The sequence below is a fragment of the Leptinotarsa decemlineata genome, unplaced genomic scaffold (genome assembly GCF_025532065.1).
Source record: "Leptinotarsa decemlineata unplaced genomic scaffold, Ldec_3_MD MMD2_tig00001719_RagTag_RagTag, whole genome shotgun sequence".
NCBI lineage: Eukaryota > Metazoa > Arthropoda > Insecta > Coleoptera > Chrysomelidae > Leptinotarsa > Leptinotarsa decemlineata.
In genome coordinates this window covers 1,702,140-1,774,228 of record NW_027412569.1, presented here as the reverse complement: position 1 = coordinate 1,774,228, position 72,089 = coordinate 1,702,140, and the positions used below count along the sequence as shown (strand labels likewise).

Genomic DNA, 72,089 nt, shown 5'->3' with positions numbered 1-72,089 from the left:
ATTGGCTTGGGATGTGGGGGTTGAGCAAACCGGCCATCGGATGCCTGCTTCCACGTAGCCCCACTGACAATGACAGAATCACTTGTGGTTCTATTATTCCCTAACTGAATGGCATCCCAACGATGGCTTAATCCTAAGGTGTGTGTATTCGTGCAGAGAGGATGAATGACACTGAGCCTATCAGCTGTCTCTACGGAACCTTAGAGATACAGGGCGCCCTCTCGTCGTAGCATTGCCTTGTAAAGCGGGGCTCTGTCGTGATTGACCTTCGTTCCCTAGCTACTCGTGGGACTTTTATGGACAGAGTAAACTTAAAAATTATTTCTGACACTGAGTCTATAGAGGAGATGGATGTCGAGCTTGTGACTCCAACTGACCTCCCTGTAAATTTGGGACAGGAGCGAGTCTACAGAGATGGATGTCGAGCATGTAAATTTAGATCAGGAGCAAGAGCTTCTCAACTCTTCAACTCCTGATCCAATAACTGAACCTTAAAAAAAAAGGTGTGGTGGTGCAGCGCAGGAAATGACTGAGTCGTCTCCTCAAGAGCGGGGTACCTTATGAAACCGCCTTGCACCAAATTCTTGAGTGGCGTACGCAGAACAAACCCCCCATGAGCCCTGCACGGGTGAATCTAAGGCATTGTCAGGTGTAGCCGACGTGCAAAAACCCTCATATGGGAAGGTTGTCGCGGGTATCAAGGTGGGAATCTTGCACCTTGACTTTATACTTTGTGCCTGCCCCGCTGAAGACCGAATCAGATTTTTTGAGTTCGGCAGAGCCGTACTCTTACCATCTGACCTGAAAGACCACTCACCATACAAACGAATCGGCTTCGTTAAGAAGCTGGGTTTATTTGGTAGAGTGTGAATAGGTGTGAGCCACAATAAATCCTTGCGGGTTGCAGCGGAGGATCGAATAGACCCACTCACTTTGGACCTAACCTTCTCAGTTTTGGTATAATGATGGAGAAAAAGTCTTTATAAAAATCGATTTTCTCAAAGTTATATTCTTCTTCTAAAATTGATTCAAATGAGAAAAATTACCTGAGTAAACCCGCTAACTGAAATAAATCATTTTTGTAATATAAATAATTATAATTGTTTTTCTGGGTTCTTCCTAAAACTCGTTTTTTTATAACTGATTAGAGGGATTTAATAAATGATTAGTGGAAGTTGCAAATAGTTTTGTATTAAATTAATCCGCCACCCTTTCGCACAGAGTTCTTTAGAAGGAGTTTCAGTCAGCTACGAGATCTGTGCAATATATAATGACATTCCCAAACCCATGAAATGAGATGACTTCAACCGTATTAATACCCATTTCAAACAAGTCTTACTATCTTCAAACTATTAATGACACAATAGCTACCCACCTATTACAAATCTACAAATAGTCAAAGTATTTTAAGATAATTTTTCCTTTTTTGCTTATTCCTTTGCGTACTAGGCGACATTTTTGAGGTTAAGTGGAACAGCAATTGAATGATGAATGATGATGACTTGTCATCATGCAAATTGAACTCCATCTTTTATCTTCATATAACAATAACATATACCATATAACAATGCATTTGAATATAATAAAGGCGATATTATTATTATTATCAATCCACGAAATTTTCGGAGCCCTAAAAAAGTCCTGTTTACAGAAAATAGAGGTACGGCCAAAGGACCGAACATCAGAAAATTTTAATGACTCACCTTATATGTTGACTGCTTGTTAACCTGTTGAATATTGGTCATTTTAAAATAGTACTGATTTCATAATTTTAATAGAAATTTCAACATATTCTTGTTGGCAGTAGAGATGGAGTAAGTATCAAAAAATCAAGGGCTTTTGCGCTTATCCTATTAGTATCTCAAATTATTTAAATGAAAAAATATTAAAAAAACAATCAAAATCAATACAATTATGAAATTTTTGAACTATTGTCCATTTCGTGCTTTCAGAAGGAGAACGAGATAAACACCATTCGAAAAATATTTACACAGAAAGTTAGTATTTGGCCTAATGTGAAACAAAATTAAGCTAGCGTGCTACTACTGTTTAGTTATTACAAAGCCATACTGTTAGTGGTTCAAAAACCCACGAATAAAAAAATATTAGTACAAAAAATTCGTCGTTAAAGTTAACAATTCTTGTTATACGAGATATGACTAGAAAATAATAGGATTTTTAGTGTACCTATTTTATTTTTTCTCTTACAACTTTCTCTTCATCCTCTTTAATATACCCCCCTCCCTATCCCTACATTTTCCATTACAATTTTCCATCTTCTCCTTTATAGCTTCCACCATATCAAACACGGTTCCTTCCGATGCTTCCTTCACTTCCAGAAACATAAAAAACTCACAAGGAGCTATATCAGGTGGGTAGGATGGATGTTCCAACACAGGGATCTCGTTTGATTAAAAAAGACTCAAACAATCAATACATTGCGGTCTCAAGTTTTGTCCAGGTGAAGCATCCACGATTTGTTTACATATATAATTTCATTGATGTCGAAAAAATGTCATGGGCGTGGATCATCTCCTATGTCTCCTCTCCCTTCTTTGGAATGTTTATAACACTTTAAACACGTGTATGTGACATAATTCATTCACAAATTGTAGGAGAGTATGGGTCTCAGTTGCGGATTCACCATTAAAAATGTCATTTCGATATGCTGCTAAATTAAAACACAATTTATCTGACGAATGGAAGGTACATCGACTGACATGAACGAAGGCTGTGACCCAACTGAGTAAGCTAGTGACGTCCAACCGGCTGGAATGTGGAGGGGGGATGTCAGACGACTCGTCAATATAGCGTTTGACCTTGAGGCTCGCACCAGTTGTCTCACAGAAAATCAGTTCCATTATTTTCTAGCCGTACCTCGTATAACCGAAAATATTCTTACTGGGCTTACTTTTATCTGATCGGTTGCAAGAAAAATGTTATTATTGAAATGTGGTGGCGACAGCGGGGTAAATATTGTGAATTCTCCGTTAGCAATGGGATTAACATGTCCATGGTCTAACTGTGAGGATATCGAGACAGCTACTGGACTATTTCTAAATTCCTGAAAGAATAAAAATAATGAAAAAGTCTATTAGATCTAGCACGGATGCTGCCGAAGGCGTGCAAAATGAGTTGCTTGCAGGATATCTCGCTTCCTGTTCTCTTTGCAGGAAAAAATGTTCATATAGTTGATGAAATGGGATATCATGAAAAACTGTCGATATGAATGACGAATTAGGATATCGTGAGAGACATGTAAAATAGTTGTTGTTTTCGTAGTTCGAACCGTATCTTTCATGATAATAATCTGAATCTGTATTTATTCTTGTCAATCTTGGTAGCATGTAGATTTTTACATTCCAAGCCGAATGAAAAGCAAAGTTCAAATCAATAAATCTGAATTACCGAAAAAAAAACAAGGGTTCTCAACATCTCGAAGAATTGAAAATATATTATTCATTACATTGCTCCAAACAAATGTAGTTTAATCTTCCTCTTGAAGATGATTACTTGGTGATCGAAACACGTGTCGAGGTGTTAAAAATAACGGTTTGTTGTTGGGATCAAGTAATATTCAATGAATAAATTGATACTTAAAACTAATCACTAAACACACAGGAACTCTTGCCCTTCTTGAGTTATACGGGGAAAACCAAAATGCTGTTTTTCATTTTTTTTGAATGGAATTGTTATTTCGGAGAATATAAAAAAATAGAAAAGGAAAATGTATTCGAAGTGTACTATGACGATGTAATAATAAATATTCTTTAAAACGTTTCGTGTCAACATGGCCACCATCAACTTTTTTCAATACGGACCTATCTTTTTTATTACACATATTGATAAAGCGATAAATTCACAGTCCAAGGGTATATCACATTTGATTTTTTTATATGTTCATAAACGTCTGACAGTTCTCAACAGATATCAATAACGCATTCATTTTTCCTGCCATAGAAACCAAGCAAAGCCTACACGTTTAAGGTGGTAAATGAATTGAGACGCTATTTGATCATATTAAATTAAACAACAATCGAATTTTGACCAAAAACTGATATTTTCATTACTTCCAGAATTGAGAATTATAAAAATATCACGAATTATAATTGATTAGGGAGAAATAAATAAGCCTTCAGGACAGGATACCCACCTGTCGAATTTATTGGGTTGTCTGAAATATATTTTGAAGAAATCGAAACAATGAGGAATGTTCCTCCTGACGAAAATCAGGTAGTTTTCATAAAAGAGCTCTAAAACAACGCATTTTAAACTTAGCATTTCAACCTTTTTCTTCAAAAAATTATTTAAATACTTGAAAAAGAAGAATGAAATAATGCATTCAACATTTAAAGGGGATTAGTTTCTATTTCACCATTTGGCAACATCGGTTATAGATAATAAAGGACAATGAATCTGTTACCTGTAGAAGACAAACAAAGATGACATATTTCAGAGGCGTGCTGTTCTGTTTACTTATGTTCCGAGTCCCGAGACATTCTGTGATATATGACATTTTGTGCACCTAACCCATCTTCCTCTATATAAATAAATAACAAAACAACTGTTGTTTATGTGATTTGTGGAGGTGGTATTGAACTATAATTTATATTTTGCCTTAATTATTGATTTATAAAGATAATTTTCCTTCTTAAAGTAGAATATCTAGGTAACATGAACTCCGATCTCACAAATCCCTTTGAAAATTAAAACCTAACATTTGAAACATCAATTTGAATACTTTTCGAAGTGAATTTGAAAAACTCATGAATTAAACTCAACTTTATTTTGTTCAAACTTGCATTTGCTGTAATAACCCAAATTGAGGAACATTCCCCATTCACAAAAGAAGTAACGACAGGATCGTAATTTAAAATTGTTGTCATCGATGGTGGTTATTTCAAATGAAACTCTATAAAAATATCAATTGTGAATGTATTGCTTCATCAATATCTGTAATGAAAAACACAGGTCCGTATTTAAAAAAAAAGTTGATGGTGGCCATGTTGACACGAAACTTTTTATTGAATATTTATTATTAGATCTTCATAGTACATTTCGAATACAATAACATTTTCCTTTTCCATTTTTTTATATTTTCCAAAATAACAATTCCATTCGAAAAAAACGAAAAACAGCATTTTTTGTTTTCCCCGTATAACTCGAGAAGGGCGAGAGTCCCTGTAAATTTTTTTCGACCACTGCATTGTTCCCGATGACAGTTACCTTTTTTCCCCATTTATTCGTCTTCGTATCTGTTACGGTTTAGAATATAGCAATGTTACCACATGATAAAAGAAACGGCCTGTATTATCATTATTTTTATTTTTGGTTCCTTTAGTTGGGTGTTTCTACATATTATGTTGGAAATAAATACAATCTTTCTATCTATTCATAAATAGACAAATTTGAGAAAATGTAGTTTGTGATGGCAGGAATACTTTTTTGTGAAGGATACATGAGACTGCTTGGAAAGACTATTCGAAAATTAAGTGAAAGTCCAGAAAACTCCAGCAAGAAAGTTTCAGCAACTTCTATCTGCTTATGAACAGAAAGGCGTCCTGTGAAATATTTGTCACAGTTGATTGAAGTGTTATTCAAGTAGAATTCTAGTATTTCAAACAATTGTAATTTTGTATTGTCGAATGAAATCACCTTTCATTAAGTGTCATATTTATTTAAAGAATCCAAACCATCCATGTATGACTCTAATTCTAAGTTTCAAATATGTAATTCGTTTAGATAATAGTAATTTCTGAAAAGTGAATCAAAATATCATTACCCGTTTTTCAAAGACCTGGGTCACCTTGTATTTTGATATGTGTGCCTTACTTAAGTCATTATTTAAACCCCTATATAAAACCACCGTATTCCCTGTAACTAGAAACATCCTGTACAACTCTTGTACTAGTTCAACCACCCATTCCAGAACATCCCAACTTATCAGCATCTTATCAAAAATAGTTGCACAACAAAAAAAACTGGACAGGATGCTGTTGTCTGTCTGATATCCTAATTCATTCAGATGCGTTGCTTTCATATCCTGCTTCAATTCAATGAAATCATCTGTATTAAGTTACAAGAGAATTACCTTTTCTGGCTCCTGCGTCGGGCGGCAATAAAAGAAAACAGTAATTAGATAAGTACTTGGTCATCATGTGCAGAAAGCATGAACAAGAAAGGTGGAACAAAATGCATTGGGCAATATACATTCGCGATGTTTTGAAATCATGCAAGTCGATATACGAGTATATAAAATGAGAGTGTTATTGCTGAAATTAGCGTAAACAAATTGAATACACAGGGTATATCTCAAATTGTCATTAATTGTAGGTGATTACTTGTCCTATATTATGAAAAAAAGTTCATATGAACGTGTGTACTAACTTGCTTCGTTTCAGAGTAACGGGGTGTAACCGTTTTACTAAAAATATTGTTCTTTTATTATTAACACAATCATTTTCCTCAATTTTGATACAACTAATGAGTGATTTTTTTGTTGGTATCTTTTGGCAACACTGTTTTTGACAGATCACGCGTGAATCATGTCTTGTGTCATTGTCAAACTTGTTCATAAGCTTGGTCTGTAATTTAAATAACCATAAATCGACTTATGAATGAACAACGCTTGCAAATTATTGAATTTTATTATCAAAATTTATGCTCGGTGAAGAAAGTGCATCGTGCACTTCTTCCAATTTATGGGCAGTTTCGTCGGCCTACTGAGGGAGCTATTCGAAAGCTTGTGACTAAATTTCGAACCCAGTTTACATTATTGGACATTAAACCACCAACACGCATACGTACAGTGAGGACCGAAGAAAATATTGCGGCTGTATCCGCCAGTGTTCGTGATGACCGTGACAGGGCGACTCGCCGCCGTTCGCCGACTCTGTTACTCCACTACGTGGAAAATTTTGCGAAACGATTTGGGTGTAAAACCTTATAAGATACAGCTGGTACAAGAATTGAAGCCACACGACTTTTTGTTGTCCAATATGGAAGAATTGGACATGTCTGACATGTGGTTTCAACAAGGCGGTGCCACATGCCACACGGCACGCGAAACAATGGCCCAATTAAGAGCCGCCTTCGGTGAACAGTTTATCTCACGTTTGGGGCCCGTCAATTGGTCGCTTAGATCGTGTGATTTAACGCCTTTGGATTATTTCTTGTGGGGTCATGTTAAGGCTCATGTCTACAGAGATACACCAGCAACGACTGACGCTCTGGAAGCCAATATTGAAGCATTTATACGTGAAATACCGGTCGATATGTTAGAGAGACTGTGCCACAATTGGTCCTTGCGCATGGGCCATCTAAAGCGGAGCCGCGGACAGTATTTGCGACGTACGACAACGTACGAACGATCCAAACACATGGATCGGTGGGGGACCGCGCCAACTTGGCCCGTATCGTTCGTCAGTTTTCGTCCGACTAGGTACGAATTGCGAACCGATCCCGTTCTGCTGGGATTTGATTGCGATCTAGTGCAAAAATAGTTACAATAATGTATTGAAATGTGTCTTTTCTCATTCGAAAATGAGAAAACTGGTGGTCATCGTCGATTTGAAGATCATGCCACAAATTAGAGAATTCATCGAAGTCCTTTCTTTTGGCGTAAATGGGATTCACCCACATTTTCCGCCTTCTTCGATATCGCCTGTGCGTGATACGACGATGAGTCAAAAATGATAATTCCAAAGCGAAAAATTCTTCATCAGAATAATTCAAAAATCAGTTCCAAAGAACAATCTCACCTACTACGAATCCGGACGAATACTGAGGAATGGGCTATGGGCAACGCACGATTTCGTACGAACGGCGTTAGTACGAATTCGTGCTTGTTAGTTGCCAATCGGAGTGGATTTTCTCGACGGTAGCGGCGTAGCGGATTTGAACATAAAGTAGCGGAATTTTCAACAAATAATCAATATTGAAAAAATATGGCAGAAGAAGAGGCAGTGTACCGCACTCGAAGCTGACAGATGACATTTGAATAATTGTATGCACAGTCAAGACGTTATAGTCTTAGTAGCTGAGGCCATTACATGATGAAAGAGAAGAAGAATATTTTTGGATATTGTCATTCATATCATAAACCATATAACCTTCAATATCTTGAAACTAAAAGACTCGACTCTGTCGAGTATTATAAATGATATGTAACAAATTACAGTGCAAATGGAAAATAGTTCATCTGATTGAAGCTCGAGCAAAAGAGCTACCGCAGTTGTAATTGATGGGAATTGGACATGTTCAAAAAAAATACAAAAGTCTCGATAACAAACTTTTTCTCAACATTGGTTATCTGATTCCAACTTGAAAGGATGGATTAGACTTAACTGCTGTAAATTCAGAAAATTAGGTACCATCTACTGAGTTGCGCGGTTGAAAATTAGCAGGATCCTAATTCGTGACATTAGTGACAGTTCAGTTTTGTGTTATCTAAAAGGTACACAAACTACAAACTGTAAGTTCTGTGGTATTTAATTTTGGATAGGGCGCATGCGCTAACTGATTGCGTTAGATATGCAAGCATAGCGGAATTTTGGTTTATGTGTAGCGACTTTATAGTTCATCTAGTTGACAACATTGGCTGTTGGCAGCTTTCCGCTTCCAGTGGACGAGAGGCCTTCTACAAAAACGCAACGCTGTACAATAACTTTTTCAGGCGTGTCTTTACCGACTAAAGGTGTTTTTTGGCGTTTAATCGTATTCGAGCGTGTATTCAAAAACGATTCGTAACGACGTCTTTAAAAATAAGACTCGCCGGAATGGAATGATTCAGTTTGTCTCAGATGTCAAATTCCATAATAAAAACAAACCCTTCAATTTTCTCCATAATCGGATTTGTGCAAGTAATAATTTCCCAGCTTTATTTTTTACATCCTTACAACGTACTTGATAAAAAGTTTTCAGCACTTCATAAACTATAACGGTCAAAACAAAACTGAAACTGACGTAACGTAACGTCAAGTCAAGTTCCGTTTCAAAAACAACCTCAGGCTAGTTTTGAATCATGAATACGTTTCAAATCATAGTTGATGTGACGTCACAGACGAATACGTTTTGAATACATTAGCTCCAGAAAACGCCTTAATATCTACATATTCAATGCTTTATATATGTTTTAACAATTTGAAGTACCTAAATTTAAAGTACCCGAGTTTTACTTGGTCAATTGATGTTAAAAGTGTACCCGAGTTTAGGAATAAATCAATAAAGCTCAATATAAGAAAAGAACAGAAAGTCTACAACCTCATTTGAATAACCCTATAATGAATAAAATGGCCTCAGCATACGTAGCAGTTTTCACATTTGAAAAAATATTCATTAACGGGGAGTTATTCAATTATATTTGGTCATTTGGTAAATTACTCGAATTCTCAAATCTACTCATTTCTAAACATTCTAAAAGTTTGTTTCAAACTCTTCTCATCCAAACGTAACACGTCATAGTCATGATTGAACTCATGTCCTTTTGCTAAAAGATGGTTTTCAAATGTGGAATTGGTCTTTCCATTCAAGAAACTACTTCTATGCTCTTTAATTCTTTGAGAAAAAGTTCTTCCCGTTTGGCCAATCTAAAGTTGCGGGCAAAAGCCACAAGTCAACTTATATACTCCTCATTTATCCGAAACTGAAGTTCTGTCTTCTTTGTTTCTGATAAATTTAGTCAAACTATTATTCGTTCTGTAAGCCACGTCTAAGTATTCCTTAAAAAAAAAGGGCGAGTCTATCGGTGGCTTCCCCAAAATATGACAATGTCCTATAGCGGACGATTCTTGAATTTGGATGGACCTGGTCCATGACTTGTTTTTGTAGTTTTTTGGAAAGAATCGATATTATCTACCTTGTAACCGTTCTCTGTATCTGTAGAGTAGGGAGGGAGGCCACATGTGACCCATTATACATCCTCCCGAGGAGTTGTCCTCCTAGGTCATCGTCCATCCTGTTCTTTCCAGGAAGGTGGACAGGTCTCTGGGAGACATCTCCTTTATATCGGCAGATGTAGGCCAAGACTCGCCAAACACACACTCTCTTATTGACGATAACTCCGGGCACTCGCATAGGACATGCCTGACAGTTTCATCTTCCAGTTCACACATTCCGCATAGAGGTGTGTCCACTAGCCCCATATTATGGAGGTGTTTCCTTAGTTGACATTGGTCAGTCAGAAATCCTACTGTTAAGCGTAGATTTTTCCTGGTCATCGCCAAATATTTCTTCGGGGCCAGCTTCCCAGGGTCGCCCAAGGTGATCCAGGCAAGATTGCGTCTTTTGATTCCATTCCATCTCTTTAGGGATTGAGCATGGGTGTAACATTTGGCTAGTTCCGCAATTGTCCAAGTCATCAGGCCGTAGGTGCCACTGGGTCCTAAAATTCTTAGTCCAGCCGCTTCCTTGGCTAAAGAGTCAGCAATGCGATTACCTTTACTCCTGTCATGCCCTTTAACCCACCTCAGGATAATGTTATTATCTACCGAGGCTTTGGCTAAGTCTTGGTGGCACTCTAGTACTAGCCCTGAGGTTACACGTTGTCTGTTCAAAGCTAATAGCTAATGGTCTGCTGTCAGTGCAGATTGTTATGTTTTTGCCAGAAATTCTTCTCCTGGCTATTTCTTGTGTGGCGACTGAGATACCAGCCAGTTCTGTTTGGACCACGCTGGTATTTTTTCCCATTCCCCACTTAATCCTTAGGCTTAGTGATCTGGAGAGCCTGAGCCTTCTTTGGTTTTTGAGCCGTCTGTATATATGCGTATTGCATTTGTAGCATCTGGCTCTATGTTCTGTTTTATTTGTATTTTGTAGGGTTTATTAAACACAAACCTGGGTTCAATTGCATCACTGGTTGCCTGCAGCAGAAGTTGCGCAGTAAGCGCTTCTCGCCATAGGCCCAGCCTCAATTGACCTTGTAACCGTTATTGACAGCGATTTGTTTGATAAAACTTTGTTCTCTCTGAAAATTGATTTGCAACAGTGGAATATTCAATAGCCTGTGAAGCATACTATTGAATGCAGCTACTTTGTGCCGGTAAAGGTGTGTGGGGGAATTAGGTAGGACAATGTCTGTATAAGATGGTTTGTGGAAAATTGCAAAATCATGTTTATTATTAATTTTCGTAATAGTCAAGGTAATTTATTGAATTATTTACCTTCCTTTCAGTGGTCAATTTTATCGACGGGTGAATGGAATTGACATATGCGACAATCTTACCTAATTTCCTAGCTGAACCAGTAAAACAGACTGATATGTATCATCTATTTATCTGTACCAGTACAAGAAAATGTTACTTAACTGATTATTATGGATTTCATTCCCTAGGTTATCCATGAAAATTTCAGCCAGCAAAGAACTCAACAGGTTGCCCATTATTAGTCCTTCACTGCTTGAATAAAACTTTTCGTCGAATCGGAAATAATTTTGAGATAGACAAATAGTAGGTAAATTCGAAATTTCTTGTTTTATTAGTGAATTTACATGGTTTTTGTTTGAGAGATGCCCAACCAGATCAATTGTTTCAATTGGCGAAATACTGAGACATAAATTTTGGACATCAAACGATATTAATTTCACTTGTTGAGCGGTTTATTTTTTCGGAACTGCACCAAACATTATACTCATATTATAAACTTTTCATTATTTTCACGATATACCTTTGGCAATATTGATAAACGCAGTTTCCCGAGTCTGACTCTTAAATATAAGGGATATTTTTAAAATACTGAAAAACTCACAAACATTCCGGTCGTTCGAGGGACGGCTTTTTTTTGGGGCAATGAGACACACGAATATAGCACTAAGAAATTGACATCTAATATAATCACTTTCAATAGTTCAAAAAACAATGTACTTTTTCACGATCGAGCACAGCTGAAAGCTAGATTTAAAATGCCACATAACAAACAGCATACTATCTACCTCGCAATAAATCAATAAAAATATATAAAATGTATCTACTTACCTTGAAACTATTTCCCCATCGGCAACAAAGACATCCCGCTATCATTACCAATCCACAAACCGTCAACAGAATGGAGACAATGCCTGTTATGAATTTTGTTTGCTCATCTGCAAAAGTAGTTATAGAGTGAGATATTTCAAAAAACCACAAACCTAAAGTTTTGAATATTATCCTACAACATTATTCTGTATCACAATTAATAAATGGACTGTCATTATTTATTTTGCAAATATAAATATACACTTTTGCATATAACTACAAAACAACGATAAAAATAAAAACAACAATAAAAATTATTTGGCGCTCCGGGGCGACTTCATTGATTCCAGTGGCGCATTTGCTTTTTCAGCTGCAGGAAAACCCGGAAAAACCTGCAGCACCACATCATCTGAAGATCTTGTTCTTATAAAACAAAATGTAGGGTGTCTCCAGGGGCTCCAATAGATTCAATGGACTGTTAAAAAAATAAGGCGAGTATATTTAATGTCCCCCCCACTTTTATTTCTTAAACGGGTCTACTCAATAAATAAAAGTTTGGGATGATGAAATTAATATATGAATACTTTATTTTGAAATGAAATTGACAGATTAAACTTTCAAGATGGCGACTGGGAGCCGTTTGGGAAAAAAATTTAAATGGAAAGGGTGGGTCTGACGAATACTTCACAACCCTAGAGTACGAAGTCAATATCTTCACCTACTACAAAATGGCGTAACATTTAATAATTTCCTGAAGACAAACACATTAATATCGATATTTTTAGAAATATTCCTTTTTATCTGCCATGTGGCAATTCCAACAACCCGATAAGGTTTGTTAAGTTATTTTTTGTTCATAAAAACGAAAAAAACGTCAGTACGAAAATGAACATCGTTGTTCAGTTAGAATATTCTCATTTAGTTTACGGTTTTACTAGTAGAAAGGTACCACGTCAACAATCTCTAAAATTGGAAGAAAAAATTGATTTTTATTTAAGGTGCGACGCGTAACTTTCACGAGACCGAAAGGATTTTCAATAAACGTTTTCCGAACCCGCCCTATCTGTAGAAAATATTTGAGGGAACTTGTATCCAAATTCACAACTATCGGTAACAAAAAGCCCCCAGGTCATCCGTCCATTCCGGAAGAACAGCAAGTGCAAATAATTTGTGAGATGGTAGTAAATCCTGAACAGTCTACTTATTTCGTCGCGAAAGTTTGTGAGGTGTCTCCTTCTACCGTGTGGAGACTTTTGAAGAGGAATAGGTATCATCCATACATAATTAAAACGGTACACCAATTAACTGAAGATGACCCTGATCGAAGAACAGAATTCTGCGAAATCATGACGGAAATCATTGCAATGCATCCTACATATCACCACAATATTTGTTTTAGTGACGAATGTACATTTTTTTAAACGACAATGTTCACAGACAAAATTGCCGTTATTGGAGTGATACCAACCCTCACGTTTTCCGGGAAACATATACCCAATATCCAGAAAAAAATTAACGTTTGGGCAGGAATATTGGGAAACCATATTGTAGGACCGCTATTTATTGATCAAAATTCAACAGGGGAACTGTATTTGAATATGCTGGAAACTACTGTTGACCCCCTCATCACTGAAATCATCGAAGCGAATCCTAATGAATTCGATATGGATACTGTATTCCAACAAGATGAAGCACCACCACATTACTCCAGACGAATAAGAAACTATTTGGATACTACTTTTCCCGGTCGTTGGATTGGCCGTCGAGGTCCTACAGAATGGCCAGTCCGCTCGCCAGATTTGACACCTTTGGATTTTTATGGGGCTATTTGAAGCAAAGGGTGTACGAAACTGAACCAGCTTCAATATTGGATATACGGCAGTGAATAATAAATATTTATAGAGATATTGACGTTACTGTGTTCGAAAATGTTCGGCGTGAAATATTGGATAGGCTGTTCATATGTCAAGAAGTTCAAGGCAACCATTTCGAGCATCTTCTGAACTGACCTCAAGCTTATTACCTCATATTATGTAGTTGAATGGCCATGTATTCAGGCAATTATTAAAAGTTCCGTGATTTTGTAGTAGTTGAAGATATTGACATTATGTTCTAGGATTGTGAAGCATTTCTCAGGAGCTTCAAAAAATGTGTCACAAGACCCCCGTTTCCATTCAATTTTTTTCTTTCCAGATGGCGCCCAGTCGCCATCTTGAAAGTTTCATCTGTCAATTACACTATAAAATAAAGTATTCATGCATTAATTTCATTATCCCAAATTTTCATTTTTTGAGTTGACCCGTTCAAAAAATAAAAGGGGGGGCACATTAAAGAAAAGCGCTGTATAGAAACCCATAATCAAGCGGAAAACGGCCAACTTCCGCTAAACCAGTGAAGCGGCGAGAGGGAAGAGGGGATAGGTGAAAGCACCCGAATGACCTACAAACCGAATGACCTACAAATTGACCTCTCGGAGGAATAAGTCTAGCTCGCTTTCGACCTGCCTCGGGGCCTGATCTGGTGGATTGGGTCTTTCCTTAAAGACATAACATTTTAGGTTAGAGTAGAGGGCTCTTTGTCTGACAACAGAGAGATCCTCGCTGGAGTGCCACAGGGGACCGTGCTCTCCTACGTTGTATTCACTTTACACCAGTGACCTTCCGAGGCCCGAGCGAGTGAAGATATCCCTATACGTCGATGACACGGCTCTCCTCTCGTCTTCCATGGGTCGAGAGCTTGGCGTCGTCTATATGCAACGTGCATTGGACGACCTCGAGCGCTGATACATCGATTGGAAGATCCGAGTGAACCCGGACAAGATGATAAGATAAGAAGATTGCTATTTTCTCTGGAAGGGAGATTGACTGGCAAGCGCGAGTAAAGTATCTCGGCCTTCTAATAGACCGTAGGCTCACTTGGAACCCGCACATTATATGTGCGTTAAGTCAAAGATCGAGGGTCGGATAGCAAGTCTGTACCCTCTGATCAACAGAAAATCTAAAATGAGTTTGAAGAACAAGATTACCATCTACAATACGATGTTCAAGCCTGTCATCATGTATGCTTCAGGCGTCTGGGGACAAGCGGCGAAATCTAATATCTCCATTCTGGAGGTATTGCAAAATAAACTAACGAGGATAATTGTGAATGCTCCTTGGTTCGTGCGGAATGAAGCCATTCGCAGAGATTTGAAGCTGCCTTTCCATTCGGCAGTCTATTCAGACGAAAAATCGGCGAGTGAAGGTGCGGAAACTCACGAAAATCCGTTAGTTAGGGAAGCCATAGGTTATGCTGTAGACGACCCCTCCCGATATAGAAGTCCCCGAGACTATGTCAAATGAGGCCCTCATGTCCCCCGTTAAAGTATGAACAGATTTTTCACCCATCCCACCCCAGCCAGGTAGGGGTACCCCGTGAAGAGCGGTACTGATGTCTGAGGACTTTTCATACCGTCAACATCTCCTTAGTCATGAACCTATTTGTCTTTCTGACGAAAATTTGCTGAAAGGGTAAGGGAGCTGGGCTCCAACCTGAATGAACTGAAGACGCTTGCTCGAATAAGTCCAGTCATCACCCCAAGACGATTGTGGATGCCAACAATCGAAACGTCGTGCAGTAACTTGGTTTTCAAATTTTATTTCCTTTTTTGTTTTATTGTTCAGTTTTTAATTTTATAGTAATTTCATTTCGGGTTTTTTTGCTTAGTTGTTTTCAGATATTTATTTTGATTTTCTATTGTAACGGGTGATTTTTTTGAGGTTAGGATTTTCATGCATTAGTATTTGACAGATCACGCGGGATTTCAGACATGGTGCAAAGAGAAAGATGCTCAGTATGCTTTGACATTTCATCATGAATAGACTTACTAACGAGCAACGCTTGCAAATCATTGAATTTTATTACCAAAATCAGTGTTCGGTTCGAAATGTGTTTCGCGCTTTACGCCCGATTTATGGTCTACATAATCGACCAAGTGAGCAAACAATTAAAGCGATTGTGACCAAGTTTCGCACTCAGTTTACTTTATTGGACATTAAACCAACCACACGAATGCGTACAGTGCGTACAGAAGAGAATATTGCGTCTGTTTCTGAGAGTGTTGCTGAAGACCGTGAAATGTCGATTCGTCGCCGTTCGCAGCAATTGGGTTTGTGTTATTCGACCACATGGAAGATTTTACGCAAAGATCTTGGTGTAAAACCGTATAAAATACAGCTCCTGCAAGAACTGAAGACGAATGATCTGCCACAACGTGGAATTTTCAGTGAATGGGCCCTAGAAAAGTTGGCAGAAAATCCGCTTTTTTATCGACAAATTTTGTTCAGCGATGAGGCTCATTTCTGGTTGAATGGCTACGTAAATAAGCAAAATTGCCGCATTTGGAGTGAAGAGCAACCAGAAGCCGTTCAAGAACTGCCCATGCATCCCGAAAAATGCACTGTTTGGTGTGGTTTGTACGCTGGTGGAATCATTGGACCGTATTTTTTCAAAGATGCTGTTGGACGCAACGTTACGGTGAATGGCGATCGCTATCGTTCGATGCTAACAAACTTTTTGTTGCCAAAAATGGAAGAACTGAACTTGGTTGACATGTGGTTTCAACAAGATGGCGCTGTCAACTTGGTTGACATGTGGTTTCAACAAGATGGCGCTACATGCCACACAGCTCGCGATTCTATGGCCATTTTGAGGGAAAACTTCGGAGAACAATTCATCTCAAGAAATGGACCGGTAAGTTGGCCACCAAGATCATGCGATTTGACGCCTTTAGACTATTTTTTGTGGGGCTACGTCAAGTCTAAAGTCTACAGAAATAAGCCAGCAACTATTCCAGCTTTGGAAGACAACATTTCCGAAGAAATTCGGGCTATTCCGGCCGAAATGCTCGAAAAAGTTGCCCAAAATTGGACTTTCCGAATGGACCACCTAAGACGCAGCCGCGGTCAACATTTAAATGAAATTATCTTCAAAAAGTAAATGTCATGGACCAATCTAACGTTTCAAATAAAGAACCGATAAGATTTTGCAAATTTTATGCGTTTTTTTTTTTTTAAAAGTTCTCAAGCTCTTAAAAAATCACCCGTTATTAGTTCTTCTAGAGATTTCAAATCATTTTATATCATACTCGACATGGAAGTCCGAACTGATGAAATTCACCATGAAACATTGTCAACCACTTTCAAACAAAAGTTAGAAGTGTTTTACTTGCTCGGGGATATTCTGCTAACGAAAAAAAATGGATCGAAGAATTCGCATAGAATTTTGTGTAAAAATGGAATGAAGTTTAAAAAAAATCTGTTTAAAATCTGTTTTTCCGTTAATCAGCTGTCACACCTCTACGAACGACAACCCTCAGAAGTCAAAACTAAATATTAAAGAGGTCTTACCTTTTAACGTGTGATTTCTAACAGGGGTTGGACGCTAGCAAGTGAAAATCGATCGTTCAGACTATGGCTTGAACCACCGACCAACAAGGCAGTCAATTCGAGTGAGTGAACAAAGCACCCACGCCGAACCGCCTGGCTACCGACCGACCGACCTGCTCAAGAACATTTGAAAAGTTGACAGTGGCATACGGTGATTGTACTCTGAGTCAGAAAAAAAAATGTTCGCAAATGGTACAAGCTCTTCACAAAGGGTCGAGAAGATGTCAATGACGACGCTTGCCCTGGACGATGAAAATGTTGAGAAAATTGTCATTGATAATCTTCGAATGACTATTAGAGAAGTTGCTAGGGATTTCGGCATATCGGTTGGCTTATGCAAATGCAATTTTTTTCGGTAATTTTGAAGATGAAGCTTGTGGCAACGAAGTTTGTTCTAAAATTGCTCAATTTTGACCAAAAATCCATCGCATCAGCTTCGTTCAGGAATTGTTGAATGACGCCAACAGCGTACAGAGCGGTAAAATCACCTAAAAACCTGGCCATGAATGAAATTTGTCAACTTCAATTGTCACAGGTAATAATGACATTTGTTACATGAGAGCAGTTGAAACCTAGCGTTTATTCACCACTACGCATGTGTATGTTTTAAATAACCCCTTAAATATCACTTGTTTGCTTATTTATTAATTTATAATTTGTGTTATATTGGTGAAAAAAATTGCTATGGATATTGTTGATCAAGGTATGTACTACATTTTAGGACACATAAGATTTATTTAATAGGATTTATTTTCGAATATAGAATGTAAAATCAATTATATGAAAAAAAACTTAAGTATATTTTTCGTCATTCTTCAGCAATCGTGGATAATTTAAACATGGGCAACTAATTGCAACAAAGTGATAATTACGTCTCTTTTCATATAATGCTTGAGTGCGCTGTGAAAAATCCAATGAAAATCTTTTTATATTACACATATTATGTGCATTTTTCCCGTTAAACTGCAAAACTTGTGCATTTCACTGGTTATTATAAAAAAGTTTTCCTAAGTATGATATAGCATTTGCGATCAACAAGATGTTGGTTCTGAATACGACCCTGGCCAATTCTTGGGATTTTCAATATCACGTGCGTGTCAATGTTTACATCCACTCTATCTTGGATTTGAATTTGCTTTAGAAACGAGAAAATTGGCATGTTACTAATTTACGCAGAAACAACACAAAAGAATGCAAGTGATGCAGCTCGAATTTATGCTCAGAGGTTCCCTAATCGAGGCCATCATACTCGGCATTATTTTCCAAAACTGGAAAGAAAATGAAAATTCCCCTCATGTTTTGAACAAATCTCGTAGTTGCATGATAAACTACCAAAAAACAGCTCTGACCAAATGTACATTTTTTTTTTCATGGAAAAAAGTGAAATTTGTGAGGAAAAAAGTGAAATTTGTGAGGAAAAAAGTGAAATTTGGGCGGAAAATGTGTAAAGGTGACATCACTCATGTGTGGAATACGACTTTCCTTTGATCTTAGGAGGCCATCATTTCGGAATGAAGGGAGAGCAGCGAAGCGTTTCGGAATCGTGTCCTTCTCATCAATCCACATGAATACCAAAAAAATGTTTAGCAAAATCTTCTGCCGGCAAAATTCCCGAATATTTACCGACGTGGCTGAAGTTTCGCGAGGCAGAAGATTTAAAGATAGAGTTCTACCAAACGGACTCGCTAGCGACTAGTTTTGTTTTCAAAAACAGAAACAAAAAACTTGTTTTAGTTTCGAAAACAAACTCGAAACTCGAATTCCACAAAACGGACAAAAATTAGTGCGAGTCGCGTGTTTCGTTGTTAAATGTTTTCTATTTTTTCCACTATAAGAGCAGTTTTCATCATGCCTTATCTAGACTGTGTTTTTACAATAGGCTGCGATTTTTTCATAACCGAATCTTTTGAGCGAAAAAAGAAAGCGAAAGATACAAGATGAGATCATTGTTGTACAATTCCATAATAGTAGACACTTAATTACCCGAAATATTATTGCATTAAAATGAAAACATTGTTGTCAAGGTTGTGATTTATATGTTTTATCATCATTTTTCCTCATCTATTTGGTATAATTTCCGTATGCCACTGCAAGAGACAAGTTAAGGCAAAAACGTCAGTAATTTCTGAGAATTTAGCGCCTTTGTATTTAGGAATTATAGTATATTTCTGAAAAGTTGGCTTCTTATTATTGCCGATCGTTTCCACATAGCAATTGGTTTACAAAAACACAGATAAAACACCGAAACCTTTTGATATTTGCGCTTGCCGACGGGACATTTCGTTATTTTTTTAGGACATAACACAAGCACTACAGGAAAATCATTAAGGTGCTCCAGGAGCGGGGCCTGTGCAAAATTAGTGATTCACATTGGATTTGATTTGCTGGAGATTAGATCCATTCGGAAAAACGTTCTCAGGAAGTTTGTCCCACATGAACGCAGTTCTTCAAATGAAAGAGCTCTTAAACAGTGAAGTTCGAGGTGTACTGAGTTGAACCTCAAAACGAAGAGCAGCCACAGTCCGTCGCGTATTTCCTATATGTACGACTCTTGGTGGAATCAACTGTGCCAAGTCACTTGAACACCTTACGTATCTACCAAAGAGAGACAAATCTCCAATCCACCAACCTTTCCTCGATATTCCAGATTATCAAGGTTGCAAGAGATGTTCATGTCTCCAATCAGGCAGATAAACTCTTTTCTGGATGGAATCCAGCAGCTTCAGGGTATGCTTAGGGGCGGCGCTCCAAAGAAGGTCTAATCTGAGCTTCGTAAAGCACCAAAAGTTGCTGAGGTGTATACAGTTTTTTGGTTAGTAACAGTGCTCCAAGTTTTTGAGAAGCAGCCTATGCAATTCCAGCGACATGATTATGTCAAGACATATCGGTGTCCATTTTAACCCCCAAAAAACTTATCGAAGCAGAACGCGGAATTGTCTGTGCTGACATTATTATATCCGGTTCGGAGACATTTATCTTTTTGAAGAAAGCAAATGCCCGGGTTTTCATGAAACTGGTTACTTTCACCCCAGTTCGAAATCACCTGAAATCACCTCTAGATCCTCATTAAGATATGTTTCCCATTTTGTCAACTCAAATTTTTATTTTGTCGAAATCGACACAGTTGCTGATTTGTTGTGGTTTTGCCCGTTTGGTAGGAATCCGCCATTACGTTTTTTTAAGGTACATGATTGCCTGTTATATGTTACTGATTGCCAGGTACCTATGAAACCACAAACAGTTCAACATTATAGAAAAAAAAGCAAGTGATACAATTTGACCAAACGGTTAAAAATTGTCACTCCTAGTGTTGTAAAATTTCCGGAAATATATTTTTTGGAAATATTTCCTGAAATATTGGAAACATGAAAATATTGGAAACATTGGAAAAAATATAAGAAAATAGAATATTTATTCATAAAAAAACAAAACAAAACACAGAATGCTCATACTTAAACCCAAACAAACCAAAATAATGTCAAACTTCCTTAAAAAAAACAAAAAATAAAACGAAACACAGAATGCCTTAATCTTCATTGTTATCATCACACTCAACATCTTCATCGTGCACGTCTACTGCCTCAAAATCTTCAATAGATTCCAAAATAAAAATTGACCTATCGCCTTTTTCCATTTTTTTTAGCAAAATTTTGATCATGGGATACATAGACTAGTTTGGCAGCTCTGTCATTAGTAAGTCTGTTTCTCTTTTTGGAATGAATGTGACTGTAAACGCTAAAACTGCGTTCCGTTGCCGCCGAAGATGCTGACATCATCAAAATTCGTGTCGCTCGCTATTTGTGATAGTAAAGATGAAGAACAACAAAGTCCTTTTCATCAGGAGAGTGGGTTATCAAAGGTACTTTTCCATATAAAGTTATTTCCAAATAATTTGCACTCTTACAACGGTAATTTGCTATGTCTTGCTCGTTTATAGTGAGCTTAGTTTTTGTTATATTAATTATGCACTCTATGGCTAAAATAATTTGTGTTTCATCAAGTTCAGAACCTTGTAATTTTGGATTAAGTAATTCTGCTGCATAATGTATAGGCTTAATAACAAACTTTTCTCTTTTGTCAAGAAACTCTAGCAATTAAAATTTCTCTTTATCATCAAGTGGGGACAATTAAAGGTTGTTCTAAATTACCCTTTTAATATCGCTAAATGCTTTTACAGCAAAGTGAATAGGGCCATAATCTCCTTCTACAACTGTCAGCCATTTGCCAATAGGTTCAAAGATATTAATTAGGCTGGAAATTTGACCCCAAAATACTTCATATCTAATATCCACTGTTTAACATTTTTATTAATAATTTGTGTTACTTCTTGGCTAACTGCAACTACTTGTAAACTGAGCCTAGTATTGTATATACTTTTTAAACTGTTAAAAATTGAAGACCAACGAGCTTTAACGGGCAATTGTATGGCACCTGCATTTGTCTCTATATTTTTATATTTTCTATTTGTTTTATCCGCAAAAGTTCATACAAAACTTGTTTATTCTTAATATCTTTTGCAATATCTGTAACTTTATCTATCAGAGTCGATATAGTAATAATTTTAAGCAAATCTTTACATAACAAATTAAGACCATGGGAAAGACAACCATATGGAATAATACCATATTTTTTCTTTAGTTTAATTCCAGCAAGTTGCATATTTTTTGCATTATCTGATACGTATACTAAGAATTTGTTTGATCCGTATTTTTCAATTATCTTACCCATTTCTTCAGCTATATACTGTGCAGTATGTCTTTGCAACTTAGTTGCAAACTAATGAATCTTTCATATTTGAAAATTCTTCTATTGTGAGTTTATGGCTTATGACAAAAATTTAGTATTTTACTGAAATTTTTCAATGTTTCCAATATTTCCAAGGTACATTCATAAATTTCCAATATTTCCGTTTCCATGGAAATATTTCGATTTACAACACTAGTCACTCCTTTTACGCTTCATGGAAAAAATATAAAATATTTAATTTGGGGTATTATATGCATTTGGTGCTGTAAATAAATCTATGTTCTTTTGATAATTAGATTTTTTTCGATTAAATTGAAATGCCGTCAGGAGTTTTTCAGATCTACCGCACTGAACTATTATATATTTTTTGAGATTGTCAGGTAATCATGAAAAAACATACTTGACTTTATAGCAGATTGTTAACTACAAATTAAACATGATGCGAAAGCAAATTCAGAAATAACTTCGCCACGTGTGTCTCCTACTACTGATAACTCTTATCAGATTTCTGATAAAATTATATAAGAAATTTCAGAACCTAACTCATAATGACAGTGATGATAGGCATGACAATATGCCACTAAATTTTAAAGGAACTTTAGTGTATTAAATACTGTTTATGACTAATTTTAAGAATTTCGCAGGAAGTTCAGAACGAAATCTAAACTAAAGTCTGACTTTGTTGAGCTATGGGGTATGAAGTTTTTCAGCATTTCTCTAAAAAATGAATTATCCTGATAGTGGTGAAATGATAAGATTAAGGAGTGAAATTTAGGATAGGCTGCACCCACCGACTTTGAAAAAAAATTGGGTGTACTTACGTATTACGTTATACGTATTTTTACGTGTACATTAACGAATGCGAAAGAAAAAAATCGATGTTCTTCCTCATTTCTAGAGTTACAGCCATCCAAATTTCCGAATTGGCAACTTTTCAGCCTTTTTTTGCACAATACAAACTGTAAAAAACACAAGTATTTATTCACCCCATTACCTTTGTATCTTATTTCACTTTCCTTGTCATTTTTCAGTTTAACATTTTTCTTATTAAAACTTTACTGCTTTTTGGAAATAAATTTCTTGATTTTACGTTTTTGAGGTTAACGTCATAGTTGGCTTCACTGATCAAAATCATCATTTCAAATTCAAATCAAGTGTTCTAAACAATGAGGAATGTTCCTCAATTTGGGTTATTACAGCAAATGCAAGTTTGAACAAAATAAAGTTCAGTTTAATTCATGAGTTTTTCAAATTCACTTCGAAAAGTATTCAAATTGATGTTTCAAATGTTGGGTTTTAATTTTTAAAGGGATTTGTTTCTAATTCACATATTGGCAACAGCGCCTATATCAAGTTGAAATAATTTATACGTACCTAGATATTCTATTTTAAAAAAGGAAAATTATCTTTATGAATCAACAATTAAGGCAAAATATAAATTATAGTTCAATACCACCTCCACAAGCCAAATAAACAACAGTTGTCTTGTTATTTATTTATATAGAGGAAGATAGGTTAGGTGCACAAAATGTCATATGTCACTGAATGTCTCGGAACTCGGAACATAATTAAAAAGATCAGCATGCCTCCGAAATATGTTATATTTGTTTGTCTCATACAGGTAACAGATTCATTGTCCTTTATTAGCTATAACCGATGTTGCCAAATGGTGAAATAGAAACGAATCCCATTAAATGTTGAATGCATTATTTCATTACTCTTTTTTAAGTATTGAAATAATTTTTTGAAGAAAAAGGTTGAAATGATAAGTTTAAAATACGTTGTTTTAGAGCTCTTTTATGAAAACTACTTGATGTTCGTCAGGAGGAACATTTCCCCATTGTTTACAGTACTTTCAAATGAAGCTCGTCTTACGGAATATGTAGTCGATAAGAAGGCACAGAAAATATGGTAAAATTTCGGATATACTGGACCCGCCGATTTTGAAACAAAATTGTGTGTATTTAGATATTCTGAAGAATCTGAAAGGAAAAAGTCCTTCTTCTTTCTGGAGTTACAACCTTATTTTTTGCACAATACCAACTATAGAATCACAAGTATTTATATACCATATCAACTTCTCACCTTATTTCACCTTAATTGACACTTTCAGTTAAATAATCAACATTTTTCCTATGAAAAACTTTATTTAACAATGGATTCGTTTTCTGGTGACATCTCTGCATTGTAATTATACGCTGTCTGTTCAAAAAATAAGGTGAATTTTCGTTTTTCTCAAAAAATATTTATTGATTCATTAATTTTTATTCTGCCCTCCTGAGATATAATACACTTGTGCTAGCGTTTTTTCCAATCCTCCAATACCTGAGCTCTTTTAGCGATTCGGTTTTTATCTCCTCAATCATCGCAAAACGCCGTCCTTTCATGAGTCTCTTCAATCCTATGAGGGCCAAATCTGGTGAACACGGTGGCTGAAGCATGATTACGGTGATGTTTTTGTCCTTAAAATTATTAGCAATGACGAGTGAGCAGATGCAAAAGCCATGAATTGTTTTTCCACAATATAGGACGTTATGTTCGTATTGCTTCTTGCAAGCGGTACATAACTTCAATATAATACTCCTTGTACCACTTGTAAACATTTTTCTGGCTCAGAGTACAATCACCGTATGCCACTGTCAACATTTCAAGTGTTTTTGAGCACCCAATACCATTTTTTAGTCAAAATTTGATGCAAATTTTTTTATCCATTTTTTTGGTAGCAGAAAATCGCGGAACACACAATACAATCATTATCATGCCATTCCAGTTTTCTCTAAGAAGACGAATATTGGTATAATGCAAAATGATTTTAAATTTCAAATATGTGAGTTTTCTTGAAAGTTTACTTATCATGGAGCCTGGCATAAAATTACTACCTCAGCGTCCAGATGAGAAAATGAGAGATCTTCAATTCATGATATTCTAGACGATAAAAAAAGCTTTCATTAATGCAAATATGATAAAAGAAAAACAGCTCTGTTAAGCTAGCAGAACCAATTTGGATTTCTATATATATTTTCTTGACATGAATTTAGGCTAATTTTTTACTCTATTCTAGAATTTTTCACTGTTCATTTAATGGAATAGGGAAAAGAAACAATATTTCGTTGAATCAGGTTTTTGTAAAATTAGGTTTCCAATGCCCTATCACCGATTTTTCAAGTGCTGTTAAAAAAAATTAAAAATCAAAAGGAAATCAAAAAGAGGTGGAATTGAAGATAAAATTATTCTAAAATTGTCAATTCATTTCAATTTCTCCTACACGCCTATTTCCAAAATGAAGATTTTTACTTTTACTGTATATACCTGAGATAATCACCCAAATATTGAATTCAAAGGAAAAGCAAAATATTTTTAATGGGGTATTGAAGTAGGCTAAAAAATGAGCTTTAAATCATTGCAAAATAAAAATTTTCAAAAAGTGAAGATTTTTGATTTGTTTCTGCAAGCCTAATGATGAAATTAGCATAATCCACAGATTTAAGAAATAGGGAGAACATCGGAGAGAGTATAGAGTCTAAAATGAATTGGAAATTCTTAGTGAGAGAGAGAGAAAGTACTTTATTGTTCATGAATAACATCATGGTTACAAAGTTGAAAAATTAAAAAAAAAAAATATATAAAATATACATAGCACTGATACCAGAGAAAATATGTCAACAACAATTAAACTTGTTAATAAAAGGTAACATGTCACACTTAATACTATATAAATCTACACAACTATACATAATAAAAGATGAGCAACACTATGCGACATATGGAAATTAAAAAAGGATTATTCTAGTATTTCACTAAAGTATTCATTCAGACTGTAATAGGCTCTGTCTAATAATAGATTTTTTACTGCTCTTTTGAATTTATAGAAGGATCCAATGGTTTTTATTGCAAGTGGTAAGTGATTATATATTTTGCCACCTTTGTAGATAAAAGAGTCATATACAAGAGACGTGGTAGGCAGTGGGAGTTTGATGTCATTACTTTGCCGAGTTACGTAATGTGAAGAATTTGAACCAAATTTATTCAAATGTTTTTTTACAATGAGTACCGTTTCTAAAATATACAATGCTACTACAGTTAGAATTTTATGAGATTTAAATAGAGGTTTACAGTGGTCGTTAAATTTAGCTTTACACATGTATCTAATGGCACGTTTTTGTAAAATGAATATGCTATTGAACAGAAAATTACAGCAACTGCCCCAAAATGGAATGCCATATCTTAAGTGTGATTCAAATAATGAATAATATACAATTTTAGCAGTTGGAAAACTTAATTCTCTAGAGATTAGTCTAACTGCATAGCAACCAGAAGATAATTTTTTTTTAAGAACAGTCAAGTGATTATCAAATTTTAGTCTATCATCAATTAGTATTCCCAGTGTTTTCACAGTACCTATATTTCCAATATTCTTCGAGTTAATATTTAAGTCATCAAAATTACATTTGAAAGTCATCAAATTGGTTTTCTGTATATTGAATGAGAGACGATTCGATTCACACCAGATGAAGACTTTTGTTAAATCGTTCTCAACTTGTATTTTTAGAACATCAGTGTCTTTATTATGCCAAATAATAGAGATGTCATCGGCAAATAGAGTGAATTTGCCCGAGATTTTGATGTATGTTAAATCATTTATGTAAAGTAGGAATAGAATTGGTCCGAGGACGGAGCCCTGAGGAACCCCGCAATTGACTTTTTCCATACCCGAGCATTCTGTAGTTTTGACCATTTGTTTTCTTTTTGATATGTATGATTGAATCCACTGGAAGGAAAGACCCCTAAAACCATAGTAGTGAAGTTTTTGCAGCAGAATTTTATGATCAACGCAATCAAATGCTTTAGACAGATCACAAAACACTGCCGCAACCCCTTCGCCACCATTGATTCCAGTGTAAATTTCAAAAAGTGTGTGAAAAATTGCATCAGTTGTATTTCTTTTATTTTGGAATCCAAATTGTGCAGTACTTATAACTTTGTGCTTTTCTAAAAAGTTAAGGAGTCTATGTTTCACTAATTTTTCTATTATTTTCGCAATAGTGGGAATGATGGCAATTGGACGGTAGTTGGCTGAAACTTCGGGGTCCCCTCCTTTAAATAATGGAATTATTACAGAGGTTTTAAGTTGGTGAGGAAATAGACCAATATGGAAAGATTTATTAATCAGGTGAACCAGAATTGATAATGTTTCATCAGGTAGACTTTCTATAATACGGATTGATATTTCATCAATACCGGATGTTTTCTTATTTTTAATATTTGAAATAGTTAATTTCAGTTCTTGGAGATCACTGTCATACAAAATGAAAGTTTCATTAATTTGATGATGTTTTATATGAATAAAAGGATCTTCTATGGGATTTAGACTATTACTAAGCTGATTAGCAATTGTACAAAAGTAATTGTTTAAAATATCCGGGGAAACAGGTATTTCATTTATCTTGCACTGGTGACCCCTGAGGTCATTAATTATTTGCCAAGTTTCTTTACTTTTGTTATCAGCTTGAATTATTTTATTTTTATAGTGGATTTCTTTAGCAAGTTTAATAGTGTGCCTGTAAATTGAACGATATTTCAAGAAATAATTGTGAAATTCATTGTCATTTGTAAATTTTCTCAAATAATGTAGACATCGTAAATTTATGGATGAAGTTTTTATGCCCTCAGTGAGCCATTGTTTTTTTTTTTATGTTTCAACTTTTTCACGGGGAATGACTCATCAAAAGCGATTAAAAGATAATTATAGAACTCCGTAAATTGGTTTTGATCATCTAGAGATAGAATGTTGTTCCACTTTATATCAGAGCATAATAGATTGAACCTATTACAGTTTCTCTTGCTATATATTCTACCAAATTCAGTCCTTTTTTTATTATGACAAGAGTTTAATTTTAGTGAGCACAATATAGCCTCATGATCAGAGAGACCTGAGGGAATTACATTGCATGTTGGAGAGTCTGGGAAATTGGTACAAACATAGTCAATAGTGGTACAGGAATATTGTGAAACGCGTGTTGGTGAATTTAAGTGCATCATGAGATTAAATGAATTCAATAAATTGATTAAATATTGTGTATGGGGTGCATTAGAATCAGCAAAGTTAATATTGAAATCTCCTGTTAAAATAATAAAGGATGAAATTGGCAATTTTTCTAGCATAAGCTCTAAATTATTGAAGAACAAATGCACATCTGAGGATGGTGCTCTATAAAGACATATTATATAAACATTTAATTTCTTGAAAAACACAACCGATAGCTCAAATGTTTTTTCGACTATTAAGTTATTGAATTTATTGATCTTTTCGAAGCTGTACCTTTCTAACATTGAGTTACTAACTAATATCATCGTTCCACCATGCAAGTATTGAGATCTGCTATAGATAGAGGTTATAGAATAATCAGTAATGTTGAAAGGCTCTTCGGTTCCCAACCAATGCTCAGTAATTAATATAATGTCTGGATTATCTATACTATTTATAAATGCATATAGTTCATCCTTTTTATTCCTAATGGATTGGATATTCAGTAACATTAGGTAGATATTCTTGTCATTGACCCTTTTTTCTCTAAAAAAGTAGCATTACTTGAGTTATTTTTTAGAATCAAAAATCCTTTATCTTCTTGTAGGGGTTCACTTCCTAAATCATTACCATGTACCATAGAGTTTTTATCATATCCTGAGTTCCATTGTTCTATGAACTTGTATAAAGCTTTACTTATAAACATTTTGGCGATTTTATTTAGATTAAATCCATCATTGGTATAATTATTCCATCTAAGGATGTTGTTGCAGTCGAGGAATCTGGTAGTTTCAATCCTTTGTTTGTGAATTGTTTTTTTAAAATTGAGGTTGTTTTCATATATCATTTGATTTGGAAACCTCATATCAAACCTATATGGTTGTGATAATATAATAGTTCGGGTGTGCTGGACCTTTTCAATGAAATCACTAAATAAGTTGTGGCTAGCTACTTTAGGCCATAATATAATAACATCATTCATTGTAAAATTTCTTGACTCATCAAGGGCGGTTCGAACTAACTCTCTATCATCAGATCCACTTTTTATAAACGAACAAATTGAGTAAGTGGATCTTTCTTTTGACATGTAATATGCCACGTCTCTTCCATGCGAAGTTGTCACTAATAGTATTTTTCTTTCTTTTGTAGCGTATTCCTTTGGAATGGGTTTTGTCGTTCTGCATTCTTGTACAATGTCTGCCATCATAGCATCGTTCAATTCCCTACTGGTGTTGTCCACAGATTCCTTATCCCAAAGGCGTGTATCAATTCCATTAGTACTTGGAGATTTGCAACTAATTTCGTCCACAGACTTTAGGCCTTTTATGTTACTATTGTGTAGGGTAAAATTATTTTGCCTCAGATTACTCTTGGTGCTTTTCGTTTCATTTAATTCTCGAGGTTGATGTTCAGTGCTTAAAGTATTAATTTCAGTCCCGTTCCCTTCCATATTGTTAGAAGATTTATACCAGTTACGTTTTTTCTGAGGTTCTTTGCATTGCAGTTCCAATAAATTTTTATTTTTTTTTGAGTACAGACATTCTTGTTCAAGTACAGAAATTGTAGTAAGCATATTTCTGTTTACTTCAATCTGGTCCTTTAATTCATTTTCAAGTTTTATCAGATCATGGTTCTTCGAAGTGATATCATTTTCGAGTTTTATATTTTGAGCTTTAATTTCACTTATTTCATTATTAAGTTTATCAATCATCTGTTGCTGGATGTTCATTTTTTTTACATGTTGCTCTTCTGCCTCATACACCTCATCTTCAAAGTCTTGTGTTCTTCTTCTCAGTGTGTTGATAAATGCTTCTTTCTGGAGTGAATCTTCTTTCAATTTTTCTACTTCTTCCAAGAGAGCGTTTAATTTTACATCCCCCAATTCTCTAAGTGAATCTTCAGACTCACACTCTTTGCAGCATATGATTTTATGTCCTTTGACGAATTTGTAGCCCTTTCTTCTCTCGAGACAGCTGGGATGAAAAACCTTTGTACAGATTATACAGCAATAGTTGCTAAGATCCTTTTTGCAGCAACCAAATTTACCTTCCATCTTATATAATTAGGTTTGAAGTATCCTGCTCGTTATAATAACTTACAATTGGTCAATTAGTCACTTCCAATTTAGAATGTTATCAAATGTTCAGATGGTAAGGATTTGGAGAAATTTGCCTAATTTTCCTGGAGTACGATCAGATAGCTCGATATTGGGTTTTTGTTTGTACTTTTTGCTGAAGCCATAAGAAGCTTATCTTCTTGCTTGAAATTGGCGTTTTTTGTTGCTGGTTTCTGATTGGAATTAGCCAAAAATGCAACAAAATTGCACTTTTGCTGAAAACTTTTTCATGGAAATGATGCACTATTTTTACAGGGTTTGTTCTCACTGACTACTGGACCAAAACTTTAACTATTTATTCACACTATGTCAACAACTAATTTTGATATTATTGGAGAGCACACAAACACATGTCATGGCACGCACGCACGCCAAGAGTAGTGAACTCTTCAATTTCTGAGGAAATTACTTTCCCTTTCACCATCTGTGCTAGAGTAACTATTGAAATATTCAACTCAAAGTAACAGCAAAAAATTGTTCAATGGGATAAGGAGAGAGCCTGATCCGAGATTGAAATTGTTACAAATTCAGAATTTTCTAAGTGAAAGATTTCTATTTGGTTCTGCCAGCTTAACAGCAAGGCAAGCAGAATAGATGTCACATTTCAAAATAGTTTTGCTAACTCAATAGCTCTAATTTGTCACATCCACTTGCGTAAATATTACAAGATATGCAGGAACTGCCTTTAAGGCGTTAATATATGTGTTTATTCACTGAAAGATGTGATTTTCAATATTTTATAATCAATGAAAATTGTGAAAAGAAGTAGCTACTTGATTAATCCCAAAACTTCTACTCTGAGAGCAGTGTTTTAATATTGCCTCGATTATAACAATAAAAAAATTAATGAATAAATTCTCAAATCTTTCAATTTAGTGTATTTTTTTAGCCAAAATTTATAGACCAAAATTTTATTATATGAATTTATAGATATGCATATGAAAACTATTTAGATGATTTCAATCATTTAATATGAAACTGTTAAAATAAAGAAATTTCTTCAATTTGATCCGAGTTTGCCTTCGAGCCACTCACATCTCCACATAATACCTCATCTACAGTTGGTATTGTTACGTTTAGAACATCTGAACTGATCCTGTTTCAAATTTAAATATATGATTTATATTCTATAGTTCTCAAACTATATACTATTGAAAATTTAATATTTGCAGTACAACCTAGTGATAATCAATAAGCAAAAAGCATTTGTCCCGAAAGAATATTTCATCCAACTTCAATATCTGAGTTATATTATTACAATTTATTGTATGTTAAATACAGTTGTTTTTCAAGTAGAACGAAAATTCTTTATAATGTATTCTTTTAAAACACAGTTATGCATTTGTTGCATGCAGTTTACCACAGGAAACACAATCACATCAGCATCTAAATCTTATACTCTGGTAGGCTATATTTTGAAGGTGAATGGTTTATTGAATAATATTGGCAAATTTGAAGTTGATAATGTCCCATGATTAATAATTCACCCATGAAAGTGATAGGTCATGATTAGGTATACTTGGAGACATGCAGCAATGACTCACCTGTCAGAGTATTTTCTGAATTGATGGGTATCCCATTACATAATTGGAAAAGTAATAAACATAAGTAGAAGCTGGACCATTTCCATGATATTTCCATAATTTGAGATGGATTGATAAAACACAACTGGAAATTATTGATCGTCAGTCTTAATGTCTTTGATCTACGTCACATTTTTCTTCACACCATCACATCACTTCCAAGAAATAATGCATGCAGTAATATTATTTTTGTTGATCTTGGAAAATTGTGACTTTGAAGGAGTTAAATGTTTCAATTAATTGTAATCGATTTATTTGACAGATGGTTGAGCTATTTGTAACTTGGAACAATGGTGTTGGAGTACGGAATTCAATGTGGAACAGAACGAAAAAATAGGAAATATTAACACGGAACTACAAAAAATGTCTGTCTCTCTCTGTCTATTGTATGATCTTTGCTTCTTTTTCTGGCACATTGGACCACCACTCCACCTGTTTCATAACTGCCGCCATGGAACAAAAGCTTCGTCCAAGGACGCAAATTGTCTTGTATTATGCAACCATGCGTCCTTTTTTTTGTCTTTATTCATTTCAGGGTTTTATTTTTTGCTTCACTCTTCTGTGTGATCGGGGGTTCGTGACAAATGGCACAAAACATAGGGGTTGATTTATAAAAAAGAAAGTTAGTATCAGAAACGTAGGTACTCCTCACCATTTCATAATTTTATTTGATTATTTGGCATGAATTCTTTCAATGTTTCAATAATTCTTACGATCAGATACCTTTTAGGTCTGTTCACATGACTGCAAATATTTCAATTTTTATTAACTTTTGGTAGATATTGTACTCGGAGGTGATATCGAAAAATATATTGTTTCCGGTTTTCCACATTCATAATTAAGTGTATCACTCGCCCCTATTCGGAGTAAACTTACTATACTCATGCAATGTCCAGTTTTCAGTGAAATAATAGTAATCAGATATTCATAATCACGTACTAGGGTGATTAGATAATGTTTATTGACAATGAATCTTCTTATATTTCATTAAATATTTATCTTATTATCATATTATCTGTTTAAAAAAACCTGTTTAAAATCTGTTTTTCCGTTAATCAGCTGTCGCCCTATTTCATAGGAGTCATATGTGAGTCTGAGCCTACAGTTTTGTTCATTTATATGTTGATAAATTTAATTTTTCACTTGATTAATTGGCTTTGTTCGTTTCTTTATCGATTTTGTTTCTAATTGCTCTCTTATTTTTATTGTTCTCTTACTTTTATTGCTCTCATCCATTGTCTGAATGAAACAATGCCATCATTTAATAGACAAATCACATTATGTGGTTACGATGATATATATCATTCAATGTTTGTTTGTCATAACTCTGTCTGTTTTGAATTCGTCCCTGTACTTTGAGTACGAGTCTTTTTCATCCTCATGTTACTTATTTCATGAATTTTACTTCTTTATTCAGAATTGTTAATTCTATATCCAAGTTTATACATGAAATTTTGCCTTTCCTTAGAAAAAAAATGTAGCAGCCACAGAATGAAATATTGTCAATGGTCATTTTCTCTCAAACTTTTTTGATGTTCATCTGGTATACAAATTTTGTCAACTTATTTGTATTCGTTACTATTACAAAATAAACATGTATTGATTTGACAGTTTTTATATTCTGTATCATTTTTATGTGTTCCACTACATCAAAAACATTTGGTTTTACCTTTATAATATTTTTTCAAATACCCATATAATAAGCAGTTATAATATTGTGCGATTGGAGGTATGTAGAAGGCGTTTGTTACATGGGTTGAAAACAGATAGTTACATACCATGGGATGATTTCCATTGAATGTAATCAGTATAGAAGAGTACATATTGGAGTTTATTTTCTTAAGCAAAATGTCTATTTATTCATTTACTCAATACTTCCACAATCTGAAAAACTAACAAAGCTTAGTCAATAGAGAATCTGCTGAAGTGTAAAAAGGGCAAAATGAAAAGGTCACCCCGAAAAGTTACTGCTCACTAGAAACCTCTGAAGAGTCCAATTAATCGGTTACTTGTTACTAGATGAGAGGTTGAAAACATAAACATGTACTTCGACTGAATTTTCTAAAAAACATCCAGTATACCTATGTATTGATGTAAACTATATCGCATATAACATCTGCACATTTCATTCTTTTGACGTATGTTGAAACAATTAAATTTATTTTGAATTTGAGGCGAGCTTTGTTCGTTTGTTAGATTGTGGAAGGTTATATAGACAAAAAACAGTAACCTCTACTTATTTCTTTTATTATAGCCTTATAAATTACGTTACCGTATAGGATATACAAATTGTATCCTTTCTTGGTTAAAGTATCATCTAAAAGCATATCGAATTCCACGACCCAATGTATTTCATTCCTTACATTTTCATTTCAATAATATGTTCTATCTTGAGATCACCCATTTTTTTCTATTTTCAATTGAGAAAATCTGCCAATATTTTCATCTTTTTCCTTCTACAATAACCCTGAAAGAAATACATGAGTATTTCTCTACCACCGTGATTCCTGTTCCTGCATTTCCATGTTTTCATTTCATTCAATCTGCGAAGCAAGATTGAAAAATGTTTTCACCCAATTAATTTATATTTCTCCTGGTTTGATAATGCCTACTCCTTTATTAGTGCTCTCCCTGTACTATCACTGTCTAGATTTTGAAGTGTACTGATTCCCTTACCTAATTCTGAATCTGAGTCATAGCATGTCTAAAGTACTTAAGTTTTCTTCTTTATGTAATAAAACCGAGAAGAAAAAACACACAAAATAGAATGTAACAAAAAGATTTACCAACATACTCTCTTTCGCTCGTTAAAACAGTTTTTACTCATCAAGAGTCGCATGGAAAGTTTGAACTCCAACATGATACGCGATCCATAATTGTCTCACATAGAACTCAAAAAACTCAACGGATTTTTAAAGATCCTGGTGAAAGAATTTTTCGCTTTGGAATTATCACATTTGCCATTCGCACCTAGTTTTACCAAAGAACACACCTCACGATTTGATCTCTACAAACTTTATTTGAAAATTATATATCACATGTTTCGCTAACACAGTAGCTTCATAAAGCGATTTGGATACTTCAAGTTGTTCTCTTACACTAATATTTATATACTACAGTTAACCATAATTAAGACTACCTCCAAAAAATGACCTAAGCCTCTGCCTAAGGTACCTGTTCAATTATGATCACCTGAAGCATATTACCTCACATTTATATCAATAATTATTCTTTCGCGGTTTTTAAGAAAACAAGTTCAATAATGGTGATCACCAGCATATCTATTCTATGACATACGTACATTTTTTTTCTTCTACGGAAATATATATCTATACTATTTATATTCGTATTTATATTCGAGAATATCATCAAGTAGTTGCATGAGAGTAATTATGTGGAAATATGAAACCCCGACACATAATGTCGAGAATGTGATTTTTTTGATGGAACGGTCCATTGATTTGACCACTGAACTTTTGAAAAAATATTTAGAGTTTAGTTTTATTTGGGTTATTTTCAAAAATAAATGACATTCTGAGTCACTTCTTTCTTCAGAAATGTCTATTTCAAATAACTACCATCGACATAACCTTAATCGTCGGTAATCTAAATATTTGTTACTGGTTATTTGAGGAACGTACTTTAGTTTTGACAGATGAGATATGTCACTCAATATGTCATTTTCAAGCAATTCAGAACGAACTTGGAATCAGAAAACTGTAAAAAATCGTAAACAAAATGGATAGTTTGTAAACATTTATTACCTGTATTTTAAATTTAATTTAGAAATCAATACATTTTGTATGAAATCTGCAATGATTGTGAATAGTTAAAATTATTCAAAATGAACTTTATTTCATGTATAATACTATTTGGTATGTATTTTTTGGCACTTTTATGTAAACATTAAGACTGCAACAATATGAGAGTTCTGCTAGAAATGTAGGAAACAATGTTAGCAAATTAATTTTTGATTCATTTATTCAAGTGTTATTCCTGGGGATACATTCTTCTAGAATTTTGGAATTGACTGACAAATTTTCTGATATCAGGAGAGAGGGAGGCTATTGGTTAGTCAAGTTTTATGCCCCTTGGTGTGGCCACTGTAAGAAGTTGGAACCAGTTTGGTCTCTTGTAGCTCAGTCTCTATCAAAATCGAATGTGAGAGTTAGCCGTATCGATTGTAGTCGCTTTCCTTCTGCTGCTTCAGAATTTGGAATACGTGGATACCCTACTATCAAATTGTGAGTTCTTAGCAATAGGTGTATTAATCAATTACACATGTTATTTAATTTTATAGCATAACAGCCGATTCAGAGTACACTTTCCGGGGAGATAAAACTAAAGATGATATTATAAATTTTGCAGTTAGAATGACAGGTCCACCAATTGAAATTGTGAAAAGTCCGGAAACTTTTCAATATATTAAAAATTCAAATAAACTTTTTTTCGTATATGTAGGTGAGCAGGAAGGAAATCTATGGGAAGTATTCCAAGATGTGGCTGCTAAACTTCAGCCCTATGGATATTTTTATTCCATAAATAAAGAACTGTTGCAGAATAATGAAAATATATCAGAGTTACCTTCAGTTTTTGTTTATAAAGATGGATTGTCTCACTTTTATCCAGGTGAGTTCTGTTTCAGTTATTAATCAACTCTCTATTTGTTTTCGCAAATTCAATGCTCCAGAACTTTTTTCTAAAGAGCTGTAACATTTAAAATTAATTTGAATTGAAATCATGTCACTCCAATTTTCAATTGAATAATATAACTGTTATTTGAGAAGCTTCTGGGATTTGACACATACTTTTCTGATTGTGGTGTTCCACATGGATTGTTTTAGGAACCTTAGTACTAAGTTCCTTTATAAAAATCTATGCTTTTCACTAATGATACGGATAATTTTTGAACAGCTGAAAGTTAACCTGCTGGCAATGATTTGATCTTTAATAAAAATGATTAAACCAAATGTCTTATGACCTTCAAAAATTGTCAGAAATATAAATTCTTGAGAATTATCAACTTATATCATGAATCGATTAACATTAACATAAGAAAATAAATTTTACAAACTCATTTAAATAAACATGTAATGAATGAAATTAACTGAGTTTATGTATCAGTTAATTACCAGTTTCCACATTTGAAAAAATATTCAGTAACAAGGAGTTATTTGAATCTATTTGGTTATTCAGTAAATGAACTGAATTCCTAAATCTATTCATTTCTAAACATTCTAAAAGATCGACTTTTAAACTTCTCTCGTCATAGTTGTGATTGAACACATGTCCTTCTGTTTAAAGATGGTTTGCTAATGTGGAATTGTTCTTTCCATTCACGAAACTACTTCGATGCTATAAATTGACTTGTGGCTGTTGCCCAAAACAGAAAGAACATTTTCCCAAATAATTAAAAAGCATGTAAGAAGTTTCTATGACGTATTATATTTACAAAAGTTTGAAACACAATCTTTCAGAATGTTTCAGAATGAATAAATTTTAGAATTTGGGTCATTTGCTAAATTTACAAATAGAATAAAATAATTTTCCGTTAATGAATATTTTTTCAAAAGAGGAGACTGGTAATTGACTAAGACATAAACTTTGGTAATTTCATTCATCGCTTGTTTATTTAAATGAGTTTATAAAATGTATTTTCTTATGTCAATGTCAATTTTTGAACCCAGGTAAACATATTTAATATTAATTGGATAGGCTAGATTCAGGTACTTCAAATTTCAAAAATATATATAAAGCATTGTAGCGAAACACATCTTGCTTTTTTGTAAAATTATGTAGCAAAAAAACTCACAACAAAGTTTTTCTTGAGTACATTAGGGATTTTTATTAAGTATTGGGCCATTATATCACATATGTAAAGAAAGAATACGCAAATTTTCGTTTTTTTCTTCATATATCTTCAGAACCAACAGAGCTAAAGTCGATTTTCTGGTATCATTCAATAGTATTTAAAAATAGGCAACATTGCCACAATTTAATTTACGTCTCTATCTTTCATCTTTATAAGATTCCTATGCGTAAATTTGAATACCTTGTATAACAAATATTGGAAATATTCAACAAAATGTGAAAAAAATTCTTTGCTTTAACTCAATTAAAGTAAGTTTAATAACCTGGATCAGTTTCTTTATTTGGGAAATATTTTTCAGTTAACAGGCCAAATGAAGAATACAATTCCGTCACATACATAAACGATCTGAATTTGTCATTATATAATTGGGTAAATGAAGAGCGATTCGAACTGTTTCCCAAAGTCACCAGAGGAACTATAAATGAAATTATCCAAACAAACAAATACATTGTTCTTGTTGTTGTTGAAGAAAACAGACTGCAGCAAATACCTGCAGATATGTTAGAATTCAGAGACAAAGTGGAGAATCTAGTTAGAAAGAACAGATCAAAATATCATAAACATTTTCAATTTGGATGGGTTGGAAACCCCGACTTTGTCAACAGTATTGCCATGCGAGTTCTCCCTCTGCCCCAATTATTGGTTCTGAATTCTACGAATCATCAGTATCACCTTCCAGAAGTTAATTGTTCTGAAATGAGTTCAGAAACAATAGAAGTGTTCCTAGAAGGGATACGCAACCAATCAGTGCCTGTAAGTATTTTTCAACTCAATTTTTTGTCTTCATCTACTTATATAGTTGATGCTATTTTCATTCTGAGAATATACTTCAGGAATTTCTTTTCATTTAATTATAGAAACTATTTACACAATCAATATCAGTTAAATCGATGATGATTATTTAAAAGGCACATTTCAAAGGACGAAAATAAAGTATCAAAAATGAGAACTATACTGAGTGTATCCCAAGAGATTGTTTTGAGGCCCCTTTTCATAAGTGAGTAAATGATAACAATGTGAGAGTATTGCTAATGATATTCTAATTTCTGTATATGAAATAGAATATCCATAAATGGTTTGTACTCCTAAATCTGTTTAAAAAAAAATCTGTTTGAAATCCGGTTTTCCGTTAATCAGCTGCCGCCCCCATACAAACGACAACTCTCAGAAGTTGAGAAACTTGTGCGAGCTAAGGACTAACGAGGTCTTAACGTTTTAACGTGTGATTCCTAACTCGGAACTTCATAATTGTATATGCCAGAAAAAAGTTTCTATCCCAAACAGACCTGCAACTTTTTTATAAATTATGGTTTAGGCTTTAATATTTCCTTTGGGGGCACACCTTTACCTCCATAATTGTTGGAGATAATTGTAGCTGTGCGATTTACTATAAGAGAACATCATATCAAGTTTTCAGGCAAGCAAAATTTTTTCTTGGCCATGTTTTTACCGACCCAAGCACGTGATATGCACCAAATTTAGTGAGGGCATTAAAGGAAAAGTACTTTAAATATGTCGATTGATCGCTATAATGGTCAACATGCTTTTGAGAATAGTTAGAACCAGAGCCTCAAAACAAAGCATTCATAAACTGTGCATGCTGAAGTCAAAGGGCAAGTCTGATTAAGTAAAGGTGATGCTCTCATGACATCTCTTACTCCAACTGTGGGATCAATAAACGATTCAACCTGCGGAAGTAGAAGATGACCTATGACTCCTAAACCAGTCCATTGCAAAACCTTGCTTCGATATTTACTGCCGAACAAGTGTTAAACCTCTGCCTTTGACTGCCAGACAACTGGTTGAAACCAGTCCAACCATAAGGCATCCATGATCCAACACCAGGCAGCCCTGTTTCGACCCGCCATAGATCTCTTCAATAGTGTTAGGCTGAACCACAAATGCACTGCTGGATTCAACTGTACTCAGAACAAGTCTGAGTGAGTAAAGGCGATGACATCTCTTACAAAAAAATGAAATCTATAAGATCGATAGAAGCAACTAAAAACCAGAGCCCAAACACAAAAAAGATGTGATCCAACATCGGGCGGCGCTGGTTTGACCCGCCATTGGTTCAGCCTAGCTGATAGGTTATTTTTGATATTCATTGATTGAGTCTTCTGTCAATTCCATAGATGGCATATTCAGTAAGACGGAGAGAAAGATATCACCTTTGTTTTTGGAATCGAGCTCCTAGTATAAAATCCACATACACACCTGCAGATATGAATTTTGGTACCAAATTTCACACTATAATCCATCTAGATAACTTGAAGTGTTCATTTGAATGACAAAAATGTCAATGTTTATTTTATGTGTTTAGGCCTTTGGTGGAGATGGACTTTTCATTTCCTTCTACAGGGCCTATTTTGATGCAACTTCAGCTTTAGCAGATATTTGGAGAGGGAATCCGGTCCTCACTACAGTATTATTCGGTTTGCCAGTCGCCTTCTTGAGTTTCATCTTTATTTCTGTTTGTTGCTCTGATATATTGGATGCTGAAGATGAAGCTGAAGGTTTGTATAAAGATTTTGTGTTTTTTTTAGTCCAATACAACAAAAAGTTTAATTTTACTTTACACAAGTTATGTATCACCAAGGCCCGTTAAATACTAAGTATATTCTAGACAGAGAAATAACTTCCTTATCACTTTCTCTCACTTCAGATAATTCATCAAGTTACTTGGGACCAGACATTTAATTTGTTAACCAATTATGTTAGACTGTAATAATCTAAAAGTTGTCAAGAAAGTAGACTGGTGATGAATGTTTCATAAAAAATTATTCTCCAATCAAGAATCATTCTTAGTTTGTTAGTTACTGAAAAGATGTATGATTCTGAGTTCACTCACAGAATCCTCGCTGTACTGGGCGTCCCCTCATTGTATAAAGTCTTGTATCAGTAATGGGGGCTCTACTATGATAGATATCCTTTCTCTAGCTACCCATGAAGCCCTCTGTGAATTATGAGGTAACCAAGTATCTGACCCTAAATTTACAGAGGCGATGGTCGTCTGCTAAACAACCCCAACAGCTTCTCTCTTTTCCAACTCTTCTTAACCCTGAGTTACCTGAAAGAATGAAGAGAGCATCTATTGACTGAAGTGCAGTTAGTACCTTGAATCGTACCCTGCTGAGACTGGAGGTAACTTTTGTCCTCTCAGTGTTTACTGAGAGGCGTTTACTGTGCGTTTGCACATACCATTGATAATGACTGCTGCAATAGCAGACGAAATGTTTGGCACTTCAGGTTCTGTGAAAGCCTATGTTCTTATACTTGTCTGTAGTCTTTTTCTGTGATTATTATATAATGATTCATCCTTTATCATTCACCAACACATATGTCATTTTGTTCTTTTCAGTGCAGAAATTATTTTATTTGGACATTTCATAATTGTTGATTTGTTTATCATATGTGTACATGCTTTTTTAATTTATAATTTGTTTTTCAGAAAATCACGCTAAAGAGGAATGAATGCATAAATGGAGGGGGTGAAAACTAGTCATTAATTGTTAAGATTTATCAAGTTGAAAATTGTTTACTTACAAAATATTATTATGATTGATGAAAATATACAATTGAAATTGTGAAAATGTAATAAATTAAAGGTCGTCATCCGAGTCTATTGCTGCCCTCCGTCTGTCAAATTTCACAGTTGTTTTACTTTGTGTTTGATTACTGATATTCTCCAACATTGACACCAACTCTTTATCTCCAATTTTTGTACAAATTTGACCTGTTTTTGCCATTCTTACCAGCATTTCTTCCACCATGTTTCCTCTTTCAGGTTTAGCCATTTTAAGAGTATTCACTGTAAAAAAATATATCATTTCACATTGAAGATGAATTACACCAGAAGTTTGAGATTTTTACGAATGAAAAGTATATAATTATCTAGAAACAACATTCTTAATCAATGAGTTTTTTGCTCTCCATTTAATGGATATGTTGTGGAAACTAGCAGAACCGAAAGTTGGCAGCACCAAATGGAAATTTTTCACTTTTTAGAAAATTTCAATTTTATTAATTCCAACCATTCCTCAAATTGAAAATTATCAAATGAATCACTACTCTAGATAAACATTAGAACATTTACCTTGATGTCTACTACTTCTGCTGTGATCACTGGAATAGATTATTGAGAGTAGTTTTCTTTTTGAGGGAATCAAAGATGCGGAGGTTAAATGTAGTCAATATTTAATTCAACTTTATTCAAAAATAGTGACGTTGTTCAAGCTTGTTTTATTTGTACAGCAGAAGGCTTTTTAATAATTATTTAAATCTGGGAAATATTCACAATTTGTAAATAAAATAGTAATCGGATATGTCCAAATAACTTACATCGTCCTCGGGCTGTTTGATCCAAAATTTGAGCTAATATTGAGTTTTTCATATCTTCTTGAGCCTTTATTTGTTCTTCATTGGGCTTTTGCGAATTTTCTCCAGAACCATCACCCTAGAATAAATGAAGGTAATTTTAAACCAAAAAAAATATTCGTATTTCAATCACCTTGTACTGAGATTGCAATTGAGCCAGACGTTGTTTTCTGATAGCTTCTAATTCTGGATCCGCCATTTCCATAAGATTTAGAAATTGTTCAAAATAAATGTGAAAATATTTTCGAACCAAACACTACAAATATAGAGAAGTTTCTACAACAACCAACAACCATGGAACGACAACAATTGACCAGGTTTCGTTTTGCTGGTTCTAGGTTCTATATTCTGTGTTAAGTTACTATATTCGGAGCAGTTTAAGAGAATTCGCCGTTCGTACTTCAAACACGAAAATTGATTGTATTGGATGGAAGATAATTAAAACCTTTGATAGCAATGAAAACTAGAAAAATATAGGCTATTCACGTTAAGAAGAGAATGACGTCATCTTTGGTAATTTTGTATATCCAACATAACGTTAAAATTCCCACTGAAATGCGTTCAACAGCAATGAAACTAGTAACATTTCATTTTGTAAGTTGCTCAACTGATAGTAAAATTTCAGACGTTGCCGAATCGAAAAAACTCGAAAACTGTCAGTCTTTCTTTTCTTTTCAGAACTAATCATTTCTTTTGATAAGACCTGCGTATATTCAATATGCCTAAAGCGTTGTCGAAATAGTCTCAACAAATACTAAAAGTAAGTAAGGACATGTGCACATGTTGTCAACGCCGTAACTTGTCATCTTGTGACGTTATTCTCTTCTTAACGTGAACAAGCTATATATTTGTTCATATTCAATCAGTACCACTGGTGACATTTCAAAAAGCAGAGTGTAATTTAACGAGAAAAAGAAGTACTATGTACACAGTGACCTATTCGACGTATGTACACAGATGCCTTGCGTCATTTGCTTTGCGTGCCACTTGTCATTTGTCATCGAAGTGCCTTGTTACGTCAATGTCAAGGAAGTGAAAATGATATAAATAGAAAACAAAGTAAAAGATATAATCAATTCATTCAAAATGAATTTTCATCTTATTAGGCGATGTATCGGTAACAAAATTCACGGGATAACTGCCAATAGTAAATTTTTCTGTACTATAGTGGATCCACCAGAAGACCCTCTGTTCGTCATTCCCAGGCCTAAGTCAAGAGAAAATGAATCTTTGCAGACCAAGAAAGCGAGACTTCTTTATCAGTCGCGTAAACGAGGCATGCTCGAAAATGACCTTCTTTTGAGTACCTTTGTTGCAAAACACTTGGACAAATTTGATACACAAGATGTTGATAAGTATGATAGGTTGATCAACGGACCCTCTAATGACTGGGACATTTACTACTGGGCTACAAACATCAAGCCAACCCCAGAAGAGTATGACCATAATATCATGGATTTGTTGAAAATCCACTGCAGGAATCTGAATAAGGAAGTGAGGATTCGCCAACCAGATTTGAACTGATATTCTTCGATAGACTTCTTCCAGTATTAAATTAATAGATTTTCTTGGAAAACTGGTTTTCAAAATATATGTTGTAATATATTGATGTTACAGACTTTATTGTAATCTGTCTAATAGTTTAGCAAATGATCAGAAACTTCGAAGAAAAAAAAATTCTGCTGAGGTTTTGAAGTGAAGTTTATCCTCGTAGTTATACAAAAAAAGGACGTATGAGAGTGTTTGGGATACAAAAATAATTTACCTAACCATTATTTCTAGTAAAAAACATTTTTGACATAGTTTTGGTAAACATATGTATGGCCAAACAAGATGTTTTAAGATGAGACAAGCCCTAAAAAAATATCTGAAGAATTTATAAAATATAAGAAATAGATTTTCTACGTCATTTTAATAAATGCTGTGTTCAATTCTTCGATTTTATCTGATATTTACACTATCAAGTCTGAAATTGTATATCATTGCACTCTCTGAAACATGAATGTCTAGGATATCTGGTGGTCATTTACTCTAGTATGTAAAAAGAAACTGGGATTAGAAAAATCGATATCCTGTTCTGTTTTCCTACTTTTAGAATAGTGCTCAGTTTGACCTATGTAACATTTTTATTATTTTCAGTTAATCTTGTGTTCCATTGAAGCGATATATAATCTTCCCACTTCTATTAAATACATTTTCTTCCAGAAAACTTTATTGGAAAATATAACTAATTTTGGAATCAAATTGTGATATGTATTTAGTAGACAAAAATCTGAAAGTAGTGAATCTTGCATAATTCAAAGTACAACGCTATAACTGATTTATATTTGGTATCATATTCATTTTGAGCCACATGACTGGAAATGCTTTTCCTAGCAGAAAGTCAGCATTTGTAAAGGAATTGATTAATAACGGCAAATATAATAAATTTCAAATGGTGCACAATTTTCATCAAATTTTGAAACTGCAAATACCCTTTTTGTACTATGAGAAATTAATCAACATGCGCAGCTCCACTTCATAAGTGAATTCCATAAAACATGGTGAAGAAGATCATAAGAATAATACTATCATTTACAATATCCTTGATATTTCTTACACAGGTAGCTAATTCATTTCTAAGATTGGGTTTATGAGCCTTCCATGTTCTCAAACTTTGAGAAACTGCTTAAAGGGACCACTGGGCGATAGTTTGTAACATGTGTCTTTTAATTCTTTTCATGATATGAACTCAGCTGTATTCAGAATAAAATTTTGTAACCTGTATCAAATGCCTTTCGAAGATCTAGAGAAAGAATAACTTTTAATCGAGAATTTGAAAATATTCCCACTTAATCAAAAAATAATCATGTTTAAAAGTGGTCCGATCACTGTCTAATTTAACGGCAGATTGTTAATCAGATGTATATAATGCTGATTAGTTTGATTATCCAGATTACTATTAGTTCTTGGTAATCGTCTTCAAAAGGTTATCAATATAACCATAAAAAATTTGGAGTAACATTGAAAAAAAAGTCAATTTTTATGGAGAAAGTCAAGTTCTTTCATGCAATTTCTTTCATGGTATGAACTCAGCTGTATTCAGAATAAAATTTTGTAACCTGTATCAAATGCCTTTCGAAGATCTAGAGAAAGAATACCTTTTAATCGAGAATTTGAAAATATTCCCACTTGATCAAAAAATAATCATGTTCAAAAGTGATCCGATCACTGTCTAATTTAACGGCAGATTGTTAATCAGATGTATATAATACTGATTAGTTTGATTATCCAGATTACTATTAGTTCTTGGTAATCGTCTTCAAAAGGTTATCAATAAATTTGGAGTAACATTGAAAAAAAAGTCAATTTTTATGGAGAAAGTTGAGTTTTTTCATGCAATTTCTTTCATGGTATGAATTCAGCTGTATTCAGAATAAAATTTTGTAACCTGCATCAAATGCCTTTCGAAGATCTAGAGAAAGAATACCTTTTAATCGAGAATTTGAAAATATTCCCACTCAATCAAAAAATAATCATGTTTAAAAGTGGTCCAATCACTGTCTAATTTAACGGCAGATGTATATAATGCTGATTAGTTTGATTATCCAGATTACTATTAGTTCTTGGTAATCGTCTTCAAAAGGTTATCGATATAACCATAAAAAAATTTTGGGGTAACATTGACAAAAAAAAAAGTCAATTTTTATGGAGAAAGTCAAGTTTTTTCGTGCAATTTCTTGTTTCTCCTGGAAACATTCCATCCTCTCTCTTGTTACATAAGAAAATTTAGGAATGCAATTAGGAGTATGAAAATATCCAGTGTGCTTAGTGCAATTTTATTTTTTATTTAGTACACCAATATTATTGAATACTTGTTAGCATTAATGGTTGACACTAAATTATCACAATAACACGGAAATACATAATTTATATATCATAAACATGTTAACCCTGTAACCAACCTGGAAACATTCAGTTTCCCCTTCGCCTCCATCTTGGATATACATTTTCAGCATAAGCTGTGGAGCTTATTGAACCTAATCTAGAGATTATAACCATATTGTAACCAACACATCAAGTAAAATTGAACTTATCAAAAAGTTATAAAAATCAAACAGTCTAAAACTAAAATCAATATATATATGCTTCAATACAATAAAGTTATACCATTATTTTACTGGACAAGTTCAGCTACGACTCTTGACAAGTCATCGTTGTACCTTGCCAGAAGAGTTGCATTTAAATCTCTGTTCCAGAAACCCATTTCAGCCAGTGCATGCAGATTCGCTTCTCGAGGAGTTGTCGGGTTTGAGCTCACCCAGTGACCGTTAATCCACTGTCCGGGTTGCTGTGGAACATCATTAGTTGGCAAATTGGGAATCTACAATTCATAAAAGTTAGATTTCATGCTTAAAATTTAGAACAGTGAGTCTTAATTTCGTGTCAAAGATTTAATAATAGTTATTGATTATTTTTATTGCTCTTGTTGGTGAGTATTCGGTACAGAAATCATGCAAACTAAACACAAAACTGATTAGACAATGATGTAACATATATTATTAATTCTGAAAAGTAGATATTTAAATTTACACATATATTTCTATAGGATTTTATAAGTTTTAGCATAAACAGTAACTTTACAGCAATGAAGATGTAACTGGTGACATGTTACTAGTCCGTTTTGGGTGTAGTAGTCGTAATCTGTAAGTTTTTAGGCATGATATTTCGTATTCAACTGTAGCATTGATCAAAGTAATTTCCCGTGATGTGTGCACGTAGCAACAAGAAAGATCTTTGGGACCATTGCCACATTGCTTTCAAGAATTAATGTCTGCCACAGTTGCAGACGAAATGTCAGGTCTGAAAACTTACGCAACCAATAAACCCAAAACCAGCTACTGATTTTCGAAACACTTTCTCCACATTTTCATCGATTATTGATGTGCTGGGGTGTCCAGGACGAGCTTCGTCATTCACATCTTTTCAAACTTTTGTGAAAAACTTATACCACTTATAAAAACATTTTTCTGATTCAGAATACAATCACCGTATGTCACTGTCAACATTTCAAGTGTTATTAAGCACTTAATTCCAATTTTTACACAAAATTGTAAACAAATTCTTTGATCCATTTTTGTAATACCAGAGAGTTGCCAAAAACGCAGAACACTTCCAACTTTTATGCCTCTCACCAACAAACTAAACATGCTAAACAGCCGAAACTGTGATCATGTGTTCGGTAATAATAATAATAATAATAATATTTTATTGGTTCTTCTGGATCATAACTCAATGATATAGAACAAGTCAGTGTAATATGATATAAATAAACTTATAAAAAAGAAAAAATTATGTACATATAGGACATGAACAGTTATGTAAAATTATATATTAAAACTTATAACTAGGTAAAATTATAATATATTAACAACCCTAGATGACGAGTGTACCAACATAAAAAACCCTAATGGAATGTACATAGCCCGCGAAATTTAAAATTCACCTTATTTTCTGAACAGACCTTGTATCATGAATTTGCCAGTCACAACACAGTTGAATATCTCATGAAATTGGGTTTTCAAAAAGTGTTCAGTCGAATATTATATATTTAGAATAGGTATATATAACATTTCATTAACAGACTTTTATGTGCAAGTGAAGAAAATTGATATGATTATGGTCTTATCCATTCACACGGCTTCAACAACAAAATGAAAAACAATTCATGTGATGATTATCAAATTAAAACAAACGCGATGATTTGATATAAAGAGCAGCATTAAAGACTTCAAAGTTGAGATCACTCAATATAAAAGTTTGATGAACATATTCTGCCAAATAAACGTATCTTGATAAAAAATGAAATATGACAAACACTGAGTAATTCTCAGGAAGTGGGTTATTTTCTTAGCTTTTCATCATACAGTGAGTTCAGTAATGTCTGCATCATATGGAAATTGTGTATTACTTTCAAACACAAACTAACATTTCAAAAATAGATATTTCATGAAATTACCTTGAGCAGGGTCAAAAACAAATAAAGTTTGCATCATCTGTGACTAATTTTTAATAGCCCTGTTTCGATTCTATACATTTAGTATGGTGCTACTGGAAAAACGTATTGCCGAAACTAAAGAGTTTACTATAGATTGGCATGAGTCTTATTTTATAACAGTGATACAACATGGCAATATAACATGGCGGGCCGAGCAGGTTGTTCGTCGCCAGCTCCCACAGAAAACGAGAATTTTACTTGTAAACATTGCTCGAAAAAAGTAGTAAATAAAGTGAAGTGTATCAAATGTAATGATTACTTCCATCCAAAGTATCTCAAGCAATCTAGTGACCAAAAAAAAAGCGGAATGCAAGCATGAATCAGATAAACAAGATGATGACCTACTTTATTTATCTGAAGAAGACTTCCTGAGAGAGGAAAATAAATTACTTAGGCAAATTTCTGCTGATAAGGAATCCATCATTGCAGACAAAGAACGAGTCATTATACTACTGGAACAGAAAATTGCATTTTTGGAAGACAAATTCATTAAAGACAGACCAACCCAAACCATAAAACAAAAAATGAAGAATCCAATAAAGAAAAGCAAATCCCCCAAAAAAAAACAAAATAAATAACCAGGAAAAACACATTCAACAACATACGGATTTATTAGACATTGTGAGAAACCACAACATACAGGGTGTCACAATTAACGAATCTAAAATTGGAAATAAGTCACAAACTGAAAATCAAATAAATGCTCTAGAAAATGAACAAAGGAGGTTATGTATGTATATGTATCCAAGGAGATCGTTAGCAGTCCAATCGAATAAGTAAACGTCTTAGCTGAAAACTATGTTTTCGAGTGCTCCAGTGCAGCCTGTAAAATTGGTGAAATAAAGTTCAATGTAGTTTGCATCTACAGGTCCCCATCAAGTAAAGTTAAATTGTTTATAACTAAATTTCAGACCATGTTAGATATTTTATATAAAAAAAAACTGTATTTATTTTATAGCAGGTGATTTTAACATAGACACCCTTTCTCTTACAAGCAATACCTGTAAAGATTTCATAAATCTGTTAGCTAGTTATAATTCCATTTTAACCATCAACAAACCGACAAGGGTTACCTCCCATTCCAGTTCCTGCCTAGATAACATAATTACGAATCTCGAAGGTGATAAAAAAGGGATAGTTATTGAAACAGATATATCTGATCACTCCACGCAAGTGTTGTTATGTGACTTAGCCAATCAGCAACAAAAGATCAGAGACGATATTATGATTCCCAATCAATAAGTGAATTTTGTACAAACCTAATTTCTGAGAACTGGACAAATGTATACAGTGCGAAAGATACAAAAGAAGCTTTCTCAAATTTCAGTAAAACTTTCAATTTTTACTTTGATCAACACTTTCCAAAAAACGCATAAATACCAGAAATGTATTGAAAGTAAAGTTTTCAATTCACCTGAGATTACACAAATGAAAAACCAACTTGTCTTTTATCAATCCATTTATAAAATTGATCCTGATTATAAAAATGCATATAAGGAAATAAAGGAAATTACATCAATCACTTGGAATCTGCAAAATATGACTACTATAGAAATAAAATTTTTGAGTCGGATAATAAATCCAAAACGATGTGGCAAATTATTAGAGAAGTGACAGGTGCATCCCAAACTGTACAATTTGAATACGATAATCCATGCGAGGTAGCTAATAGCTTCAACAAATACTTCATCAAATCTGCTCCTAAACTCTTGTCAACACAGAAGGATATTGGTAAGGTGAGTGGCTTTCAAAGATCTACAGCTTTTTACAGCAACACTCTGTTCTTGAACCCTGTCATAGAAGATGAGATACTCTCAATAATAAACAAAATGAAGAACAAGAGAAGCACAGGTATTGATGAAGTACCCATACACATACTGAAAAGCTGTGCTCATGAGATTGTATGTATTCTGACCTTCCTGATCAATAAATCTTTTGAGGAAGGAGTTTTTCCAGATGAACTGAAGATAGCGATAGTGAAACCACTTCACAAAAAAGGGGATAAGTCAGAAATTTCCAACTTCAGGCCAATCAGTCTTTTAACATGTATATCAAAAATTTTTGAAATAGCAATGGTAAATCGATTAGTCAAATTTTTTACAAACTTCAAAATGTTTTCTAATAATCAGCATGGCTATCTGAAAAATAAGTCAATTGAAACTGCTTTGATGTATCTCAGCAATGAAGTCCTAGAAGCAATGGAAAAAGGAGATCTATCATGTGGAGTTTTCATGGATTTATCTAAAGCCTTCATTGGATAGATCATGACATTTTATTATGGAAACTCTATAAATATGGAATTCGTGGAAAATCGTACGACTGGTTCAATTCAAACTTGAAAAATAGAAAGCAAATAGTAGAACTCAATCAAAAAGACAAAACGGCAAGATCTAATGCTTTAGATGTTTCTATGGGTGTCCCACAGGGTAGTATTCTCGGTCCAATATTATTTATTATATTTATCAACGATATTAATGAGGTTATAGCAGATATAAATACTGTTTACATGATCAATTATGCTGATGATACCAATCTTCTATTAACAGGTGCGAACTTACCTGACAATTATAAAAAAGGTAGCAAAATAATAGAACAATTCAAAGATTATTTTTTAGAGGATAAGTTAGTTCTAAACGATGGAAAAACATTGTATCATGTTCAAAGTCAATAACAGTATAGAAACACCACAAAACATAATTATGCACAATCAAAAAATCATTTGTAATACTTCAGTGAAGTTTCTAGGCATATACATTGATGACACTTTAAGTTGGAGTAGTCTGATAGACAACCTTTGCAATAAACTATCCTCGGTAACATACGCCATAAGAGTTCTAAAAAAAAATGTTGATCTTGAAGCACTAGTTACAGTATATTATGCGAATTTTTACTCCACTATGAGACAAGGGATAATCATCTGGGGCTCATGTCATGGGTTTAATAGAGTTTTCCTATGTCAAAAAAAATTATCAGAATAATCTTCAATATAAATACAAGACATTCCTGCAGAGGAGCCTTTAAGATCAACAAACTACTTACTGTGTCAGCAATCTATATATATGAATCAATAAAATTTATTATCAATCATCCAGGCCATTTTGACATACATCGCAAAACACATATTTACGAGACAAGACAAAAAAAAGACTTCTCATATCCCATCCATGCAAAATCCCTATATGAACGTAGCACTATCTGTGCTGGAATGAAATTTTATAATAATCTTCCGAAAAACATAAAAGATATTGTCGTTGCTAACAGATTTCTGAAATCTGTAAGAAAATTCTTATGTAATCTAGAGCCCTACAATACTGATGAGTATTTTCTGGCCTGTGGAAATTTATGAAACAAATTTTATTCAAAATTGCGCTATGTATTTATAGAAATTATCACTACTTTCAGTAATCATGCGCAATATGACGCACATTTTAATATGTTTGTAATTGTGTTTGAAACTTGAAGCTATTCATTTTGAATGCTTCATTTTTAGATTTATATGTACACATATTTGATATCTTTACAATTTTCCTTTTGACGTATTTCTCAGACAAAAATTTTCTGCCACTCCTGTGAATGATTATAAAATACTCTGTCGAAATAAATGTATCTATCTATCTATATATCTAACAATTTACGAAAAAAAAGGAAAATTGTGCATTGAGACTAAAACTTTGCATATAGACAAATCACTTTTTTGATATCTTGTGAAATAACCACTTTGTTTTTTTTTAAATTGAAATTTGACAGATAATATAGATGCCACGAAAATTACACAATTTGGAAAGAAAATTACAAAAATGTGAGAAAAGCTCTTCTCCATCTTTAGAAAAGATGTGAAAAAGTGAGGAAGTAAGTTTTATTTATTTATGGGCAAGCCTATTTAAAGTATAAATTACAATGTTAAATTATAATTAAAATAAAATCAAATGAATTGCAACTCAGAATAGCTTAAAAGGGGTTCATTTAAAGTTTAAAATAGTTTAATTTTAGAGCATAAAACTGCAAAAAACAACGGGTCAACTCAAAAAATTGAAAAGTGGGATAATGAAATTAACGCATGAATACTTTATTTTGAAGTGGAATTGATAGATGAAACTTTCAAGATGGCGAATGGGCGCCATCTGGAAAAAAATAAATGAAAAGGGGGGTCTTGTGACACATTATTTTGAATCTCCTGACGAATACTTCACAACCCTAGAATATGAAGTCAATATCTTCACTTACTACAAAATGGCGGAACATTTCATAATTTCCTGAAAACAAACACATCAATATCGATATTTCTAGAAATATTTCTTTTTATCTGCCATATGGCAATTCCAACAACCCGATACTGTTCCAATGAGATGGAGCACCACCACATTACTCCAGACAAATAAGAAACTATTTGGATACTACTTTTCCCGGTTGTTGCATTGGCCATCGAGGTCCTACAGAATGGCCAGCCCGCTCGCCAGATTTGACACCCTTGGACTTTTTCATAAGGCTATTTGAAGCAAAAGGTGTACGAAACTGAACCTGCTTCAATATTGGATATACGACAGAGAATAATAAATATTTGTAGAGATATTGACGTTACCATGTTCGAAAATGTTCGGCGTGAAATATCGGATAGGCTGTTCATATGTCAAGAAGTTCAAGGCAACCATTTCGAGGATCTTCTGAACTGACCTCAAGCTTATTACCTCATATTATGTAGTTAAACGTCCAATGCATTCAGGCAATTATTAAAAGTGCCGCCATTTTGTAGTAGTTGACGATATTGACATTATATTCTAGGGTTGTGAAGCATTTGTCAGGAGCTTTAAAAAGATGTGCCACAAGACCCCCCCTTTCTATTTAATTTTTTTTCATCTGTCAATTTCACTTCAAAATAAAGTATTCATGCATTAATTTCATTATCCCAAATTTCAATTTTTTGAGTTGACCCGTTCAAAAAATAAAAGGGGGGGACATTAAAGAAATGCACTGTAAGTGCAAACTATACACAAAAACATTAAAGCACAGTATTCCGTTATTGACAAAAAAAACCCTTCAATTCCGTTATTGAGTTTTGAAATGATGCAAGGAGATGTTAAACATCTCAAGATCAATGTTACTATTGGCTAATCGTAAAATTTTTGGAATGCAGCTATTGAATGTGTGGTTTAAACGATAAAATGGTACATAAAATGTTTGGTGTCGAGTTGAGCGGTTTTGAACATGTAGATAAATTTTTTCTAGGAGTTCAGCACAACTGCATTTGCCGTTAATAATATTGAAAAGTTCAAAATGAACTCTTTACAAAATTGGACAGTTTTGATGCAATCATTCAAAAATAATTGAATAGAAACTTGGCGATACTTGATGAAAATCCATATTAAAACTTATTAGTACAATTTATTGTGTGATTTTTACTATAAAGGGTTTTACAAAAACCGCGACACGTGTTTCGCTATACAATAGCCTTCTCAAGCGTAAAGATAGTTCAAGTGTAAAAATAGCTCAAGCGTAACAATAGCTCGAGAAAGTGAAATACGTGTCTCGGTTTTTGTAAAACCCTTTATAGTGAAAATCACATATAATAAACTGTATCAGTTTTAAAAAGAATTTAGTTTCATTATCATGCCCATGTAGGGTTCAAAAGCCTCATGACATTAGTTGCATTTCAAAGTAAAGTTTCAAGCCATATATACATACCTCTTGAGGAACAATTCTGTTTATAACAGATCTAGCAGTGTGGAATGCAGTCGAAGCTACATTGACTGCTCCGCTTACCAATGTCTCCGGCAGAATGTGAATAGTATGAACTTCATCTCGAGATCTCATCGATTCAGGTGTGAAGTGAGCTTCAGAAGCACGTGGGTTCTCAGCAACATTTGCTTCGGGAAGGACTTCCCGAGGAATTTCATTTTGGGGTGGTACATCTTCTACGGGTATCTGATTTAGTGCAGCACACTCGAAAGGATTTCTATCATGGGTTGATAGATTGAGAGGTGGAGCAACCGTGATTGGTTGAATCTGAGGTATTATCACAGTTTGATGTCTTTCGGTACCTTCAGAAGATAATTCTGGTTTTATTCCTGAAAATAAAGTTGGCGTGAGTCAAAAGGACTCTCATCTCTAATCGATTTAAATGAGCAACTGATTCCTATGCTGAAAATGAGTTTCTCCTTGGAAGTTGATTTTTGTTAGTGAGTCTGTAAATAAGATCACCAAAAGTCTTGAGGAACAATTTTGGTCCATTAAAGAAGTAAAAAAAGTAAAAAAAAAAGATGATCAGTAACTACAGGCAGATCTCATTGTTACAAGTATTCTCCAAATTTCTGGAAAGACTGAATTTCCCTAAATGAAATGTTAAGTCATTGAAGGTGTAGCCCTGCATATGCCTAAATCCTTTCTGACTACAAGAATTTCTTGTGGTTTTCTGAGATTCAAAATATATGTTCTCATAAAAGAGTTCTACTTGCCTACCAGAAATATTAACTTGGGTATCCCCCAAGGACCTATTCTGGGATTCTTGTTCATATTATATGTGACTGATTTGACTAAAAATGTGAACGCTTCAGCTGCATTTCTATAAGCAGATGACACATTATGTCATTACCACAAAATATTGGAAATCTTTTAGATAACGCCACAATGATGAACCATTATAAGTAAAATGGAAGTCATGCAATACAAAGCATGACAGTACTCTGTAGATCAATCCTACCTCAAAATTTATTCTTGTGTACTCAAAAAATAAGTCTTTCGGTGATTAAAATTGACCTTTTCAAAATCAAATCTTTGATACAGTTGAGAAATTGAATTGTGTGTGTTGAAAACTCATCACACACCTCTTAAAAAAAAGGAATATTTCAACATCGTTTTTTATATACATTTAGGTTGCTTATCATTATCAAAACTAATTGTAAGTTATTTGCAAGAAAAAGGGAAAAATATTGAATGTGATAGGACAATTCGTTCTTCAAACAAACTAAGAACACCTCCACATGTATCTAGTCGATTTGAAAGGAGAGGTAAATATAAAGTCATCGAAGACCGTCTTAGATCTGTTAAGAGATCAGTTCATTCAAAGTAAAAAAATATTTTGAGTATACTTTATCAAATAGGAATTAGGGAAATTATCCACTTGGTTTCATAATGATTTGAAAGATAGAAAACAATATGTTAGTATTGGCAAAACGCATTTTAAATAAAATATATTGTAAAAATACTACAATTATTATCATGGATGATGATACATCTGTGATATGCAGAAACGGCAACAGCCAAGAAATCAAAATTAATATGCTCTCCATAAAATTTTATCAAGGCTTATATGTCACAAACTCTTCTTAAATTTTGAGATATCTTTGTTCATGTTCATTTAGAAAAAATACAATATGATTCATTTGAAAAATCTCTTTGAATTAAATAATGTTGAATATTCTTCTATAATTTTTTATGTACTAGATAAAAATTCTAAATATCTTAAGTTCCTTTTATTTCTCGCTGATATACTCCGAACTTCAATATTTGAAATCAGACCCATTTTCGTTCAATTTAAAAAAAATCCTACCATTCATTATTTCGGAATGATATCATGCAATGCACTGCCAAATACACTAAAGAAATATTGCAAACCGAGATTCAAAATAAGTTCGGCAAAATTCGTCAGAGTAGTTCAAAGGTTACAGTTTTTATTTTTTCATGTTGGTTATATACATCCTTCAATCTTATATACATTCAATAAAAAAAATAGGCATACCTCTATCTGCTCCCAACAACTCATGCTCCGTCATTTCACCAATAGAGTTCAAATTTGGATACAACACTTCAAATCCTGGGCAGTCCTCGGGAAAGACAAAAAACCTGTCATTTTTATCTGTGGCATTATTCACATCCGAAAAGCACGAACCGGCTGCCGAACAGTGCGAATTCATGTCGTTATTTGCTTCTGCATTCAGTGGTAGGTCAAGAATTGATGTAACAGGAGAATTGGGGTTAACTGTGGGTATGCCGCTATCATGACATACACTATTAGCCCCCGAGTTTTCAGTCGATGATTTATCTTTTTGTTCGACTGTTTGCAAATATTCCGCTTTGATTATCTTCTTGGGAATGGATACTCTGACCCCATCAACCATAACCAGAGCACATTCTGCAAGAAAGAAATAATACAAGCTCATCTAAAAAAAAAAACTAGTGGCTCGTCAACAAAGTTGAGAAACTGTACAACTGAAATACCAAACATATATAAACATTGAAGAGAACAAAAATCTAAGCTGGAAAGCCTTAGTCGACTAGAACTAATAAAGTAAAGTCTAATAAAGTAATACGTGTATATGGGGCATTAAATTAAAAAATACAAGCTGTAAAATAATGCTTAGAGATAAGAGCAGAGAATATGGATAGAATAATATTAAGCCCAGCTGAACAGATACAAATATAAGTACATGAATATTGACTTATGAACATTTCGTCTTGATTTCAATAACTTGTTTACTCAAAAATACTACTAGGGGCCAATTACTCTATAGAGCCTTGGTAGAATTCGCCCACACTATAAAAGAAGTCTTTTTCTTTTTTCTGAATTTCTTTTCATTATGTATCCGTCTCAAGTTAATAAGAAGGTAATTAAACAACTTCTTGCTATTGAAAATAATATAATTTTGTTTAAGGGTAGAGTAGGTGTTGGTAGGAAAATGAAGTAACACTGACGTGTACTATAAGTTGAGGTGGTATTAACTTGATTTTTATATTTTTCGTGGACGAGACACACTGTTTCCTAAATAAAAAAACATACTGAAGTCATAATTTTTTGCTTCACGAATAAAGGGCGGCATGAATGCCTGTAGCTAGCCTTGCATAAATTACCTGATGGATCTTTTTTGTAGAAAGAATACCATATTGAAACGGAATTGTGCATAATTACCCCAGAAACAAATCCCATAATGTAAATAGGACTCAATTTGTGCAAAATAAAATAATCTTGTGATAGCAGTATCTAACTCTCTTGCAACCACTCTCTCTGCATGGCATCCTGCTGCTAGTCTTTTACATAAGTAGTAAATAAATTATACCTTGAAGTCTCAGCAATGACTCAGTGACAAGCTTCATATTTACTCGTATTAATAATTTCACAGGGACGTGGGGGTGATAAAAGGGATGGTGGTGGGGGTGATAAAAGGGATGGTGGTGGGGTTGGTAGTGGGGGCGATAGCAGGGTGCCCATATCAGTGATGATGTCTGCTGCAGTAGCAGACGGTACGCTTGGTACTTCAGGTTCAATTCGACCACGGCTTACAAGCAGAGATTTTGTTCTATTCAATCATGACTCCAGCTTTGTGTGTATGTTCGAAAAGGTTTCCGCAGTCGGCAATCTGATAATTTGATGTCCGGGTTGAACCGCGTCTTGTGTTTTTAGTTGCTTGACGTTTCGGCTTCGACTTTGAATCCATTTTCAAGAAGCTATCGCTACACTGAGATCTCAATCTGTCCAGGTCTCGTCGCTGTTCTCTGCAAGGGTCTCACTCTACCTACTCCAAAGCATCGACTGTCGATCCACTGGTTAGGTCCAAAGTGAGTGGATCTATTCAACCCTCCACCGCAACCCGCAAGGGTTCATTGTGGTTCACACCTATTCACACTCGGCCAAATAAACCCAGCTTCTCAACGAAGCCGATTAGTTTGTATAGTGAGTGGTCTTTCAGGTCACATAGTGAGAGTACGGCTCTGCCGAACTCCAAAGACCCGATTCGGTTCCCAGCGGGGCACGCACAAAGTATATGCTGTTAATCAGGTAGTCGGATAGTCAAGTTGCAAGATTCCCTCCCACCTTGACACTTACGACAACCTTCCCATATGAAGGTTTTTACATGTCAGCTACACCTGACGATGCCTTAGATTCAGCCATGCAGAGCTTTTTTGCCACTGGTTTTAGTGAAGCATCACTTGAGCGCAAACGTTTGCTAACCTGGGGGTTTGTTTCCCCACCTGAGAAGATTATGAGTACGCCGTTCAAGAATTTGGTACAAAGCGGTTTTATATTATTACTCTTTATTAGCAAATAATGCTCTTCATAGTACAGTCAGTCACTTATAAGGTACCCTGCTCTTGGGGAGAAGACTCAGTCGTTTCCTGGCTGCACCACCAAACCTTTTTTTAAGGTCCAGTTGGTACTGATCTGGTATTTATGTCCCTAGACGAGTGGTGGGAGCGATGGCGAAGTGGATAGTGGAAAAAGGGTTGTGACTTGTAATGTGTGCAATATTATGAGATGTATAGCATGACAGTAATGATCTCCATGAATGGGGTAATCTTTGTGAATTGTCTCGTTTGTGGAAGCATTTGGGACATTTAAAATTTCAATAGCTTTGCGAATTATCTTGGTCTGTAGAGTTTTTTCAGTGGCAATGGTTTGGTGTTCTTGAAGCTTATGGTGTGGCTTGTCTCACGATGATGTTTGAAGAGGATTGATACTGGATCTGATTCACTATCTGAACTTCGTTCCCACTAACAACTCCACCACTGTTCCCACTACCGGTCCGTCCCTCCACTCGTTCTGGGACATAAATACCAGACCAGAACCGGTGGACCAACAGTCGACGCTTGAGAGTAGGCAGATTGAGACCCTCACAGAGACCAACGACGGGACCTGGGTGAGTAGGAAGTCTGAGGCCCCGACGTTAAGTCACAAAACCCTTGCAACATAATAATAATAATATCTTTATTCGTCTTGAGAAACACAAGGTTTATAGACATGTCAAAACAAATGCCGCAATTAAAATTAGCATAACATCTCAATGGTGGTCATGAATTGAGAAAAAAAAATACGAAGACATACTCAATAAAACAAATTAACATACTTATTAAAACAAATTACATTACATGATTGAATTTGAGAATTAGATGGTAATCATAAGGTTGAAAAAATTATATTGAGATCATCAAGAATATCAAGATCGTTAAAAAGTTCAGTACAAACATTTCATTTAAATTACAATACACATACATATTAGTCAACTGGGAACACACCTATTATTTAGGTGTCCACATTGAAGGCATCTCTATTCAATTGGACACTTCCATAAAATTCATTGATATACAGAGGATTTTCAGTTTAGAAAAACTTCAGAAAGTACTTGAATCTATTGAATGACAAATTGCGAAAGTCTAGTGGCAGAGTATTGTATAGCTTGAGGCCAATATAGTCAGTCCTTTTCAGTCTATTTGCTTGCATGATGATGTCTGAATTATTTTTTAGTATCATGATGGTGTATGTCTGTACGATAGGTATAATTATTTATATTTAGTCGAATATGTAGTAGGTTTTCATAAACTGAATACAGTGTCATTATTTTGATATTTTTAAATATTGGACGGCAAGTTTCATCCCATCTGGCAGAAGTTATACTTCTTACAGCGAACTTCTGCAGGATAAACACTTTTTCCAGATGACATTTTGATGCACTGCCCCAGGATATTATTCCATATCTTAGAATTGAGTGAAAAAGAGAATGATATGTAGTGAGGGCTGCATTCTGGTTCAAAGATCTTTTAATTACTCTAATTGCATATGTTGACCTACTCAGCCTGGTATATATGTTATTTATATGTTCTACCCACGATAAATGTGTTTCAATATAAACCCCTAAAAATTTAACTGCAGTTTTATCAGCTTGGTTTGAGTTTCCTGTTTCAAAAGTTAGTACTTCTGTTTTTTGTTCATTTAAAATCAGTTCATTTGATCCAAACCAAGATCGTGCTTTGTCCAGGATATTATTTAGGGTATGTTGAGGAGTTTTAAGTTCGTCCACTGCTCTGCTCAAGGTTGCATCATCCGCATTCATGGTAGTCTTAATATCTGATGAATTCAAGAAATGTGGTAGATCATCAATATATATAAGAAAAAGAAGTGGTCCTAATATGGAGTCCTGAGGAAGTCCTCTTACCAATTTCATTTTTTGACTACGAGATTCTCCGCATTATACCACTTGAAATCTCTCAGTCAAGTATGATTCTATCTTCTTTAGGCACACCCCTCTAATACCATACCAGTATAATTTGTCTAAGAGGATTTTATGATTCACACAATCAAACGTCGAAGTGAGATCAGTGAATACACCAATATATTTATCTTTATTGTCAAATGCATCTTTTATGTAATTTGTGAGAGAGTTGATTGCATCAGAGGTTGATTTCCCTCTTCTGAAGCCAAATTGATGTGGACGCAAAATATCATTGACTTCTAAAAATTCAACAAGTTGTGTGTAAATGGCATATTCAATTATCTTCGAGAAAGTTGGTAGAATGGAAATTTGTCGGAATGTCACTACCTGAGAAGTAGGCAGATTGCAAGGTCTCTGCAAGGGTTTATTGCAGAGACCAGATTTCATAATAACTGCCGAGTGCATTTTTGTAAAAAAAAAATATTTGATGAGTAGTCAAACTGACACATAGATAAGCACTTTGAGCTACAAAGCGGTGCAACTGTAATTCTTGCATTCATGTACATATATTATTTTGTGCAAAGACACAATCAAAAGAAACATTCTGCTGATAAAACGGGAGATGAGAAAGAATTTTGAGACACAACAACTTTGAACAGAGCTCTAAAAATAATTTGTGGTGTATTTACCAAGTTCAACTTGCGAAAAAGCATACCAACTATAAATTGCTAACACAAAATGAGAAAAAAGCACTTCATGTGAGCGATGCTTACCTTCAGTATCTTCGTTCTTTTCAGGTAGCGTCACCATTACTATGTCAGATTTACGACTTGAGTTGGAGGAAGCGTCATCCACCTTATAAAGAGATTCCCTAGAGTTTTGATCTGATTCTTGTGAATTATTGTTACCATCGAAGTTCTCAGAATTTTTTTCGTCAATATCCAATTTTTCTGCAGAGTCAACAACAACTGTAGTAGCTTTTGAACGGCTTGATAAACCTTCTGCATTCAAATCATCAATTTTAAAACATTCTGGTATGGGTACAACGATATAGTCCTGGGTTAATCCCTTTGAAGACCTGCTCTCTGGTACAGAAACTATACTTTGATTGTCAGAGTCACTGCTGCTGCAGTTAGTGTCAGTTGGATCTTGTAATTTCATATCTGCAACTCTGGAACCAATATTCCTCACGACTTCATAGCAACCTGCTCCTTCGAGTCCCTCTTTTGTAAAAGTTTCAGATATTGCTGGTTCGACTTTGGATACAGTCTCCTTAGGAGTAGTCAGTTCTGAAATATGAATTTATGCATTGAAAATATGATAGTGTTGTGTGCTTTGAGCTTTCCAGCTATATATTAGATAGAAATTGAAGACTTCAAAAGTATCTAACAGGTAATTTATGACAGTAGTTGAATACTAAGTTGGTGCTAATTTGATAAGAAAACACATTTAGTAAGACAGTTCTTTCTCTATTTCTAGTTTTTTTTATCAAAATATGTTTTTAAACAATAGTATAAAAATGATCTCACTTTGATTCAATTCAGATAGACGGCTAAAAGTATAATTTTCCAAGTCATAACTTTTCTCCTCCACTGTAATTTGACAACCAAGCCAGTGTCCAAAACGGCGGGAGTTCTGGTGAAAATGCCAGTAACATTCATAGTGTCCAGGTTGACCTGAAAATTATTTTCAATTGTTATAAGCAGGGTGATCACTGTGATCAGCCGCTGATGTATAATCGCTTACGAGGTATATGAAGAACGACAGTGATTACTCCTTTTTCACCAGGTTTCAAGTGTGGAACTGCTACAGACCTCTCCTCAGGTTCCAGATCTTTTGAACCCCAAGTGTACACTAGACTAGTCTGAAAGGAGAAGAACGTTTTCTTTTAGTTGGCTACCGACAATCAGAATCAGATATGCTTTAATGTTGAAAAATAATAATAAATAATCCAACACTGCATTAATATCTTCAAAATCGTTATACCAAGCAATGAATTAATCAATTTATTTGTATAATATCTCATTATACTGGATTTTGCATCGCCAGGAAAGACTTAAGATTATGACAATACATATATGCGACAAAGTACACTTAAAATTACAATATAGTATATGATTTAATATTAAAATTTGAGGTTAAGAAACTCATCGATGTTGTAGGAATACAAATCAACTAGCAGCCCTTTTATATCATTCTCAAGTTTGTTTATATGCAGATTTCTCATATAAGGTGGTAGATGGTTATAGAGCCTTATGGCCATGGTTACAACACTTTTATGGGTCGTCACCATTACTGGTTGTATATTCATAAGTAACATATGAAAAAATTGCAAGCACTTGCCATCTCAGTATCCCACTTTTCATATATAGTAAACTTTCTTGAATATTAAAAAATAATAAATACTCTTCAGAATTAGAAGTTTAGAATACAATTTTTTCAAGACAAAAATGCATATGAGTAAATGCAAATGGATCCCAATAACAGACCATTTATTGTACAGATATATAAGAACATTGATTTTTAGATTCCTTAAAGAAAAAAGAGTGGACTATTATTTTTAATGATTGACCCAAAAGTTTCATTTCAAAATTGCCCCAAAAAATAACATTACTCAAATCATTTTGAAAATGAAACAATGTTTTATAATCATACTATTCGAAAGAAAAAAGCAAAAAAGGATAGGGTAATCCCGAAGCAAAAAAATTAACCTATTAAGTGAGCTGAACATGATTTTGGATTTTTTATTTCTCTTTCAATCATTGAAAATTGCAGTTTTGGGAAAGATACATACTCAGTAGTTGATTAGTAGTCAAAACTATTCATAAATTGATGAAAAAAAATTTCATTGAGTGTGTTTTATAAATTCAGTGTGCCTTAAAAAATGTGTTACAGTCTTTAAAGGTGAATTTTATGATAAGCAAGTACACTCAGAAGGGCTAAACACAAGGAAGGTTGTAATTTTTTCTCAATATTACTTCTCTAATTTCCATCAGATATATAAATTTCTTTAGGGTGTTCAAGTCAAGAATATAAAAGTAATGAATCATCATTTCAAGTTTTGATTTAGTAATTATATGATTGAAAATGAGCCACACTTGTGTGACATTTGAGTAATTAATATTACTGAGGAAAATTTTCGTAAAACACAATTTCATTAACTGAAATTTTGAATAAAACAAATATTTATTGTATTGATTCAAAAAAAAAAAACTAAATACCTCTTAATATTCTCTGTATGACAAAAAACCCAAGACAGATGAATATTTTTAACATTTTATCCAATACTACCCTGGCTTTACACGGGTGCAATTGAGATTTGTAATTTTATTGTGAAATAAAGTTTTCGTCCATGGCTTTGCCTTTCTATCATATATTCTGAACAAAAGTCTGATTCGAATAATTTAAAGAGGAATTTATATAAACATAGTCAATAGTGATTATGAAATTATTTAGTCAGATGAGGATTAATATCATTATATACATTTCATCAGCTTTCTATTCTACCTGTGCTTTTTATTGACTAAATTAAATGAAAAACAATTATCCATAGAAATAACCTTCTGGACTTTCTTTGAAGGTGATAATTATTATTATATGTAAATATTTAGTGTATTATTTTTTATGTATCGATCGTTTTATCAGCTCATTCCCAATAATGACTTTCACAGGCAACTTTTTGATACTTTGGGTTACATTACTGAAATTTTTGAAAGAATCTCAGATTTTATCATAATAAAATTCAGCCCATGTTACTCGCTGATATGATAGTTTTCTATAGATTAGAGTAGCGTTTCCCAAACTTTTTTGCCTGGGGACCCACCTTCATTGAAGATTTTTTTCGCAACCCACATATCAAATATTAAGTATAATTATTATTACCAATGATATTTTGATTATTATTATCGTGAAAATTCACTATTGAGGAAGACAACTCTAAAAGAAAATGGTAAAGATGATACAATTGAAGATAAAATATAGTACGAAAAAATACTTTTAATTCAGAATATTTAAACAATTACAAAAAATGAGACTAATGTAATTAATGTGACTTGTGAAGCTGGTGCTTACGATTTACAAGATATTCTATATCTGGGTTGAAAGTTGAAAGCTTTAAACGCAGGTCACTTTCCACACAAAACCTATTTCTATATTTATTTTTAAGTATACCAAAGTGGAGAATGCCCTCTCACACAAATATGCGGTTGAAAACCTCATCAGCTCTTTTGAGGCTATGTTTGAAAGAACTGGATACTCTCCTCTAGCCTTTACACAAAATGGGAAAAACAATCTAAAAGTATTGAGTGTTTTTAATCTGTTTCCGTGACCCACACAAATTGTTCCCTCAACCCATCAGTGGGTCGCGACCCATAGTTTGGGAACCACTGTTTTTTTAGTTTATCGGATATAAAAGAATTATTAGATATAAAATAGTTGTTAGAACATCAATAATAGCAATTATATTTTAATCATTATGAATTTTATAAACAAGAAAAAACTGTTCCTTGAGTGCGTCACTGAAATAATGTTTGATTTGTTGAATTGAAAAGTTGAAGGTTCTGTAGATAATTATATGATTTAACTACCCAGCCAAAAACAACTACTTCAAAACTGATGCAGAAACAGACTCAAATCAGGAATAATAATAATAATAATAATAGCATTTATTACCTAACAGTTAAAAACCATTTACAGGATTAACTAAGTATGATAAAAAAATTATATCGATCCATATAATTATTCCTTATAAATAAAATTGAAAAAAATTAATTACCAGAAAATTAAAAATTCTCCATGAAATACTGAGATGCAGTGTCAACAATATATTCTAAGGAATCATAATTGATATCACACAAATTTGAAATTAAATTGAAATTATTGCAAATGCTAATAAAGATAGGTGACTTGAGATACGAATTAGTTCTGGCCAGTCGGCTGTAAAAAGTTTTTATACTTCTAGTTCTGAAATGAGGCACACAGAAAGTTATGAAAGATAACACCTCCATAGCATCCACATTGTTGTGCAGTAATTTATACAGAAACATTATTCCAGTAAGTTTTCTGCGTAATTCAAGACTTTCAATATTGAATGTTATGGTAAGAGATTCATATGGAATACCTCTATCAGGATAGATACCATAAGATATGAAGTAAAACTTCAGGAAACGACGTTGAACTTCTTCAATTGATGTATTATGGCAATTGTAGAATGGAGACCATAGAACAGAGCCATATTCTAATTTTGACCTTACATAGGCTACATAAAGAGTCAATAGAGCAGATATGTTTGAAAAAGATCTACAATTGTGAACTATGAAGCCATAAACTCTCAAAGCTTCACTTACTTTCGATCTAATATGGTTAGAAAAAGGCACATTTTGATCAAAATATACACCAAGATCTTTAATTGAGTTACTTCGTGACAGTGAAATGGTATCTACTCGATAATTGTACTCGATGACTGACATTTTTCTACTATAAGACACTACTTTACATTTGGATGCATTGAGATATAGTTTGTTTTATTTCACACCAAGTCTGTATATTTACTGTCGTTGCAATTTATTAGTCTTCAACAGTTTCGACTGGTAAATATATTTTCAAATCATCTGTAAAAAATAACTTATTACAATGGACATAATTACTGAGGTCATTAATAAATAATAAGAACAGAAGTGGTCCGAGAGTCGACCCCTGAGGTACTCCAGATGACGGATTGTAATAAAAAGAATCATAGCCGTTATAAGATATAAACTGTACGCGTTGAAGTAAGTAGGATTTAATGAAAAGTACTGCTGAATTATGGAAACCAAATTGGTGGAGTTTTTGTAGAAGGATCATGTGATTAAGTCGATCAAAGGAATAACTAAAGGCCAAAATGACCCCTCTCTGAACATTTTTTGAAACTTTCAACTGATATGTAAACATACATTTCTCTAGTTGTTCATGGGATCTACCTGTTTTGTTCAATTCTTCGCTAGGATGTTAACATTATTGAAATAACAAGTTTTGATTATTCAAATGTTTGGTTTTTTCTTCAAGTCAAATATATTGAGTGCAGCAAACACCAGAGAAATGAAAACAAAAATCCGTGACATGAAAAGATACTGTGAATACTCACGTTAGCGTTCCATGGTAATTGTCCGGTATTCTCCACATACCACTGTTGGGTATACATGCCACCACCATAAAACCGGGGAATGGACTGTTGGAAATTTATTGGTCTGGCATCCATCGGTAGCAATTCATCTTCATGTTCAATTTCTTGGGGAGGATCAGGTCGAGCTCTGCTATTACTCGGTCCCGCTTCACTGTCGCTGGATTTGGTGAAAAGAGCAAGCTTTTTTTCACGGATTTTTTTAGTTTTGCATTCAAGCTTTTCCAGTTTACGTTCCAACTTTCCCTCCAATTTCAAAGATTTCATGATTTCTTTGGTACTTGAAAAGAATTCATGAGTCATATACTTTTATTTCAGTACATCAGAAATACACAAAAAAATAATCGAAATTTAAATTTTCCTATTTCCAAACATGACAGCAGGTCTCTGTTAAAATTTACATAACTTACTCATTAGAAAAGTCAACGACAGGATGGGGAAGTTTCCTGATTCTCTTTGAACTCTCTACCTTGGTTTTGCGAGTATGATGACACACAGGTTGACTAACAGCAATTGGTTTCATGTTTGACACAATTGCAGATACTGTACTTGTCAACTCTTCTGAGAAGTCTTTCTTGAACTGAAAAAAATTGAGACTGAGAAATGTAAATGTATAAGGGATGCTTTACTTTCAGACTTATTTTGATTTCTTTAAAATTATCATTATAAATATCAAAGTGCCGCTATCTGGAATATCTGTAATTCATATGGGAAAATCGTTGTTTTCCCAAATCTTATGAACTTGAACGATTATTCATAAGAAGGAAATTCTATCATGTATCTTCGTATATAAAATTTGTAACACCTGGTACAGGGGCCACTCTGTAATCAAGAAGTTTTTCTAGTCCACAAAGATACGTTTATCAACTTCCATAAAGCATAGAAGAAGTAGAATCCTGTTAGAAGCACAAGGAAGAGAAAAAATAATAAAATCATAGAAATACTGGTATGAACCATTTTTCCACATGACCTAAATTTTTCTGAGAAAATTGGAAAACTGGTTTTTTCGTTTCTAGTTTTTTTCTCCTACAAAAATAATTTGTTTTTCACGATAACTGGTGGAAACTTACCTTTTTTTTGTGTCTTCTGAGTATGCTGTAGGTTTCTTGAAACGAAATATTAGGAAAACATTTTGAATTGAAGGGGTTATATTTTTAGGAGTGATTAATTTTTGTGAAAGAAAGTTTTTGGCTTTCTACTACTCCATATTGATACAAAAAAAGGAATGAGGGAATCTTCCAAAGAAAGGAAGGAAGTAATCAATTTGAAAAATAAGTAACTCTATACATGGATGTGTAAATCATGCAAAGAAGTAACTTTCAGACACAAACTGAAAGAAAGTCCTCCTGAAACAGGTACTTTCATATAAACATTGAATTACACAAAAGAAAAGAAAAATTCTTTCGAAACAAATACTTCTATATGAACACTGAATTATACAGAAGATACTTTTCTCTACTCAGTTTGTATTTCAAAAATTCGTTGTAGAATAAAAATTAGATATCATTAACATGAGTTCTACTTTAAATGAATGGTAACAAATTGCACTTACATGGAATACTGTCATCCTCACTGGTATACATCAATGTTTCACCTTAAGACACTTGCCCCAAGGCTTTTCAGTACCAAATTGGATAACATTATAGAAAATACACACAATTCATTCATGAATTACAATTTTTTAATGTCACGGAATAAGCTTGATCTGCTTATGTCATCGATGACATCGTAATGACATTCATTCACCTATTTGATTTAATCCCAGCCATGAGGAATCTCATTTGAATTGAAGGGGTTATATTTTTAGGAGTGATTAATTTTTGGTAAAGAAAGTTTTTGCTTTCTACTACTCCATATTGATACAAAAAAAGGAACATGGGAAACTTTCTTACCTAAAACATTTTATTATGATATCAATATTATATAGATAGAATAGAAGCAATTAGGCTGCTGAGTCTAAAAACTGTTGGCATTCATCCTCCAATAGGAACAACCCACTCTGAATTGCTACAAAAGCATAACTTTTTCAGTCTCGAAAAAAGGCGTAAATATTATAGTGTTGTACTCATGAAATTATAAAACAACAACAAAAATTTATTGTCGCTCCGGGGCAACTTCATTGATTCCAGTGGCGCAATTGCTTTTTCAGCTGCAGAAAAACCTGCAACACCACATCATCTGAAGATCTTAATATGCCAATGTCCTCTCTCTCATAAAGTAAAATGTAGGGTGTTTTCAGAGGATCCAATAAATTCAATACTTCGCCATGTAGCGAAACGTGATTTCCACAGCGCCACTTCGTTATAGAACCCACAATACATTTCTATGTGCTCTAGGCAGGGCTACGATTAGCAGCTCGAGAAAGGTTTTTCAAGGCGAGTTTTTTTAGTTCCACATAAAAACGGCAACGGCTATTTCGATCATGGTTACTGCAAAGGCCATTTAAAAGTGAGAAAAGATCGACACATTGATGAAACTGTTTTCGTGCTTTTGGTTGAATAAAACTCATAATATTATCCTTTTGATATTTGGTTGGTGCCTGCACTATTTTAGTTTTGTCAAGTCATATGAGAATAAACAGTCTACCACATTTCTGCTTTTCACTACAAAGAGCCAGGTTTGATCCACTACAACCCTGAGATACCATACGATCCATTACAGCCAGAACACTTAGTGGCATGACTATCGTCAAACTTAAACCAGTCCGTTTCGTCTTTGACCAAGACGAAATAATGACCAGATTCAATACCAAAACCACAGTGAATAATGAATAAATGAAGATCATAATAGTGGTCTGCTAGATTGAAGTATTCATCTACTTCAAACCTTCGTAACAATTTGGTGCTTCCCTTTGAGGTTTAGTCATATTTGAAGATCATGTTGATAAGAAAAAATTAATTTCCATGATTTTTTTTCTAAGAGGCATTTGCACTGCCCTTTCACCACATATTGCCTAATCAGACAATATTTATACTTATTTGGATGGTATTCATTTAGCTATGGATTGTGTTAGATTTATTTCTAAAATGTTATATTCTGTCCAGCTTTCCAACTTCTAAAAACCTTTTTTAACACAATATTATTGTTTTTTCCCTGCTATAAACATCATATGTTTGGGAAAATAAATTATTATTATTATAATATAATTTTAATCAGGATTAATCTTTTTCTACCACATTAAAAAGATAAGTCATCACCTAATTCAATAAAAACAGTGAATATAATACAATAACTTTTCATTGCATACAAAAGGACTAATACAATTTGTACCAAACTTATAAGTTTTGAAACAGTGACCTTGGCAAAACTATTCTAATAAAATGTACAATGGCAAATTGTAATTAGAGAGCAAAAACAAAATGAACTTTGTTCATTACACAACATACATTTCTAATGAATCAGGGTCACTCAGGGATTCCCCAATGCTCTTTGTTATACCAAACAGGACTGTCAACCTTATGAAATTAAAGTGGATGTAGAACAAATTAATACATGTATCATCAAGTGTCATGTTCCTCCCAAGTTTGGATCAAAATTGATACTCTATCTGAAGAATCAATTACTATATTATATTTTTCCCAACTAGTTGGATCAATTTTAAGCTGATCAAAGCTCCTACACCAAGTTGTTTGATAAATCAGTCAATTGACAAGTCATTTTTCCTCATGGAACAGACTTCTAGCCCTTGTGGGGCCTCTTTCTGCACTGATTGTGGTAAGGATGATTTGTCCAAGATAATTGTTATCTAAATTTGCTTACCTGCGTCATATAAGATATAAACCACTCTGGTGGTGAATCAGCATTGCAACATGTTGAAACAAGAGAAGGCGCTTCATTATCGTACTGAGTTTGTACATCATTGGAATGTCGAATGTTTCTGTGTGTCGGTTGGTCAGAAATTCTATCAAGCTTCAAGTTGACAACATCACCCATTCGAGCTTTGCGGCGAAAAGCGTATAGGGCAATTTGAAAATCTGTCTGGGATTCGATGGGGAACTCCCTATTTCTATCAGTGATGTAGTAAACTTTTACATCATCTCCAACAGTTCCAGAATGTTTTAGCTAAAATGCAGTTAACATACATTAGATAATTGCGGAAGATTTATATAAAAATCTTACCAAATATGATTTGAATATTTCCCAGTTGAGGGTTGTTGCTGGAATATCATACATTCCAATAATGTTTGCTTTGTCACTACCATTTGCCGACATGTTTTTCCATTGCAGGCTGTAAATAATTTCCAGATCTTTCTTCTTAGAATCCATCTTCGAAACTATTCAAATGAACTGAGTATGTTGAACTCTGTTTTTAGGATTGTAAATTCTTCAAAAACACACAAAGAAATTTTTTGTTCTGTTTAACACTTTGACTTTAGGTCGCAGAGTCGAAGCACATAACAAATAACAAACACATCACAAATTATACATGACTCATGACATTTACATTTACTCATTATTGCTGTCAAGATTCCGAACACAGCCGATCGCTCAGTGCGGTGCGGTGATTAATCCCATGTGATAATAGGGAACACGCTTGTATTTTTTATTTTTTCAAATAATTGATTTGATTCGCAGATATCTCAAAGAGCATTTTCTCTAAACTATTTTTTATTCAAAAAGTTCATATTTGAAAATAGCTCTAAATTTTAATTCGAATAACTTCCACCAAACGTTGGAGCCACTCGTGGCTATCTTAAGCACATTCAGAAAAATCCTATTATTACAATGATAATTAATTATCGATAGTAATACAATCGACTCCAATAATGAATTAACTACATTAATTAATAATGAATTAAATATTTAATTAACTACAAATCAGTAGATAGTTGTCCTGAAAATCTAGAGAAGAAAATTGGATTGGATAATTTAGGAAACACTTGCTACATGAATAGCATTTTACAAGTGTTGTTCATGACGAAGAATTTCAAGAACGAAGTTTTAATGATGAACGAGAACGGGAATGTTTCCTACTTATTCATCAAACTCAAACACCTGTTCATGCAGCTGCAGTTTCGTAAGAAGGTATCATTTTTCCCTCCAACCGATTTCCTGGAGTCTTTGAAGTCCACTAGATACTCGTTGGGACAACAAGAGGATTGTTCCAAATTCTTGGCCGCTCTGGACTGAATGATTCTGTACAACTCATCTCGTCTTGTGTTTGTAAATCTTTTGCTGTAAAGCTGGAAAAATCCTCACTTGTTTACTTTGTGCTAAATGTTCAAGAAGTACCGAAAACTTATGTGAATTTCTGGAACTTCATCTAGCTTTTCCTAATACGACTAATAACCAGTCCGTACAAAGCTTATTGTTAAATCATCTGAAAATGGAATTTTTAACAGGTGATGATCGACTGTATTGTCAAACATGCGCCAAACTAACTGACTGTTATAAGGAAACAAGTATAGCTGAGGCTCCAGTCAATCTAATAATAACACTGATGATTTTCAAACAAGACTCAACCTAGCAGACCACTATTATAATATTCATGCAGTCATTGTTCACTGTGGTTCTGGCGTTGAATTTGGTCATTATTACGCCTTGGTCAAAGAAGAAACGGACTGGTTTAAGTTTGACGATAGTCGTGTCACGAATCTGGCGATGCATTGAATTTATTGGAGCCTCTGGAGACACCCTACATTTTGTTTTATAAGAGAGAGGACATTGTTAGATCAAGATCTTCAGATGATGTGGTGCTGCAGGTTTTTCCGGGTTTTCCTGCAGCTGAAAAAGCAAATGCGCCACTGGAATCAATGAAGTCGCCCCGGAGCGCCAATTAATTTTTATTGTTGTTTTTATTTTATTTTTATCGTTGTTTTAATAAAACTTCATTCTAAAAAAACTATGATAGTAGGAATTACTAGTTAATATTGTTGAATTTAAATTA

The 72,089-nt window shown here is 34.0% G+C and overlaps 5 protein-coding genes across 11 annotated transcripts in view; 2 read left to right on the top strand and 3 right to left on the bottom strand.

Annotated features, from left to right (window-relative positions):
- Positions 1–32,167, bottom strand: part of LOC111507945 (uncharacterized) — a 139,939-nt gene extending 107,772 nt beyond the window's left edge. Inside the window, exons 1-4 of one of the 4 annotated variants that reach the window (XM_074176280.1) lie at positions 31,806–32,167; positions 11,970–12,076; positions 2,912–3,064; positions 1,704–1,727 (exon numbers count right to left, since the gene is read on the bottom strand). In XM_074176280.1, coding sequence (XP_074032381.1) covers positions 1,704–1,727; positions 2,912–3,064; positions 11,970–12,076; positions 31,806–31,902 — 381 coding nt within the window. In that variant the 5' untranslated portion in view covers positions 31,903–32,167. The remainder of the gene's footprint in view (positions 1–1,703; positions 1,728–2,911; positions 3,065–11,969; positions 12,077–31,805) is intronic. The other 3 variants (XM_074176278.1, XM_074176279.1, XM_074176281.1) reach the window with 3 other exon arrangements.
- A 3,358-nt stretch (positions 32,168–35,525) lies between these two features.
- On the top strand, positions 35,526–41,331 carry Tmx3 (Thioredoxin-related transmembrane protein 3). 2 transcript variants are annotated; one of them, XM_074176272.1, is made up of 7 exons: positions 35,526–35,719; positions 35,833–36,088; positions 36,145–36,248; positions 36,306–36,473; positions 38,015–38,469; positions 40,040–40,232; positions 41,168–41,331. In XM_074176272.1, exons 1-7 carry the CDS (start codon positions 35,689–35,691, stop codon positions 41,188–41,190), a joined length of 1,230 nt encoding a protein of 409 aa, XP_074032373.1. In that variant the 5' UTR covers positions 35,526–35,688; the 3' UTR covers positions 41,191–41,331. The 2 variants fall into 2 exon arrangements, with proteins under 2 accessions (XP_074032373.1, XP_023024508.2); XM_023168740.2 differs by having other exon boundaries at positions 35,527–35,719; positions 36,145–36,473.
- On the bottom strand, positions 41,225–42,599 carry PDCD-5 (Programmed Cell Death 5). The gene is made up of 3 exons (XM_074176274.1): positions 42,227–42,599; positions 42,058–42,172; positions 41,225–41,527 (listed from the first exon to the last, which is right to left on the bottom strand). Exons 1-3 carry the CDS (start codon positions 42,296–42,298, stop codon positions 41,319–41,321), a joined length of 396 nt encoding a protein of 131 aa, XP_074032375.1. The 5' UTR covers positions 42,299–42,599; the 3' UTR covers positions 41,225–41,318.
- A 478-nt stretch (positions 42,600–43,077) lies between these two features.
- On the top strand, positions 43,078–43,711 carry LOC111512597 (succinate dehydrogenase assembly factor 2-A, mitochondrial). Its single transcript, XM_074176273.1, has one exon. The coding sequence runs from the start codon at positions 43,180–43,182 to the stop codon at positions 43,615–43,617; it is 438 nt and encodes a 145-aa protein (XP_074032374.1). The 5' UTR covers positions 43,078–43,179; the 3' UTR covers positions 43,618–43,711.
- A 2,184-nt stretch (positions 43,712–45,895) lies between these two features.
- On the bottom strand, positions 45,896–70,646 carry LOC111508673 (uncharacterized). 3 transcript variants are annotated; one of them, XM_074176271.1, is made up of 11 exons: positions 70,322–70,646; positions 69,962–70,264; positions 66,613–66,782; positions 66,167–66,482; positions 61,792–61,909; positions 61,575–61,721; positions 60,819–61,334; positions 56,016–56,255; positions 55,863–55,952; positions 53,810–54,192; positions 45,896–46,456 (listed from the first exon to the last, which is right to left on the bottom strand). In XM_074176271.1, the coding sequence occupies exons 1-11, from the start codon at positions 70,466–70,468 to the stop codon at positions 46,250–46,252; spliced, it is 2,637 nt and encodes an 878-aa protein (XP_074032372.1). In that variant the 5' UTR covers positions 70,469–70,646; the 3' UTR covers positions 45,896–46,249. The 3 variants fall into 3 exon arrangements, with proteins under 3 accessions (XP_074032372.1, XP_074032370.1, XP_074032371.1); XM_074176269.1 differs by having other exon boundaries at positions 55,863–56,255; XM_074176270.1 differs by having other exon boundaries at positions 45,896–46,423; positions 55,863–56,255.
- Between the last annotated feature and the right edge of the window lie 1,443 nt (positions 70,647–72,089).

Coding starts and splice junctions, on each gene's coding strand:
- Tmx3 (XM_023168740.2), top strand. CDS start 35,689: ATGAACTTTATTTCATGTATAATACTATTTG. Junction 36,089..36,144: donor GGATACCCTACTATCAAATT/GTGAGTTCTTAG, acceptor TTAATTTTATAG/CATAACAGCCGATTCAGAGT. Junction 38,470..40,039: donor TACGCAACCAATCAGTGCCT/GTAAGTATTTTT, acceptor TTATGTGTTTAG/GCCTTTGGTGGAGATGGACT.
- PDCD-5 (XM_074176274.1), bottom strand. CDS start 42,298: ATGGAAATGGCGGATCCAGAATTAGAAGCTATCAGAAAACAACGTCTG. Junction 42,173..42,226: donor AATTGCAATCTCAGTACAAG/GTGATTGAAATA, acceptor CATTTATTCTAG/GGTGATGGTTCTGGAGAAAA. Junction 41,528..42,057: donor TCAAACAGCCCGAGGACGAT/GTAAGTTATTTG, acceptor ATTTTTTTACAG/TGAATACTCTTAAAATGGCT.
- LOC111512597 (XM_074176273.1), top strand. CDS start 43,180: ATGAATTTTCATCTTATTAGGCGATGTATCGGTAACAAAATTCACGGG.
- LOC111508673 (XM_074176269.1), bottom strand. CDS start 70,468: ATGGATTCTAAGAAGAAAGATCTGGAAATTATTTACAGCCTGCAATGG. Junction 61,335..61,574: donor TCTATCTGAATTGAATCAAA/GTGAGATCATTT, acceptor TTCATATTTCAG/AACTGACTACTCCTAAGGAG. Junction 54,193..55,862: donor GTTGTTGGGAGCAGATAGAG/GTATGCCTATTT, acceptor CTTTATTTTCAG/GAATAAAACCAGAATTATCT.